At 36.6% G+C, this 72,089-nt stretch overlaps 2 protein-coding genes across 2 annotated transcripts; both read left to right on the top strand.

The window, feature by feature from the left end:
- Positions 1-17,312: 17,312 nt before the first annotated feature.
- LOC110875234 (putative E3 ubiquitin-protein ligase LIN-1) lies at positions 17,313-36,499 on the top strand. Its single transcript, XM_035976816.1, has 16 exons — positions 17,313-18,104; positions 19,995-20,228; positions 21,149-21,243; positions 22,040-22,964; positions 23,974-24,194; positions 24,734-24,878; positions 26,135-26,392; positions 27,676-27,982; positions 29,419-29,543; positions 30,806-30,922; positions 31,477-31,608; positions 32,504-32,626; positions 33,274-33,384; positions 34,414-34,560; positions 35,292-35,537; positions 36,257-36,499. Exons 1-16 carry the CDS (start codon positions 17,313-17,315, stop codon positions 36,272-36,274), a joined length of 3,996 nt encoding a protein of 1,331 aa, XP_035832709.1. The 3' UTR covers positions 36,275-36,499.
- A 14,897-nt stretch (positions 36,500-51,396) lies between these two features.
- On the top strand, positions 51,397-52,221 carry LOC110875235. The gene is made up of 2 exons (XM_022123433.1): positions 51,397-51,625; positions 51,989-52,221. The coding sequence occupies exons 1-2, from the start codon at positions 51,397-51,399 to the stop codon at positions 52,219-52,221; spliced, it is 462 nt and encodes a 153-aa protein (XP_021979125.1).
- Positions 52,222-72,089: the final 19,868 nt, after the last annotated feature.

Raw genomic sequence — 72,089 nt, 5'->3', positions numbered from 1 at the left:
ATTAACCCGAACCTTACCAAAATCGACACCTAAATAAAAAAAAAGATAGTTTTTATGGTTAGTTTTCAGTAATCAAATGTATGTATTAGTAATAGTTAACGGATGAAACCCTAGCTGCTCCGAGAATGGCGGGCGACTCAACGGAGGATTGGCAGGATGTCGTCTCAAGGAAAGGAAGGAAGGGATCTCAGCAGGGTGACGTTAACAGTAAGGTAATCACTAAATTTTTCGTTTCCAATCTTCCACCGAAGTGTTCGTCTTCGGATCTCAAGGAGTTTTTCGGGACTTTCGGTACGTTAGAGGGTTCGTATATTGCTCGTAAGTTGGATAGGTGGGGGAAACAGTTTGCGTTCTTATCATTCAGGGATGTGATCGATGCGAAAAGAATGAAAGGGGAGATGGGGGATGTTTGGATGGGCTCGTATAAATTGTTTGTGGTTTTGGCGAGATTTGTAGATGGGGAGACTAGATTCAAGGACAAGCAGGAGCCAAAAGGTAAAAGTATTATGAAGGAGAATGCTACCCATGCAAACCCTAAGGTAGGGTTGTTGTCATACATTCCTGTAAACTCCAATGTTTCGAGGCCTTCACGGCTCGATAATGGAGGGGGTAGAACTTATCTTGATTCAGTGCTTAACAAGAACACGGTTGAAGTGATCAATGTTGATGATAACGTTCGGGGTTTTCCTGAGTGGAATGGCTGTTCTATAACGGGTAAGGTAGTAGATTTCAAAGCTGTAACTTCATTGAAGGGATGTTTGAATTCGGGAGGGTGGGGCTCCGTAGATATCAAGTATGCCAGTGGTTATGTTGTGTTGTTGGTGTTTAGAAGTATAGCGGATTGTGAGCGGTTTTATGCGGATAAAGGGTGGTGGTCGAGGATCTTTAACAGCCTTGTTATTTGGGATGGTAGCTCCATGGTGGCGAATGAAAGAATTTCCTGGCTTCAAGTTCATGGGATTCCAATTCATCTTGCTATTGATGAAGTATTTGACTTGGTGGGTGCTTGTTATGGTGATGTGGTTGAACCGGCTCGAATGAAGACTTCGGATAACAACTTTTCTTATGCTTATATAGGTGTTCTTTGTAAATCTCGAGGGAGGATTGTGGATCGGACTAGAACAATAGAGCTCTGAATCATAGTAGTAGTGCTTGTTTGTGCTGTTCGACATTAGGTGGAGGGGTTGTGTTTATAATGTGCGGATTGACGAAGACGCCGGAGAATGGGTTCCCAATTGCGTCGAGGATTTTGATATGGGGTCTATAGATGGTATTGAAAATGTGGCAGGAAATTGTGTTATAGAAAAGGAGGTGGTCAGTAATGAAAGTCATAAGTCGGCACCTATTATTGATGGAGATTTTGAGATGGGAGAAATTCGTGGTAATGGTAATGGTGAGGATACATCCGCTGTGGATGGGATGGGAGATGGGATGGGTTGTCAGAATGAGACTGGGGACGGTTCTGGCTGCGTATCGGCAAGTAATGATGAGAATCCGAAGGCCAATACCTCAGTTACCAAAAAGAAGTTTCGAAGGAAATCCTTATTCAAAAATCGGGGAGAGTCAAGTGGATCGTTAGAAAGACCAAGGAAGCGTTTACGGGATGACAATGAATTATTTGGTCTAGATAAGCTAATCGGTATTTTGAACGCCAATCTGAAGCAGGTTAACGAGGAAGAGGAAGTGCCGAGTGATGTGTTCGTAACTCCGGATTTAAACAGAAGTTCAGAGGCATTTGTGGATGTAAGCAATAAGGAAAATCATGAAGTGGGAAGAGTAGTTATTAATGTGGATGAGCCGAATGGAGTAAAGTTTATTTCACACGAAGTGGATGAAAGTGTGAAGCTTGGAAAATCCTTGGGAGCTAATGATATTGAGACTTTTGTTCCTCAAATACGTGAGGCGATCGCTAATGAAGGTTATCAAGCGGTTGAGCGATGAACTTATTGTCAGTTAATATTCGGGGGCTGGGGAGGGTAGACAAAGCAGATTGGGTTCGGGGCCTTCGTGTTAAGCATGAAGTTGGTTTTCTTATGTTTCAAGAGACTCGGTTTTCGGTGGTGGATTCAGTGGATTTGGGGAGATTCTGGGGGAGAGGGGATTTTCGTTATGAATGGGTTCCGTCGTCGGGAAGATCTGGTGGTTTGCTCTCTATGTGGGACCCGATGATTTTTAATATGGAGGATGTTGTAAAGTTTTCTAATTCTATGCTTGTTTCAGGTAAGGTGAAGGGTACTGGTTTCACTTGTCATTTGTTGAATGTGTACACTCCTCAGGCTCTGGCGGCTAAACGTCTCTGATATTCACCAATTTACACATATTTTAATCCCCCATTTTATGCGTTTTCGGCCGTAAAACCGTCATTCGGACACTTAATCATGTATACTTTTGTTTACAGGCCTAAAATAGCATGCCAAACAAGATGATAGTGAAAACGAGGACTTTCCGGACGAAACGACAAAGCTGCGAACATTCTATGAAGATTCTGACCTGGGCGTTTGGCACGGTCGTGCAATGAGTGGAACGACCGTGCGTTTCTGACAACATAACCAAGCTTGGCAGTGAACGACTGTGCGATCCGATGTGCAAGCGTTTCTCGGAGTGGAACACTCGTGCGACTTGCGGCACCCCGTGCAAACTCGATGACCAAGCCAAACCCGGGAAGGCACTGCCCGTTCAAGAGTCTTTGCCACCGTAACCTGGATATGAACGATCGTGCCTCCAACAGAACGGTCGTGCGAGTTCGAAGACCGGTCAACTCTGCTGATGTCACAAAAGTATGGTGCAACGTAATGTAAAAGTGAACGGTCGTGCACTTTATTGCCACGACCGTGCGATCGCAAAATGTTATAAAAAACAGACAGTAGCATTCTGTTCTGAATTCTGGACATTTTGGAAGCGATTCTGGCGATTTTCAGGTTCCGGAGGCGTTAGCTTTCACCCGGATTCAAGCCACATTGTGCCGATTAGCTTCGTTATATTCCAGATTCTTAATCTAGTGCTTGTTTATGGTTTGGTTTTCTAATCTTTCCAGAATTTTGTTAATCTTTCAAGCATTTAGATTAATGTTTATGTATTATTGTAGCCTTTGGGAAAAAACACAACAATCCCTTGCTTGATTATAACCATTAGTATGTTAATCTTTGTTTGTAATGACACTTGGAAGTATTTTCTATGTTAATCTTTGATGATTAGTTTGCAACCTTGTTATTGTTGTTGATTTCTTGATTATAAGTAATTGTGTTGGATGATTGGTATATGGTTAGTTGAGATAGTTGAAAAATGAAGCTTAATTAATCATGTATTAGTAAACTTTAAACTTGGTTAACTAGTTTAGCTTGGTTAAAATGTGTGCAGCATGATACTAGAAATGGTTAGTGGTCTAATAAAATGTAATTATTGTTAATCAAGAAAGCTTTCCGTCACGTAAGAACCTTAACGGGTCAAATGGTGTTGTTATAAATTCTTGCCATGATTTGTTAGCTTAGTTAGTAGTTTAGGCCAAAATTGCTATCTTGGTGAATTTATGTGCAAGATTTGTAAAATGAACTTGGTTGTGATTTAATCTAGTTTATGCTTGTCTCGGTGGTTGCATTGTGTTTATCGGTGTCACTTTCCTTGTTTAAGTGAGGTTAGAAAACTCCTAACGGATGATTAACTTATTTTTAAGAGATTTTCATAGACATTTATCACTTGCACGTTAAAGAACAATTTTAGGTGGTTAAAGTGTGTTTATCTTTTTAGCTTTCCGAATGATTGTCATGTTAGGATTCCCGAAAGGGATACTAATTGTCTTGAAATGAAGAATTGATCGAATGCTTCTAGTGCCAAAACCGACTTAGTTGACATGCTTTGGTTGTGTATTAAGCAAGGCTTCTTATCTATTTTCATATTTGAAATCTATTATGTTTTTATATGTATTTGTTTATGCTTACTTTAGTTTTAGAAAATCACACAACTTATCTTCCTACCGGTAATTTAATGATAAAGGGCTAGTATTATTTCTCCGCCCACTTCCTTGGATCGATACTTGGTTCTTACCGATGCTTTACTACATATATGACGGGGTACACTTGCCCTTTCGTGTGTGTTTTAATGTTGAAGTATAAATCATTTTTATAAATTTAAAACCGAATCGTGTGTAAAATTCATTGCAAAAACATGTATATACGCGCACACATCAGTCTCTTATGGTCAGAGATTAGTGGGTTGGTGGGGGTTGGAGACGGGTTACAGACGGTGGCGGGGGATTTTAATGCAGTTAGATATGATATAAAGGCGTAATTCTTTTTTTAATTCTTCAGAGGCGAACGAGTTTAATAATTTAATTGATGAAGCCAATCTTCAGGAGTACCCGCTAAAACGGAAAAGGTTTACTTTTGCGACAGGTAACAAGTTGAGTCAGATTGATAGAATTTTGGTGAATTGGAATTTTTTCATGCAATGGCCAAATGCGGAGTACTTGGCATTGGAGAGGAAGAAATCAGACCATTCCCCTTTGGTGTTAAAAATAGTTTCTAGGAACTTCGGTCCGAAGCCTTTAAAATTTTTTAACTCTTGGATTAGTCGTGATGATTTTGGGATTGTGGTACGAAAGTCGCTGGATGATGGGGTTTTTGTTGGTGACCCAGATACGTGATTGATGATGAAGTTTAGGTGTCTTCGTCACATTTATCGGATTGGGCAGCCGAATGTTACGCAAAGAAGGTAGAGGAGAAATCTGTGTTGGAAAAGGAGCTTGCGGTTTTGGATGATAAGTTGGAACAAAGTAACCTTTCGGAAGAGGAAGATTGGGTGATGGTAGAGATTAAAAGGCGGATAAGAGAGATAGATTATCTTCATCAAAAAGATCTTAAACAGAAAGCGTGAATTAGATGGGCAACAGACGGAGATGATAATACGAAATTTTTTCACGGGTGTATTAATAAACGTAAAGCTGCAAATATCCTTCCGGGGTTGATGGTTAGAGGGAGATGGGAAACGAAGCCTAATGTTATAAATCGTGAGGTGTTGAACTTTTTTCGGTTGAAGTTCAAGGAAGGTATGGATAGTCGTCCGAATCTTATTTGTTACAGGTTGAAGAAATTGGGACGAGACGATGCTGAAGGATTGATAAAGCAGTTTTCGGTGCAAGAGGTTAAAGAAGCGGTTTTCGGGCGTGGGGCGGATAAGGCCCTGGTCCTGACGGGTTTAATTTCAGATTCATAAGGACGTTTTGGGAGGTGTTCGAGAAAGATTTTCTTGATATTATGCGGCACTTTCATTCAGTTGGCAGGTTTAGCTCGGGGGTGGGTTCTTTTTTTCACTCTTATTCCGAAGGTTGGGGACCCGACAGAGTTGGAAGATTATTGACCGATTAATCTTATAGGGTGCATCAGTAAAGTGGTGTCGAAGGTGTTGATGAACCGGTTAAAGATGGTGATGAGTAAAGTTGTTTTAGAGAATCAATCGGCGTTCTTGACAGGAAGATATGTTTAGATGGTCCGTTAATGGCAAACGAGATTTTGGGGTGGGGGAGGAAACGGGGAAAGATGTTCTTGTTTAAAATTGATTTTGACAAAGCTTATGACAACGTCAATTGGGAGTTTCTGTTATCGGTCTTAGACCAAATGGAGTTTCCGCGGGTGTGGTGTGAGTGGATTTGTGGTATTCTGGCTTCGGCTCGTTCCGCAGTTTTGGTTAATGGGTCGCCGACCTTTGAGTTTGGTTGTCAGAAAGGTATCCGCCAAGGTGATCCCATATCACCTTTTTTATTTATTCTATTAATGGAGGCGTTTTCCTGGTTTAATGAAAAAAGCAAGTGACACGGGAGCGTTTGATGGGGTTCGTATTGCTAGTGAAGGACGAGTTTTAACACATTTATTATACGCGGACGACGCTATGTTAATGGGGGATTGGTCTAACTTCAACTTTAATAATATGAAAAGGATTTTGCGGATTTTTTTCTTATGCTCTAGTTTAAAAATTAATCTTCATAAATCCGTATTATTTGGTGTGGGAGTAGATAGTGAAGAGTTGAAGTTGCAAGCAGACGCCTTAGGATGTAAAGCAGGGAATATTCCGTTTTTGTATTTGGATATTCAGGTGGGTGCGAACATGAACAGAGTGGCGAATTGGGACCCGGTAGTTAACACTTTCAAGAAAAGGTTATCTAAGTGGAAAGCCAATACGTTATCTATTGGTGGTCGTGTGACGCTAATTAAATCGGTATTGGATTGTCTACCGTCTTATTATTTCTCTTTATTTAAGGCGCCGAGGAAGATAATAAACGTGCTTGCTTGAAGTTTTGATTAGGCGTTTTTATGGGGAGGGTCCGATGGTGTTAGGAAAATGTCGTGGGTTTCGTGGGAGGTGGTTACGAAGCACATAGACAAAGGAGGCTGGGTATTGCTAAATTGGAGTTGAATAATTTAGCGTTGAATTGTAAATGGTTGTGGCGATTTTATAATGAGCAGGAAGCGATGTGGAGAAAGGTGATTTCTGCGATACATGGTACATCTCGGTCTTGGGGGTTGGCTCCGTTCAATAATGCTTTAACAGGGGTGTGGAAGACTCATGTGAATTGTTGGAACAAGCTAAAGGTTGATGGTTTTGGGTTAAATGCTGTGCTTCGAGGTGTCGTTGGGAATGGTAGTCAAATCCGGTTTTGGTTAGACTCTTGGCTTTGTTCGGAACCATTAAAGGATAAGTTCCCGTCTTTGTTTTTGCTGGAAAAGAATAAGAAGGTTTGCATTCAGAATCGGCTCAAGGTAGACAGTATTGAGCATATTATTAATTAGGAGTGGAACCGGCTCCCTTCTTCTGCCGAAGAAAACCAAAGCAGGCATTAGTTGGAACAATTGTTACATGGGGTAGTTATGGAGGATAGACAAGATAAGTGGGAATGGTCCGACGGGAAGAATGTTGGGTTTACGATTTCGTCGGCTAAAAAGTGGATGGCGGGTTCGACGGTGGATGATGATTCTCTCGTTTTTAAATGGAGTAAGTGGCTTCCGATTAAATGTAATATTTTCATATGGCGGGCGAGTTTGGATAGATTTCCTACCAGAGTAGCTTTGGCTAGGCGTGGCATTCAAGTGGCTAACAGTTTATGCGCATGGTGTGATTGCATAGAAGAAACGATGGAGCACATTCTTACAGGTTGTGTGATTTCGGCTGGGATGTGGAACGGCTTATCTAATTAGTTTCGAATTCCAGATATATATGCGTTTCAGGTTCAAGACTTGGTTAATATGCACGAGCTTTGTGGAGCGTCTGGGAACAAGAAAGTGATTATTCAGGGGTTAGTTACTCTTGCGTGTTGGCGGCTTTGGAAAGCTAGGAACGGGAAAATTTTCAAATGCAAGGAATCGCATGTGGTGGATCTGATCTCGGACGTCAAGGCTAGCTATAGGTTTTCTATGGTATAAGCATAGATTTAAAGGAGATGTTGTAGGCTGGGATAGATGGAGTAACTTTGATTTAATGTAACCGCTTTGTTCTGGTGGCTTTCGGCTTCTATCTCCGTCTTGGTGATAGTTTGTCTAGTGTTTTGGGTTTAATGAAACGTAATTTTCAAAAAAAAAAGTAATAGTTAACGAAAAATTAAATAAGATTAATAACTTCAGTATTAGTTCTATACTAAAAATGTTAAATATTTGAGAGACATGTTTTATATATCAGTTTTAATCAATATTAAAACAACTTATTTATTTTACATTTGATTTATGTCAACTAAAAATATTTAATTTAAATAATACACACACTACATACATGCATGAATGCATGCATGCGTATCGCCATTGGATTTGTTTTTGTCAGGCTCTATTTTGTTTTTAACTTATCAGCTGGATTCATTTCTATTAATTAAGTATTAATTAAAATTTACTACGACAAGTTTGGTTTTTATCGATTTCAACAATAAATAAACATCAATGTTTAGCATACAATCAAGTTTAAACATCTGCTATAAATCAATATAAATATGTATATATTTTTACTCTAGAGACATTTATTTAAACACATATCTGATATCTCACTCTTTTTGCCCGTTTCTAATAAATTAACAAACTATCGTATATAAATGTATTAAAAGTAGTTTCATAGAACTTATTATCCTATACATTAACATTTTTAACATTAAGTTAACATTAACAATAGAATGAAATGAATAGTAATATAACGGGCGTAATAAGTTTTATTAACGGCGTTTGAGGTTTTAGGCGGCACACGTGTAGGGAGTTGGATAACAAAAAAGTTGGATGGACATCGGCAACAAATTGACATTGCACCCCACCCTGAACGCTGGGCGTCACATCCAACCACTCGTCGGAGGTACGATCACTAATGGGGGGCATTGCACCCCACCCTGAACACTGGGCTTCACATTCAACCACTCGTCGGAGGTACGATCACTAATGGGGGACGACGGCTAAAATTACGGCTTCAGCTATTGACAACCATCAGACGGTGGGAGTGATGGTTTGGGGTTCAGAGAGAGATTATTGTCTAAAAAGAGATGGGTGAACGAGAAGTGGTTGCGCTTATCTCCAATCAACAAGAAGAAGAGGTTGTGCTTCTCTTCAATATGGTTGAGTTGTAAAAGGAGGTACTTATTTCATATTATTCATTTATTCAAGAGCGAGTTGCTGATTAATTTTACATAACTGATTGTACGTATCGATCAGTAAGAAGAATAAGAGGTTGTCATCTTCAAAATATAAGGCGTGTGTGGATCTAACAGGGGTTTCCCCATGTAGGCTAGCTTAGGAGGTAGTGATTTCGCGATGGGTCAAGTTGCTTCGGGCAAAGTGATCAAACACAAGAAAGCGTGTCTTGACAACCAGCATGTGTTTATCCCATTCACTTTTCATACTTTTGGGTTTCCTTGCGCCATTGATACTTTTGGGTTTCCTTGCGCCTGAGGTTGTGGATTTACTTAGTCGAGTTCAAAGGGTCATGCACCGTAATGTTATAACCCTGAGATCTATGAATGTAGTTTTTAAAAGACTTAGTTCTGCTATTCAAAAAGCATAACGACTCAGCTTGCTACCCGTTTACCTTCAGATATAATTTCATTAGTTATCAATTGAAAATTATGAAACTAATTTGTTTTTTTTTAACTGTATCATATAAAATTTTCATTGTCCTTTTTTTAGGTGAGGTTAAATGGTGAGTAAAAGGACATGTGATAGCTTAATAGTAACGATGATGCATTTTCATTTTTAGGGTGATGATAAAATAATAAGTTTATTTTGGCTAGGAAGGTTAGGAGGCAATAGGAGTATAAAGAGTAAGGTTATTTTAATCAATCATATCATTTTTTCTTCATTCTTCTTCTTCCCAGTAACTTCAAACCGTTTTCAAATCCCACCATCTTCGACCATTTCTTCACTTGCTATCTTAATAATCACTACATTATAGTGCGATTTTCATCACCAATCAATGATTCAAATACCCAATTAACGTGTTCTTCAGCTTTTTTTTTTTGAAGAAAACCCAGTTTAATTTCATTCAAAATCTCGTTTTTCCTATGATTTTGAAGATAATCACTCGATCCATTCGATTCGATCGCTGATAAGTGTTTCTATCATTCAAATTTCGTCAAGCGTTGAAGAAATCGGCTTCGATCCATGTAAGAAATTCTTTAATTTCATTTTCACGATCTGGGTTTTTGATTTAGTCATTGCGTTTTACGATCTTGGTGGGGGTCCGGGGGCGGCAGCCCCTGATAGCAGGGTCCAAGGGGAGGCAGCCCCTAGCGGGGTCCAAGGGGCAGAGCCCATGGCTGGGAAAATGCATGAGAAAATTTAATTTTCTGTAAATTTGCCTCTGGAAAATTGCATTAGCAGACAATTTTATGCCATTGCGTTTTAGAACTGCATTCCTAGTTCAGACAATTCACAGACAAAACTATTGTCCTGGTTCAATGCGTTTTAGAGAGAACACTTTCTTTGGTGTGTTTAGGCCGTTGCATTTTAAAAATAAGACATTTTTATGTGTTTTCTGGCCATTGCGTTTTAGAAAAACACATTTTTGAAGGGTTTTTAGTCATTGCGTTTTAGGTGTTTTCAGTCAATTGCATTTTACAGAGAACACTTTCTTTTGTTTTTCTAGGCCATTGCGTTTTATATATGAGACATTTTTAAGTGTTTTCTGGCCATTGCGTTTTATAAATAAGACATTTCTTTGTGTTTTTTGTGGATTGCGTTTTAGGTAAAACATTTTTTATGTGTTTTCAGTCTATTGCGTTTTAGAAAACACACATTTTAAGTGTTTTCTGGCCATTGCGTGTTAGGAATAAGACATTTGTTTGTGTTTTTGGTGCATTGAGTTTTAGGTAAAACACATTTTTATGTGTTTTCAGTCCATTGCGTTTTAGAAACTACACTTTCTTTTGTGTTTTTAGGCTATTGCGTTTTAGAATTAAGACATTTCTTTGTGTTTTCTGGTCATTGCGTTTTACAAACAAGACATTTCTTTGTGTTTTTGGTGTATTGCGTTTTAGAAAAATATCATTTTTTAGGTTTTTTTCATTGCGTTTTACGCAACTGGTTTTCAAAAAAAATTCGAAAATATAGCAATAGTATACTCGTTTTAAAGATAAAAAACGCTTGTTTTTCTGGTGCAATTTTTATAAAAAAAATAATGTCGTATGAAAGAGTTATTAACGTTTAAAAATGGAGGGGAACTGGAGGAGAGAGAAACTATTGCCTTGGATTGACTAGAATGCCCCTAAACAAACTTTCCCTCATTTAATCTTAGCCCTTTATTAACTAAATGGATGGTCAAGATTACTTTCTAGCTTTCTTAGCCAAATAAACTTCCTATTATATCCTAACCCTTCATTTAATTTTTAATGGAAAAACGTTTAGTGAAATTATACGTGTTATTCGCTTTCGCTCAATGAAGATGCCTACGCAGAATTTCTTACATAGTTTTTACATATTCATGTAAAAAACCTTATCTTTTCATTCATTTTATTTATAATGACAAGTAGAGGGGACAATTCTGACCCAAAAGCTATTATATGGGTCATTTTAACCTTTTAAAAACTACAATGCGTTGTTTTAGGTTAAAAAAATTAAATAAGAGGGTTGAAGTGGGTCACTTAAAAATTTAAAACTTTTATTCACGGGTCTTGTTGGGTTGATTAAATTAAAAGCACGGGTTATACGGGTCATTAGGGTTTGAATAGACAAACCACGGGTGAACATCATCTTCAGGCTATCTTCAATGACGACATCTTCATCCTCTCCGGCATCCGCCGTCTCCTCCGCCACAAACCCGCCACCGTCTCCGCGTCTCTGTCGTCTCATCCGTCACAAACTCCCCACCCTCCGCCAGCATCTTTATCAGCGACGACATCTTTTCCGGTGAAGGTATCATCTCACTTTATCAATGTCGTAAATGTTTCTATGTCTTGGATTTTGTGGAGTTGTTTTGGTAACTGATATAAATTATATTTGCAGGTGATTTGCAGTTGGTCGAATTGGGGACTAGGGTTAGGTATGTGCAGGTGACTTGCAGGATGGAGGAGATGATGGTGGGGTTTAGGTTTTTTATAAGAGTGGACAGTAATTGATAGGTAGAATGACATTAATGCCCTCATGTGCTTCCCACGTGACCTGGCTTAACTGGAAAAATAAACTATGTTTAGGGTAAAAGACATAACCTGAATGGTTTTTCAAACATTAAGTATGTTTTCTGTACTTAGTAAAATCAAAGGACACACTTTGTAATAAGTGACATACGTAATAGACGAACTTTGTAATTTACTCAAACATAAACTTTTGATCAAACATAAAACATAAAACTTGTTCGAAATTGATCAAACATGTGATTAAGAAAGAACCCATAAAGATTCAAGTATCAAAAAAAGAAATCGGAAATAAAATTTTGATCCCCTGTTTGTTCGTAAGTCTGCAACATCTTTGAAATCCAATCTTAATCAAAAAATTTTATTAACGTTCAAATTTTTGATTTTTCAACAACTTGTACAACGGTCACAATCAATCAATGTTCAAATTTTTTATTTTTCAACGCGGCTCGTGATCACGCTTATAATTTTCCACGCGTGATATGAGGCACCGGCGGTTGTTGTCACGGCCCCCGACCCCGTTTTACTCGTTTCAGGAGCCGCGAGATAGAAACCCGTGGTATTGCTTATTTTGGCAGCGGAAATTTTAACATGATCTTTTTAAAACTGAAAATGCTCAATTATTTTATTTCACATTTTGGGACTAACCCCGTAATTTACAATAAGGGTAATTTCACTGGGAAATTACTATTTTACAAAAACATGTTAATTTATTTATTTTCTGAGCCACAGTCTTCAAGCTGGTGTGTTACCCGACACCTTTCCTGATTCACAGTAAATCACCTGAAACATGTTTTAAAAAGAAAAAAGATTCTATCAGCGGGGAAATACTAGCGAGTCATTCAAGTTTCACAAAAGACACATTGTTATAAATTTACAGTATTAAGGGTTTTTATATTTGCCCCTATCATATAATTAATTAGCTGGTTCAGCTGTCACTCGATCAAATCTATGACTGTGGACATATCACTAATTAGGCTCGCACACCTAAAGTGATAAATCGTTAGTAGTAATGTGCACAAAACCCCCATATACTGCCAGTAATTAAAGATTAGAAAAGACTTAATCGCTGCAAAATATAACTGGAAAACATTTAGGGTTTTGTAAAGCACTTTGATAAAAAGAGAATGACTCACATTGCAAGTTTAATTGGACAGAACTTTGCCTACTGATTTAGCCTCGTAACCTAGGTAAATAACAATGCACACAAAACTAGGTCAGTAACATAATACAACATTTACGATAAACTCACGAAATCAAAACCCTCACGACGAATGACAAAGTATAGCCCGGATTCGGGCAGCACTTAAACATCCGTCGGGTCGGTTTCAATCGATCGGACATTGTATCATAGCAGTGATCAAGTTAATACCTTGTACTCGTAGCAATGTTTCCCTATGCAAAACTATGAATTTGAGTAGTATGTTTCGTCTTTTGGAAAGTTTTACGAACACAGGTGAACAGGCCATGCTCGGTTCAATTTATAGCTGAATTTTGGGTTTTACGCGGCCCGCGTAAACCCTCACAAGCTCTTACGCGGCCCGCGAGGGCCACCTAATCTACGATTAAGGCTAGCGTGACACGCGTAGGCCCGCCACGTGTCTGACACATGGCCTGAACGCTTATCCGGATACTTTCAAGCTGTCACGACCCGCGTAGACTATCCTTAAGTCTTACGCGGCCCGCGAGCGGCCAGAAAATTCAAATTTCTTGATTTTTGTTTATGGATTAGGGTTTTAGGGGTCCGGGATACTACTTACGGGTCGTTTTGGGACAGTTTTGCAGGTCCTTACAGTTGTGTATCACGGTGTTCGACGCGTTTTGGATCGCTCATAACGGGGCGCTCCGTCCGCCCTAATATTTAATTTCTTTTTTATTTTTACAATTTTGTTCAAAGCGTTAATGTTTTTTTTTATGTTTTAAGATAAATAAATAATCTATACTATATTATAATGCATGAGGGAGGGACATTTTAAGATACCCAAAAAATAAGAACTTTTCCCCCTCTTTATTTATAGAAAGACCCCTAAAATGAGGGTAGTTTGGTCTTTTAAACATTATTTATTTTTTAGCCCCTAAAATTATTACACTTAAATCCCTAAGGTTTTAACAAAATTATAGATAATTAGTTACAATTCACTCATTCATAACAAACTTATCATTTTTTACGTATTCTTGACATATCTTATAAACTATATTGTTTAAAAAAAATCCAAAGATAGCATGACGACCTACACATTTTTGTTGACGTTTCGGTAGTTGTCTTGTTCAATATCGACGCACAAATTAAAAGGTACAAGTCGATTATGCGTTAATGTACAAGTAATTAATACTTGTGATCTAATGTGCCTAATCTACAAAAATGGGCTCCATCTATGCAAACAAAAACAAAAGGAATTAAAAGTACCGTAACATAAAATGAAGTTATTTTCTTTCACATTTTATTTTATTAAATCTGCCTAATATCTATACTTATATATATCTTATAAAAAACTTAAAACTAACCACAACAAACTTCCTAAATAAAGGGGTGGAAAATCTAAAATTAAACCCTAATGCACTTCTATAGTTACTACTATAAATATAGCAGGACACCCCTATATCTATTGCTAAACAAAGTTCAAAAAAATGGATCCAGATCTGAATTCAATTGTTGCGAAAGGTCAGTTTTGTTATATCGCATCAGCGAATATTTTTTTCTTTTTATTTACTTTTATGTGAATGTTAACTTATTTGATTTTTCAGATTCAGTTGCATGATGAACATGCCAAATTAAACAACACATTTGTTGAACAAGCTTCTAAGGTATTGATTTTGCTGGTTTTTAAGTATTATTTTTGCGTGTATCTTTCATATTAACATGTTCGTTATGTTATTATATGTGTGTTTTATTGCAGAATGATGGTGATAAAAGTATTGATATTATTTCTTATGGTGCAATGTTTAGTCCATACAAGTTTAATCTTCAATGTAAATTTAGTGAAGATGTAATTTTAAGGTTTATTTAATCTTTTTTTAACTTTTGTATTTAATTTTTGTCATTCATAGGGACCGAAAGTTTGAGACTCAAAGGAAGAGATCCAAGAGGCTCTCTTAATGGAAATGGAGTGAGATTATTAATTTAGACGATTCTGAGGACAATGACAAAGAAGAGGAATTAGAAGATACTGCCGATTCAAGCACAAACCAGAAAACCCGATTAAAAATACGTCGAGTGTCAATTCAGAAGCGGAACAGATTTCATGCAGTCTAATATGAAATCTATCAAGTGTTTTTATATTATTTTTTTTCATTTTCAGTTGTTATGTTTGACCTAGACGTATGAATAAAGTTTATTTTATATTTGAACTTTATCTTTGGTGTTAATATAATGCAGTTATTAACCATACTAATAAAGTTCAAAATAAAGTTAATATCCTAAATTTACAAGTCAGCTGAACTTATATAAGTTAATATCCTAAAGTTGCAATAAATAGATATTGCAGTTAGATATAGTCAAGCTGAAATTATAAAATATTGCAGTTATTCTTGGATATTAATCTAATAATTTGCATTTCTTAACTAAAAAGTAATAAAGTAATAAACTTTAAAGTTAAACTAAAAAACTGATAAATTCTAAACTGGGTTGCAAATTTTTAGGAATTATAAGTTCAACTATATTGTTATAGATAATATTAGTCAGTTCTAAAATAATTATTTACCAACTTGACTAGATATATATAGTACTAGATTGTGTTGCATATTTTTAGGGATTATTAGTTAAAAGTAGACTCATATAGATAAGATTAGTTAGGAACTAAAAATTTGAATTTATATGATATAAAGTTAATAAAGATATAAACTCTTGTCATCCTAATTTTTTTATAAAAACAGTTATTGAAATTTTATAAAAATATAAATTTTTTATATTTGTAAAAAACCGAAATTTAACAATTTAAGTTAACGCTCTAAAATGTACTTACGAGTCAAATACTATTTTTTATTTTTATAAAAACGAAAATTTTAAACTAAAAGTTTATTGGATGGGTACTATTTGGATATTTAGAAAAAGTTATGAACTTTAAAGAATAAAATTATACTTTATAATTTAACCAATAAAATAAACAAACTTTACAATTATAACAACTCATCTTTTATTTTTTGTCTTTTGATTATTAATTTTTATAAAAAAACATTATTTTTTGTCTTTTGATTATTAATTTTTATAAAAAAAAAAACAAAAACTTTTACATATGTGTAAACTTATGACATATATCCACGACAATAATGTTATCATAAATATTATACAAATAAGAAAACTACCTGAAACAAGTGTCACAATGTAAGGTGTCACCCCCGCCACATCGCGCGGACACCCTGCTAGTAAATTATATAATCCACGTGATTGATATTGTATGATTTATTATTTATAAGTCTACCATAAAAATTGCTTCACGTGACACGTCAGCAGCCGGCCACGACGGTAGACGGCAGACGTTAACCTCCTTGACGGTGGAACACTACAAGATCCATACACGTCAAAAGTTCCAAACTACCCTCATCTATCATGGACAAATGGCACTTCATTTCAGTTGTTCAAAAAGTCAAAAAAAAAAAAAGGAAGGAATTTTAGTAGTATACCTCATTCTTTTAATATTAAAAAATATTTGAAGCTAAAAAAATAAGAGCAAATATGAGTACGAACCTTATAACCAAATTTAAGAGATCTAGAACTATAGATTAACACATATCCAAAGTCAGTTTTCATTGGCTTTCTTTTTTTAACCTATAAAAACACAACACAAACTCCATCTTATTATGAGGTCTTGTATATTTATCAGCATGTTTCACGATAAATATACACGGATTGAGCGAATATGATGTTATTAAACAAAAAACCTCTTAATTCAATTAAAATCATTTTCTCGTTTCCAACTTTCGTTTGTACAGGCAACATGGAGATGAGTTTCATTGATCGAAGTAGGAGATTATTAACTAAGACAACTTAGCTTTAAATGAAATGGTTTTGTGTTTACATGCTTAGCAACACTATAATCTTGTTCATAGTACATTGAAGATAATCACATTATTTAGAGGTAAAGTGATGTAGATATGTGACATTCTTATGTTTTAGAGTTAAATGTCATTTTAGTCTCTGTGTTTTGGGTTATTTTGACAGTTTAGTCTAAATGTTTCATTTTTCATCTGTGGGTCCAAAAAGATTTCACCGTTGCCACTTTAGTCTACTGGGTTAACGTCATCCATTTTTTCTGTTAACGATAAGGACAATTCAGTCATTTTATATGTAATTCTATTAACTAGAAGGACAATTCGACCATATAAAATGACCGAATTGCTCTTCTCGTTAACAGAAAAAATGGATGAAGTTAACCAAGTGGACTAAAATGACAACGATGAAACCTTTTTGGACCTACAGGCGAAAAATGAAACATTTGGACTAAATTGCCAAAATAACGCAAACCGCATGGACTAAAATGACACTTAACTCTAAAGTTTATTAACACAAGAAACTCAATTATGTAAATTTAACTAAAGTTTATTAACAAAAGAAACTTAATTATGTAAATTTAACTAAAAAATAGAATCCACCAAGGCTATTTTAGTAATTCAACCAGCCGTCCTATGTAAACTATCCCGCCAATACAATAATACTCCATTCATTTCCGTCTCATTCTTTGTACTCCTCATTAACCATATTTCAAACCTCAACCACCATCAACCACCATTAACCACCATGTCCACCACCACAATCCTCCACCACACCACCACCTTCCTCCACCAAACCCTCTCTCAACCCGACCACCGCCACCGCATCTTCACCCTCCTCCTCACCACCCTCTCTCCACCTCTCCACCCCATAATCACACACTTAAATCTCGCTCAACAAACACTCGAAAACGCCATCACCACCACCAACTCATCCCTCAAATCCTCCTCCCTTCGCTTATCCGAAACACTCTTACTTTCACACCCGAAAAACCCAGTCACATCCTTCCTCTTGTCCCTCATTTACACTCTTTGTGACAAACATGTGGAAGCCTGCGTTTCTCTTCTTGAACTGTTTGAAACTCACCCGTCGATTGCGCGAACAGAAGTCGCACCCCAGGTGTTCGAGGAAATGTTTTTGGTGCATTTTGTGCCGGTGCTTGAGTGGTACAATGAGAAAAGGTTAAGGATTGTGTCGTCCTTGAGTTCGAATGATAACGATGATGATAATGATGAGAGTGAGGAGAATTCGGTTGTGGTGGATTCGGGTGTGTCGTGTGTGAATTTGTTGTCGAAAATGAATGGTGATCAGGCTTTGGAGTTGAAGGAGTTGGAGAGGGATTATGAGGAGGTGCTTGATGAGAATTGTAGGGTTTTTGTTGAGTATTTTAAGGAGGTGTTGGAGAATAAAGATGGCGATCGAGTGATTGATCCGCCGGATGTTGTGCTTGAAGCGGTTCGTAAGGGCGGTAATGATGAGTATAGCCGAGATGGGAAGAGCTTGTCTGCTGAATTCGGATCCGAAAATGGACGGTATAATGTAATGTTCGTTTTCTAGTTTATACATTATTTGATCTTCATGTTCTACATAGTTTGAAAATGAGTTAAGAGCCTCTATATGGTAATTCGGGCTCAAAAACAAATATAACAAGTCGAGTTTCAGTTAATGCTCATTGGTATATTTTTGCTAGAGGTGGCAAAGTGGTCGGGTCAAATGGTTCAGGCAATGGTTTCTTGTAAAATGGGTAGTCAGTGTTACATACCAAACGAGAGAACTCAACCCAAAAAGCTAGTCTGATGGGTGAGAGAGCTCATTTGGTATATAAACCCTAGATCAGTTGCCCATACAACCGATGTGGGACAAGTACCTTGCAATGGTATTAGTCCATAACAATCGACCCTCCTTAAGGGCCAACGTCCTTGTTGGTCACGGCTGGCTCTTTCCAGGCCACCACTCCGTGGGCCACCACTCCATGGGCCACCACTCCGAGCCTCGTTGGTCACGGCTGGCTCTCTCCAGGCCACCACTTCATGGGCCACCACTCCGAGTTCTGGCTCTGATACCAATGTTACATATCAAACGAGAAAACTCAACCCAAAAAATTAGTCTGGTGGGTGAGAGAACCCATTTGGTATATAAACCCTACATCAGTTGCCCATACAACCGATGTGGGACAAGTCTCATACCTTGCAATGGTATTAGTCCATAACAGTTACATGGGTCATTACGTTGATCCGACACTATTTTTTTCTATCATTTAGCTTTATTAACTATGATTACATAAACTTAGAATTTATTTTTTTAAATCAAAGAGAATACGCTTTGCACAGCTTTTGACCCGTTTGACGCATTTGATCCATTGGCGAATAAACATGACCCGGACTGACCCGTTGCAAAGTAAGTGGGTTGAAATCGACCCGTTTTAATCTAGATGGGTCGAAATTGATCCACTTTATTTTCTTGTGTCCCCCACATTTGAATTAGTCAATTTCTTTGAGTATACACCTTTGATTGGGTCAGATATTAGATATATATTAGAACCAATCTACTTGAAAGTGAAACTTGAAGGCCTAATTTGACAGTATGCATGTGTTTTTGTTGATTTTAGTGAGGAAAAAGTCATCTAGAATCTGTATAACTAATATAGTAATATATAACAGAAATTTGACCATTTGACTTGTTTACTCTTCAGCCAAATTATTTATTTTTTACCCATTTGACCCTTTAACAATTAAATGTAACACAAATTAACCCATTTTCACATAAATTGGCTGAACTTAGGGGTATTCAGAAAGCTTGTAGCTCGAAACTCGCTCGAGAATAGCTCGTTTAGTTTTCGAGCCAAGCGGAGTCAGCTCGTTTTGTAACCGAACAAAGCTCGTCTCTGTGGCTCGACTCGATGGCTCGTATGTATGTGTGTGTATATACATATATACTAATTTAGAAATGTGTGTTAATTTTTTTTTTAAATTTTTTATGTTATCTATATTTGTAAAATAATTAATAAAAATAAAAATTAAATTAACGAGTGAGCCTGATTAGGTTCAAGGTCAAGCTAGGCCGAAGTTTTTACGAGCAAAGCTCGAGCTCGACTTTTCAGCTCGAAAAAATAAACGAGCCAAGCTGGCTCCTTTAAGTTCGAGTCTGCTCGATTACAGCCCGAGTTGAAATTTGCCCCTCTACTTGCTAAAATAAAAGATTCAGATTTTTTGCTTAATGAGTCTGCATCATGCATATATATGCATGTGAATTAAGAAACTATATATCATGGGTCTTCAAATTCTTTAAAATATTAGTTATTTCCATGATTATACCTATTAAATAAACAAATGTAAATATTTCTGTTTTCAACTTCCAATTTGACAAAGTCAAGCTACATTATTAACTATGATCCATGACTAAATCCAGTGTTTCTGTTATCTTATGCAGCCAATATGGACTGATCATAAAGGAGAAAAATCTATTGGTATCCAAATCAAAAAGACCAAAGATCTCTCAAGGTTTCCGTCTTTCTTCCCGGAAAGAGTCTCTCCAAGGGTTTTGACCAACGAAAGATCATCTTCAAGATCAATAAAACCGTCACCGAATAATAAAGATTCTGAATCAGAACCCGAAGATAATTTTCGCTCCATGTCTTCCTTCGAATCAGATGCAGAGTTAGAGGTAATAATTTAGAGGTGGCAAAATGGCCATGTTGGGCACATTGTGTCACATGCCAAAACGGGTCGGTCAAAATGACGAAAACGACTAATTTTGGTTTGGCCATAACGTTTGGTTTTGGTCGGTCGGGTTGGGTTGGGTAACATGTCAAATGGGCTCTGGTTAAAATGTGTGTGTTGGCTAAGATGGGATATTTTTGGCCCGGGAAAAACGTTTGGCAACATGCCAAAAATGGGTTCGGGTCAAAATGCGTCTTGGATCAATATGGGTAACTTTTTTGTCCCGGGTGAACTTAGTACACATGTACTCATTTATGTTTAAGCTATATATTTTTTTTTCTTTACCCGTTAGAGATAAAACATAACCTGAATCAACCCATTTATAAGCAGAGATGCTAATTTAAAGGTGGCAAAATCAGCTGGTTTGGTTAGGTTGGGTTCGGGTTATATTGTTTACGGGTCAAAATCGTACGGAAGGCCAGGTTGACCCAAAACATCTTTTGTACAAAAGTTTTAAAATAGTTACCGTTTATAATATATAATAAAAGTGATATATTATTACATTAAGAAGCTACTTTTTCAATAAAACAATTTCATGAATCAGTGGCGGACCCAAAAATCATGATTATCATGATTTTTATGCATTAAAACTACATTTTGGGTGACTTTTAACCGGTGGACCAATTTGCCTTGTTTCTATCTGAGTTTATTTTTTATTTTATTTTATTTTACACTTTGACCCGTTAGAGAATAACTTAACCATAACCAAAACTAACCCGTTAGTAAGTAAATGGGTCGAATAGCCACATCTATACTAACTGATACAAACAATAAAGAAGAAAGAATATTCTCCTTTGTTTGACTGATTTTTCTAAGCAACATTTTATGTTCAACCATGAAAGCTGTCTTGTCTGTCTTTACAAGGAAAAAATCGTTGAAATAACGTCACTGGACACAAAGAAAACACTATCCCAGAAACAGAAACAGAAGCAGAAGCAGCCAATCATAATAGAATCAAGGTAAGAACTTACACAGGCATGTAAACGAACTGAATGTTCATGAACTGTTCGTGAACTTGTTCAACGGGAAGTTGGTTTATGTTCATTTATTTAGTAAACGAATGAACATGAAAACAATTTTTTGTTCATTACACGTTTTGTTCGTTCATTTATGTTCATGAACGTCCATTTATGTTCGTTTATTTACATATGTTTATGTTCGTTTCAATTGAAGTACATAAGTACTTTTATTTATATGGATATTAAACATAAAAAGAACTTTCGAACTACTTATTAGAGTATATAGATATAGATAAGTTAGTTGAGTCGGTTAGATTGACATCTAGTATGTGGTAGTTTGTTACACTGACTCTGTTAGCTTGTATCATTTCACATATTCGGATGATATGAGATTGAGTTCATACCTTTCGTTACTACTTATATAAATCTAACTAATTGGTAATTGGACTTTCTAGTAATAAAAATGAGTTTTGCAATGGAATTTATCGTAATTAATCAGTAATTTATATAAAAATTACTTTATGTTCGTTTATGTTTAGTCAATTATGTTCATTTGTGTTGTTTATTGTTAGCTTAATTATGTTCGTTTGTTTACGTTCGTGAACTGTTTGTTTAGGTTTTAAACGAATGAACATGAACGAAGATGAACATGCCCATTTTCTTAATAAAAAACATGAACAAAAATATGCGTTCGATTATGTGTTCGTGTTTGTGTTTGTATTCAGTCAAAGTTAAATGAACGATTACATTTACCAAAATCTTGATTAATCCTTTCCTTATTTTCTTTTAAAACCAGTTCTTTTGATCCTTTCATGGGAGACTACGATAACCCGATGAACGAAGGAAAGCATACGCCCCCTAAAGATTTCGTTTGTCCAATAACAACACACATATTTAGTGACCCGGTTACTTTAGAAACGGGCCAAACTTACGAACGTAAAGCCATTCAACAATGGTTAGAAAGAGGAAACTCGACTTGCCCGATTACTCGACAAAAGCTTCACAGCACTCAACTTCCTAAAACAAATTATATCCTTAAACATCTCATTGCCAGCTGGCAAGAATTGAATCCTACCAATTCAAATCAAGAAAACGACCCGTTAGAGTTAGACACCCCTCCGTTGACTTTGACTTTGACTTTGACTTCACCAGATGATGGAACAGTTGGAACAGCTAATGAACTAAGGGTTGCTATTACTAAACTTTGTACTTCTGAGGTGTTAAAAGAAGCGGAAACCGCGGTTTTCACTATAGAAAAATTTTGGCAAGATGTAACAGATTCGGGTCTTGTAGGTGAAGTTCAAAATATGCTTTCGCAACCACCCGTTATAAACGGTTTTATGGAGATTCTTTTTAGTTCGATAAACACCCGAGTTTTGATTTCGACGGTTTTTCTGCTTTGTGAACTCGGGTCGAGAAATGAGGACGTGATCTTGACGTTAACACGAGTCGATTCGGATGTCGAATGTGTGATTGCACTTTTTCAAAAAGGGTTGTTTGAAGCTGTTGTTTTGATTTATTTGTTGAAACCGTCTATTGCAATGCTTGTTCAAGTGGAGTTGGTGGATTCGCTTTTGAGTGTTGTGAACAAGAACGAAAACGAGTTTTTTAAAATGTGTGTGAAACCGAAAACTGCTGCGGTTTTGTTGTTGGGACAGATTGTCTCAAGTGGTGATGATGGTGCTGTTTTTGAAGTTGTTAGAAGGGTGATCTCCGGGAAGGTATGTTTCTTTACTTGTTTTTCGTTTGCTTAAATGTTATGTATTATGGGATGAGTAAAATGTCATTGTTTTTTTCCCGAGGTTTGACCAGTTTTACGACTTTCGTCCAAAAGTTTGATTTTCAGCATCTGGATTCAAAAGGTTTGAAACCTTGCCATTTTCATCCGGCTATCTTTTTCTTCGTTAAGTCAGGGGTATTTCTGTCTTTTTTGTTAACTTAAAGGGCAATTAAGTCTTTTTCACTCTATATGTACAAGAGTTTAGCATAATGCAAAATGTAACCTAGCTAAATTGAAAAAAAAAAACCTGAATTGCCCTTTAACTTAAGAAAACAAATAAAAATACCCCTGACTTAACGAAAGAAATTGGATGAAGTTAACGGGCCAGATGAAAACGGCAAGATTTCAAACCTTTTCTGAATCCAGATGCGAAAAAACAAATCTTTAGACGAAAGTCGCAAAACTGGTTAAATCTCGGGCGAAAATAGCACTTTAGGGATTTTATACGCATAGTCCACCCAAGTGAAAACTTTTGAATACTTGGGTGACCTATCTATACATTATCTTTTTTTTTAGGGTAAATTACTTTTTGAGTCCCTATGTTTTAGTGGTTTTAACCACTTGAATCCAAAATAAAAAAGTTTAACGGCCTGAGCCCCTAACCGCTCCTTTTATAACATTTTGAGTCCAATTTTTAACACTCGTCATTTTGATTTTGGACTCAAGTGGTTAAAACCACTAAAACACAGGGACTCAAAACGTTATAAAATGAGCGGTTAGGGACTCAGAGCGTTAAACTTTTTGATTTTGTACTCAAGTGGTTAAAACCACTAAAACACAGGGACTCAAAACGTTATAAAATGAGCGGTTAGGGACTCAGAGCGTTAAACTTTTTGATTTTGTACTCAAGTGGTTAAAACAACTAAAACACAGGACTCAGAAAGTAATTTACTCTTTTTTTTTTAATATTTCAAACAACATATACTCACACACATGTTTGTTTTGGGAAGGTAATTGAATGTATTATCAGTAGTTTGGAATCTGAGTGGACTGAAGAACGATTCACAGCCGTTCGTTTATTGTCGAAATGTATACAAGAAGATGGAAAATGTAGGAATATAATTGCTGATAAGGCTGAACTTGCACCAGTTTTAGAGATTCTTGTTGGAGCGAATGATGAAGATCGGTTTGAAATCGTCCAGTTTCTTTCTGAGTTGGTTAAATTAAATAGGTATTTAATTTTCCATCCGTGCTCTAATTAGCATGGTTGTAAAAGTCCCGCCTAGGCTCCGAGTACTCCCCGAGTACTCGCTACAAGGTAGGCTGCCGAGGCCCGAGTACCGTTCACCTAGGCCCATTACTCCCCGAGTAATCTCCGCCTAGGCCGAGTACCTCCCGAGTACTCCCGAATCCGACTAGGGAGCGCCTAACGACTTTTCCAACCATGCTAATTAGAGATGACAATTTCAACTTGTTTACGTATTAATGAGCCAAACTGGTAAATTAGAAAAATAGCTATGAAGGTAACCGGTCGAAAGTTGCCCAAACTGTGCTTTTAATACATAAGGAACATTATTTATAGAAAAGAACATTTTTAATCATACTGGGCATACTAATTGTTTATAAAAAAGAACATTAAAAGATTTTGCGTCAACCATACGAAAACTATGTGGTTTGACGCAAATCCATATTGACCCGTTACCTGACACGTTACTTAGAAACATATATCTGTGATTATTTATGGCATGTTGTTTATGTGTGTTACTATAGGAGAACATTCAACAATCAAATTTTGCATATCATAAAGGATGAAGGGACTTTTAGTACAATGCATACACTCCTTGCATATCTACAAACTGCTGAAACTGAACAATTGCCAGTTGTCGCTGGTCTCCTTCTCCAACTAGACCTTCTGGTTCGACTCTCTCTCTCTCTCTCTCTCTCTCTATATATATATATATATATATATATATATATGTATATATATATAGGGGAGGTTTAAATGAGAACGCTAAATATTGTGAGAACCGGGAGAACAAATAAAAAAACCATGAGAACTTGGTCAAAAACAATTCAAATTCAAAATTTTATTCTACACTTATCATTATTATTCGAATACAACGTTAGAAATTCAATTTACACGTTTAAATTTACGTGAATTCGTAAATAAAGAAAATTTACACATGTGTAAGTTTGCCATTTACACATGTGTAAATCTGTTATATTTACACATGTGTAAAAAATCTAAAAAGAGTGATTTTGAAAGGAGAAATGAATTATTTGATGTTATAAATTCTTGTTTTGATGATGTATCTTAATTACAATGAGGCTTGTATTAAAAAAATAGGTTTTGATTGCTTTTTTCATTCGTTCTCACGGTTCTCGCAATATTTAGCGTTCTCAAGATAACCCTCCCATATATATATATATATATATATATATATATATATATATATATATATATATATATTGAAAGTGTAAGATACAATCTTCCTTAACGTACGATATGAAATTATGCACGTTATAAAACTCAAAAGCCTAATCACGCATGCTAAAAAATCATAACCATGCATGATTATGTTTTTTCAACATACCTGATTTATGGTTTTTCAACATGCGTGATTATGGTTTTCAACATGCGTGATTAGGGTTTTGAGTTTTATAATGTGGGTAATTTCATATCATACGTATCATACGTTAAGGAATATTGTATGTTAACCTCCCTGTATATATATTATGTATATATGTGTGCACACACGAACTCACATATGTCTGCGTTATAGAAGTAATTCGATTTAAATTAGAGGTGGCAAAATGGGTGGATTATATCAAAAGGTTAACATTTTTATGGGTTTTATGGTTACGGTTAACAACCAATCTTCATATACATTTTTAAGTGGTTAGTTCTTAAATGCTAATATAGTTATATATTATGTGTGTCATGATAAATAACTAATTCTTAGATGTTCTTAGTGGTTGGTTGTTTATGATAGAAAAAAAAAAAAAAACAACTAATGTGTAAAACATGATTACATAAGTTGTATTTTTTCAATAATTTTTCAAATTGTTTAAATAAAGTAATTTAGAAGGTTTTATGCATAAAATATACACTTTTCGCATATTCCTCCCATTCAACCGCAACTCCACTTTTACACGTAATATTTCTTGCAGGCAGAACCAAGAAAGATGAGTATATATAGAGAAGAAGCTATCGATACTCTTATATCATGTCTTAAAAATTCAGACTCCCCGTCAGCTCAAATTGCAGCTGCTGAGACAATTTTAGCCCTCCAAGGGCGATTTTCGTCTTTTGGGAAGCCGCTTATACGTGCGTATCTTCTTAAAAATGTAGGACTCGATAAAAGTTATCGTTCTACGATGAGAAAAGAACAACTTTCAGCCATTTCTGGAGAAATACAAGAAACTATGGTCAGTATTTCAAAGAAAACTTTCTTATATATCGATCTCGTAATATCATATTCATCGTTTTAAAACATTGATTTGATTCATATCAGATTCATCCATTGCATAGTAAATGTTACTTGTAACAATCTTAAATAAACAAATAGGAGAAAATGTTAGTATGCTGAATCATCTCAGCATATGATGTTCTCTTTATTTATTTAGTGGAGTAAATTATGTTTTTGGCCCCTTTGGTTATATCACTTTTACTATATTAGCCCAAAATAAGAATTTTTAACATATCTGCCCCCATGGTCTCTATAACTAACCATTTTGGCCCCTAAGTCTAGAGATCATGGGGGGCAAAATGGTTAGTTATAGAGACCATGGGGGCCAAAATGGTTAGTTATTGATGTAGTGCGTTAAGCGATAACAAAGAACAAACACGTTGATTAAAGAATCACGGTGTAGGTCTTTTCCCAACCCCAAAATTCAACCCAAAGGGCACGGAATTTGAAGTGAAAATTCAGTAGTTTCAAAATTCAATTCTGATTGTTCAAGTTACTAGAGGGACATATAAATAAGAACAGAAATACGAAATGGGCCTAAAAAAGATAACGGGCCAAACACAAGCCCAAAAACAAAATGCCCAAAATACTTAAAAAAACATAAAAATGCAAATAACTAATGGAAATAAGCGTTTTTTGGCCCGGACGATGACCCAAACCGCCATAGGCTGTTTGCAGCAAGATGGAGCTTGTTCTCACGTTCGTTTCGCCTGGTCGCACGCCCAAAATGGACCCCCGTAGCCCAAGTTAGAGCCATTTTAGTGAAGCCCCTTTTGTTACGCGATCTTGGGCCTCCAAATACAAAATGGCCCGCTCATCCACACTTGGGCCTGCATCAGTTATAGAGACCATGGGGCAGATATGTTAAAAATTCTTATTTTGGGCTAATATAGTAAAAGTGATATAACCACAGGGGCCAAAAACGTAATTTACTCTATTTAGTGAGACAAACTGTTATAAGTAACTAATTTTGTTATTGACCAAGAAATTAGTAAATAAGATATTTGTAGAATATGATAAAAATATGTTATTATGATATCCAGAAGAATAATTGTGTCCTTGTTTCAATGTTCATAGTCTTTTCCTCAAGTAAACATTATTGAGATTCATTTATATTGTGAAAATGGTTTGCGTCGTCCCAATCCGACCCGAACAAAATAAGGTCCATTTTGACTTGTTACCCAACCCGTTGGACCGACCCATCTATTGAATTCAGTCTTATATCGGATTCCATATTAACAGGAAGAAGAAAAGGCTGCTGAGGAATGGGAAAGAAAGACAGCATTTGTTTTAGTGAGCCACGAATTCGGTCTTATTTTCGAGGGATTATCAGACGGGCTAAAAAGTAATTACGCAGAAATATGTTGTGCATGTTTTGTGTGTGCAACATGGCTTGTACATATGCTCACACTTCTTCCTGATACTGGAATTAAAGGGGCTGCACGGATTTGTTTGCTTAATCGGTTTGTATCCATTTTTAAATCCGCAAAAGATACAGAAGATAAAGCTCTTTCTATGCTTGCTCTTAGAAGTTTCATCCATGATCCTGGTTAGTATATATCTATTGTTGGCTGGTAACCGGTCAAAATGGTTAATAATAATAATAAACAGAGTTAATTACTGTTTTCGTCCCTATGGTTTGTCAAAAATCACTATTTCAGTCCATTACTTTAAAAATTGCGATTTCAGTCCCTGTGGTTTCACTTTCATAACCATTTCAGTCCACCTTGTAACCTCTCTGTACTAACAGAATAAATGGATTGAAATGGTTACGAAAGTGAAACAACGGGGACTAAAATGGTCACGAAAGTGAAACTATAGGGACTGAAATCGCAATTTTTAAACTAATGGACTGAAATAGTGATTTTTGACAAACCACAGGGACGAAAACAGTAATTAACTCTAATAAAATTAGCTTACAAGGAAACCTATAATGCATAAAACCTACTAACTCAATAGATATTTGAAATGGTTACGAAAGTGAAACAACAGGGACTAAAATGGTTACGAAAGTGAAACCATAGGGACTGAAATCGCAATTTTTAAACTAATGGACTGAAATAGTGATTTTTGACAAACCACAGGGACGAAAACAGTAATTAACTCTAATAAAAAATAGCTTACAAGGAAACCTATAATGCATAAAACCTACTAACTCAATAGATATTTGAGGTGACTAGTCATATATAGGATGGATGGTCTTGTGGTTAATCAAAATTTTGAATTTGGTCCCTAGTTTTTCAAAAGTAATTGATTTTTATTTATTTACTATTAAACGGATATGTATGATTCTTTTACTCTTTTTAAAAGCTATTAACGGTGTCTTGAATTCTAAAGGACAAATATAAACTTTGAGTAAAATGCCATTTTCGCCCCTAAGGTTTGACCATTTTTGCAACGTTCGTCCCTGAGGTGCCATTTGCATCTAAAAAATTTGAAATCTTGTCATTTTCATCGCTAGGGCCAAATTTCGAGAGACGAAAGTCGCAATAATTTGCCAAACTCAAGGAAGAAAATGGCAATAAAACACAAACCTAAAGGACTCAAAGCACAAAAAATTCATTTTTGATGGAACAAGCAAAAATGACTAAACCTCAGGGGCAATTTTGGCATTTTGCTCTAAACTTTTGAACTTTTAAAAGGTTATATATGAAAGTGGTATGTCGTTATAAACTTTTGAACTTTTAAAAGGATATATATGAAAGTGGCATGTCATTATCTACAGGGGTGAAGTATAGAAGGGGCAGGGAGGGGCGTCCGACCCCCCGAACTTTTCGCTCAGTAGTGTTATATATGTTGTTTTCGTATAGAAATTTTTGGGTATATATGTTTTCGATCCCCGGTTCTATAGAAATTTTTGGGTATATACGTTTTTGACCCCCCCCCCCCCCCCGGTCATTCGGGTCAAGCTTCGCCACTGATTATCTATAAAACAATCACATTTTATAGATCTTACATTTACATCAAAATTTTGGTGGATTTCAGATGGGCTGAGGGATATAAGCCCTCACATGAAGGATATCTTAAAGGGTTTAAGAGAGTTCAAAAGGTCATCTACGGTGGCATTCGAAATGCTGAAAGTATTTTCAGAAGGAACTGAATCTAGTGCTGTGAGTTTATTATTTTATCGCAAAATCTAAACGCTAGAACTAAGTATATTGTCCGTTCTGGTTGTTATAACTCAACCCGAACATGGCCCGTTTACTTAATCATGTTAAGTTGAACCGTAAACCAGACACGATTAAGTATTAACCCGATTATTTAAACAGGTTAAACGGGTTAGTTAACCGGTTGGTTAGTACAATTTATAATGTTTCATATCAAATTTAGTATGGCTGACCCATTTATTAAAAGACGGGCTGCAAACGAACCGAAAGAACACGAACAAGGCCTTGTTCGTTTTCGTTTGTTAAGGAAATTTATGTGTTCATGTGTTGTTCATGAACATTTACCGAACAAGATTTTCTGTTAGTGTTCGTTCATTAAGGAAATGAACGCGTTCGTGTTCGTTCATAACGAACGCAAATTAACGTTCATGAAAACAAACGGACACAACACAAAGAAACATATATTAAATTTTAATAAAAAAAGAGTAAATTACAAAAATCGTCCTTTATGTATGTTACTTATTGCAAACTTGTCCTTTGTCTTCAATAATTACAGAAAACGTACTCGATGTTTGCAAACCCTTGCAAGTTATGTCCTTTAGCCCTAACTCAGCTAATTTTTTGTGGTTAAATATGACCAAATGGACCCCACATGAGGGTATTTTGGTCATTTACTCTTATGTGGGGTCCATTTAGTCAGATTTAACCGCAAAAATACCCTCATGTGGGGTCTATTTGGTCAGATTTAACCATAAAAATTAACTGAGTTAGGGCTAAAGGACATAACTTGCAAGAGTTTGCAAATATCAAGTACGTTTTTTGTATTTATTGAAGACAAAGGATACAGTTTGCAATAAGTGACATACATGAAGGACGATTTTTGTAATTTACTCTAAAAAAATATAAAAATTAAAACCCCAATGAAATATCGAACCCAAATAAACATAAACGAACACGTTACTGAACGTCACGAACATAAACGAATGAACACAACCTCTGTTCATGTTCGTTCATTTTACTAAACGGGCGAAATTTCTTGTTCATGTTAGTTCATTTATTAAACGAACAAACACAAACGAACTTCTCGCCAAACAGTTCAAGAACTATTCGTTGAATGTTTAGTTCATTTGCAAATCTAAGTCTAAAACGGTTAGCAGTGTCGACCATTGTATCCCCAACCGAACCCGTTTATTTCATGTCGCGTTTTCATGGCATTTTGAGAATTGCAGCCCCTGCTGCTAATGACTGTTTTTTGTTGGTATCAGGATCTATGGAGTCATAAAGAACTAGCACAACAAGATTGCAGCATAAATGGAGAAGTTTCATCGATTGTATGTTTTAAAGACAAGATTTTTACAGGTCATTCAGATGGTATGATAAAGGTACTTCCTTTACCCTTTCTAGATCCTACCTATAATACATAGAATGATAATATGATATAGTCACCTATATCATCTAAGGTAGAGGATCCTGTACATTAATTCAGAAGTGTATTATAACACTATATATAACACTATATAACACCATATAAACACCGTATAACACTATGTAACACCATATAACACCATATAACACTATCTAACACTATATAACACTATATAACAATATATAACAATATATAACACTATACATCTATCATAGACATGCTATCAGACAAACTATAGTGTTATATTTGTTATATAGTGTTATATAGTGTTACATAGTGTTATATGGTGTTATGTGGTGTTACATATTGTTATACGGTGTTTATAGGGTGTTATATAGTGTTATATATAGTGTTATAATACACTTCTCACACTTCTGGATTAATGTACAGGATCCTCTACCTAGTCACCTATATCATCTAATTCAATAACTTCGACTATTATTTTAACACACCCGACCGGCTTACGATTATGGGTCTGAAATGTATATTTTCTTAACTGAAATTATGTAGGTTTGGACCGGTAAAGGCAGTGTTCTTCATCTACTTCAAGAAATCAGAGAACACTCAAAGACAGTTACCAGTTTGACTGTTTTGCAATCCGGGGATACACTTTATAGCGGTTCGCATGATAAAACTGTTCGGGTAAAAGACAATTTATTCGTTAGCATAATATTCTTATTGGCCTGCAACAATCTCAACTAACGAAATGTTTTGTGACACTCCCAACTTTTAATCTATTTTCTCTCAACGAGTTTTTCCTAACTGAGGTCTAACCCCGTTAGTTTTTGCTGACATGGACTGCTTATGTGGCAAAGTTTTGACGACATGGATTGCTTATGTAGCAAAAAGTCAAAACTTTTGATGAATGTCAGCAAAAACTAACTGGTTAACTTTTGGGGAATTGGCCTGTAATAATCCCACCTACACCTTATTGGCCATTAATAATCTCACCTCAGAATATTCCCCTCACCAGTCCCACCCTCACCAGTCCCCTGTTAAAAAAACAAAACGGAGTTAAGTTTTTTCCAAATTACAAACAGATTTTTTAAGGCTTTTGATCAGAACGATGATACGAGTCCATTGATGTAAAACTTACTTCGAAATGGTGCTCCAAGTGACTTGATTTTGGTTAATTGGAAATTTAAACACCCGAATTGAAGCGTTGTTTTCATTGTTTGGAGCACCGTTTCGAGGCAAGTTTTACATCAATGGACTCGATCGTCGTTCTAATCAAAAGCCCTAAAAAATCTGTTTGTAATTTGAAAAAAAAAGCTTAACTCCGTCAAGTTTTTTTTAACGGGGGACCATTGTAGGAAAAATAGGTGAAAGGTGGGACTGGTGAGAGGGAATATTCTGAGCTAGTATGGGATCATTGAAGGAAAATATGTTAAAAGGTGGGACTGTCATGGAACATTTCGTTAGATAGGACTGTTGCCGGCCAATAAGTTATAGTTGAGATTATTTAAATCCAACTTTCCAATTTTTTTAATAATTTAAAGCTTAATCCTGATTTTTTTTTTATTCCACAATCAACTAGGGTTGGTCTGTTAACAAGGAAATGATCCAATGTGAACAAGTGTATGATGTCAAAGATCATGTTAACAATCTGCTAGTTGCAAACAGCATCTCATGTTTTATCCCTCAAGGTGCTGGAATCAAGGTATGTTTTTAACTTTGGCAAATTGGAAATAAATAATCCCACCTAACTCAATTTGGCTGATAATAATCCCAAGCCAGTTATTGGCCGATAATAATCCGAACTGGGCAATTTTTTTATAAAATAGTCCGCCATCAAAATAGCTTAACGGAGTTAAGTTTTTTTTTTTTTTTTCCGAATTACAAATCAATGTGTTAGGGCTTTTGATCAGAACGAGGATACGAGTCGAGTGATGTAAAACTTACCTCGAAATACTGTCCCAACCGACGAAAACGATGCTTCAATTCGGGTGTTTAAACTTCCAATTAACAAAAATCAAGCCATTTCGAGCACAATTTCGAGGTAAGTTTTACATCAATCGATTCGTATCCTCGTTCTGATCAAAAGCCCTAAAACATCGGTTTGTAATTCGGAAAAAAACTGAACTCCGTTAAACTATTTTAACGGCGGACTATTTTACAAAAAAATTGACCAGTTCGGATTATTATCGGCCAATAACTGACTTGAGATTATTATCGGCCAAATTAAGTTAGATGGGATTATTTATTTCCAATTCGCCTCTAACTTTTTATCTCGAAAATATGGTTTTTTTTTTCTATGAAGTAATTTCTAATTTAGTTACTTAAAGTATAAAGTAATATTGCTATTAGATTCATTCATGGAGTGGAACATCAAAGCTGCTTAATCCTAGTAAATATGTCAAGTGTTTGGCTCTTGTTCATGGAAGATTGTATTCGGGATGTCATGATAATAGCATTCAGGTGCATTTTATTGCGCTTTTCGTTGATTTGTTCCTTTTCCTTTAACTCATTTACAAACTTTAATAAGGTTATAATTTTTGAGTATTTAACGGATTTTTTATGGGTTTCGTTTTTATATCAACGCTCCACGCGAGTTATTTTTACCCTATGTAGCACGGGGACTCCATTTATGTGGCCGTACCCGTCTCGGGTACTTGTCGGGGACGGAAACACCATGGGTACTCGTCGGGGACGTTTCCTAAACGTTTCCAATGTCAGAGACGTATCTGGTAGAAGTATCCGGCCCGTTTCCATTTATTTTTAGGGTTTTTACCCTTTCAAATTCCACAACCGGCCATTAAATAAATAGACCTATCATATCCGGCTTCTCTAATCTCTAAACTCTCAAGTCTCATCATCTCTAATTCTCTATCCATTGCCGATCTCTCACTAGATGAACCGGAATTTGAACATGATTTGATTATTCATAATTAATTACCTTTGGAAGATGTATTTTTGGAATTTGTTTAATGTATTTTTATTTTTTTATATTTTTTATTGCCATACCCGTATCTTGGAATTTTGAGTTTTGCCGTTCCTCGTTCCCGTATCGTCCCCGTACCCCGATCCCGTACCCGTCCCAGTGCTACTTAGTTTTTACCTAAGTTTCATGTGAGTTTCCGTAATGTTGTTTTTAACCCGACTGGTTGCTTTAAATGTCTTTTTTAAAGTGTTTGGTTTTTTAAACCGGCCAGCGCTCATCTCTAGAAACACCACCGCGACATGTTTTTTATCTGCGTTTAAACCAACCCGCTGTGATGCGCGACTATCGTGTTTATCTTTATATACGTTTTGGTGTAAACTTTGTTCGAATAACTTGGCTTTCGTATACACTGACCTAACTTTTCCTTGACTTTTAAATATACCGTCGTGTCGTGGTTTTTTTATCAGCATGTTAGCGTTTTGATTTTTATTATCTACGTTTCGAACCCACCACGGAGCGCGGGTGGTAACCCACTAGTTTGAAATAAAACTCGACTCAAATTACAGGAGATCGATTTAGCAACAGGCACATTGAGTTCCATTCACAACGGGTCAAGAAAACTACTAGGAAAGTCAACCCCGGTTCATGCGTTGAAAGTTCATGATGGGCTTATATACTCAGCTAGCTCTTCTGTAGAAGGAACTGCATTAAAGGTATTAATTACCATGATTATGATTTTTTTTTTTTTTTGTTAAACTGATTATGTGCTTATTATGTTTTGATATAACAAAAGATAATTTGTGAGCCCATTTCAAGATTTGTCCTTTATCTTTATATCCATTTTCAGGCGTTGTCCTTTATGTTCAAAATTGACGAGTTTTGTCTTTTATGTTTTCATATCATACGCGTTTTGTCCTTTAGGCCTAACCCAGTTAGTTTTTTCAGTTAAATTTGGTCATGTGCTTTGCACATGAGGGCATTTTTGTCAATCCAAAGGTTGCAGAAGCTTTGAGCTGTAAATCTGCCGTTGAACTTACCTTTGAATTGACAAAAATGCCCTCATGTGCAAAACATATGACCAAATTTAACTGAAAAAACTAACTCGGTTAGGCCTAAAGGACAAAACGTGTATGATATGAAAACATAAAGGTTGCAGAAGCTTTGAGCTGTAAATCTGCCTTTGAATTGACAAAAATGCCCTCATGTGCAAAACATATGACCAAATTTAACTGAAAAACTAACTTGGTTAGGCCTAAAGGACAAAACGTGTATGATATGAAAACATAAAGGACAAAACTCGTCAATTTTGAACATAAAGGACAACGCCTGAAAATGGATATAAAGATAAAGGACAATCCTTGAAATTCACTCCTTGTTATTATTATCATTCTTTTGATCAATATCAATAGCTTCGCTCATCAAATCAATCTGATTTTTTTTGAAGATATGGAACGCTTCAAATCACACGTTAACCCACTCGGTATCGTTGGCAAGTGAAGTACGCGCAATGGTAATTAGCTCAGATATGATTTATATGGGTTGCAAAGGAGGGATTGTTGAAGTATGGTGTAAAAAGAAACTAAGTAGAAAAGAAGTACTACAAATTGGTACAAATAGTAAAGTTACTTGCATGGCTCTAGACACCAATGAAGATTATTTGGTGGTTGGAACCTCTGATGGCAGAGTTCAGGTAACAAACATACCAAACTAGCGAAAAAAGAAATGGGTCAAATGTGTCGGATGGGTCCTAAGTTGTCCAAAATGTATTTAATCGCATACAGGGGCGTAGCTTTCAAGGGGCCGCCAGGGGTCTGAACTTTTCGCTCAGTAGTGTTATGTATGTACGTTTCGTATATAAATTTATAGGTATATACATTTTCGACCCCCTGTTTTATAAAAAAAAAATTACTTATATAGAATTTTTAAATCCGGTGATCGCCACTGATCGCATACACCCTCATAGAAAAAAAAAAACTTTTCTTCAAAATTACTTATGATTTATTTAATAATGTGGTGTTGGTAATCATATACAACACATAATTATTTACACATAAATTTAAATAGTGTTTGTGGGTCCACGAGACCCAACCCGTTTCAGCCCGTGCTAAAGGCTAACCTTTTTCAGTTCAAACCCGCCCCTAACCCAAATTGTTTCATTGTTGAAACGAAAATCCCACTTGACCCGTGTTCTAATCTGTTTACTTAAAATTTGGATTAAATTATTAATAATGAAGTTTTTGTATATTACTTAAAAGCATAATTATTTATAAGCAATTTTAAAGGGCTCATTTTGCCATTTTGGACATTGCCTAACCGCCCATTTTGCCACCTCTACGTTTTATGTTAACCAATTTTTGGTTCATTTTATGGAACAAATCTTCATTTACTCTATTTTTGTTTGTTTTGTAGGCATGGGGAGTGAGTTAAAGATCATATTTGAGATTTTGGATGATAGGATGATAAATACAAAGACGTGTTTGATTGGTATTTTTATCGAAGGTTCAGAAATGAGCGTTTTTCTTTATTCAAAAAAAGTTAACTAATACATGTATAGTTCTAATTCTTTTTACCTTGTGCCGCAATCGGTCCAAGTGATGTAAAATATTCAGGATGACCTACAAGTTTTGCGTCTAAATATATTGTTTTGTATAGTGTTAGTATTGTATCGATAAACGGGTGGCAAAAGTGTCGCCTTTAGGTCTCTAGAAAAACATCACTGTGTTGCAATATATATTGTTGTGCTTGTGTTCATGATTCTTAGTAATTTTGTGTAGAAACTAACCCATAAAATGTGTTGCGGTGCACTTTAAGGATGCTAAAAGGTAGGTCATTTGTTATTATGATCAGCTCATCGATGTCGAGGACGACAAGAAAAAAAAGGGACAAAGGGGTTGTGGGATTGTGGATGAGGTGGGCCGTCGAAGGTTAATCGTCGGTAGAGTGTCGCCGGGAAGAGGATCCAGCCAACCATCTAACTCCGTTGTAATTTCGTTAGTTAAAGGATAACGCCTGAGATTTGGCTGAAACTTAAAGGACATGAAATGCAATTCAATTTTTAGTTAAAATGAAAAGACTTATATTACTCTCACATGCAAAGCACATATCTGGAGTTAACAAAAAATATTAATTGGATTAAGGCAGAAGAATACCGCCTGATAAGAAACAATAACATAAATATCATCCGCTGTAATTTCGTTAGTTAAAGAACATTACTCTAATTAAAATAAAGAAACGATAACTACCGTAACATGTGATCATGGAATGATGTTCAGAATATTGGCATAATGTACTAACTACAACTAAATGCATGCATGAGGAGATAGTTGGTGACTCGGTAAACATGAATGAACATTTTTAACCGAGTATTGCTACCGAACTGAACCGAATTGATACCGACCGAACAAAATCCGTATTTATTTTAGAGCTTTTTGGTTTTGGTGTTAGTCAGTTTGGTATCTTTTCAATATTTTTGCACAATCTGTATCAAACCGATATTGTACCGTCATAATCAGTACGATATCAGGTTTATGTATTACTCGTTTTCAGTATGGGTATTTTTCAGCACAGTACCGATTTCATCCCTACCTGGTAAAACTTTAGAGCTCAATCCAAGAATCTGTTAAGTTAGTGGATAATCCGCTTGGGTTGGGTTTTAACTGTTGGGCCAGCCTTCTAGGTCAAAGCGGGTATAACAAAAATCAAAATAACCCATTAGTCTTTCTTTTGGATTCTATAAAACATTTTAAAACTGCTAATATGTTTACAAAATTCCAAAATCAATAAAAAGTAAATTATTTAATCATCTTATTATTATTCTAATTATTAACCATACATTTGCAGTTATTTAACGTAGGATCGTGTTTCGACCCAAACGAGTCATTCAGAGGAGTTTTGATCAGATACAGGTGCGGAAAACAAGTATCTGATTTAGAAATAGCTAGTAAATCACTTTAAACACCTCTTTGTATTCATATATGACAGTTTACATCCAAATCTCAAACCGACAGCACTTCGGTATGAGTTACAAGGGACTGGTACCTGGTTTCGCTCCAATGACCCTTTATATAGGGTTGATGGTTTCGCTCCAAGGGCGTGTCCTTATGAGCGAAACCTCCAAGGTACACATAAGCGAAACTATCAAATGACAAATAAGCGAAACCCCTATGACCCTAAGAGCGAAACCTTCATCTAAAACACATACATTTTCCAGTTTTCTCGTAAAACGTGCCCTGATCTAACAATCTAAGACTAAGACTCGATACAAGACGAAGTCGACAGATGTAGTGCACCAACAAACTCCCCCTCAGATGTTGACGAGTCGATTATCGAGTCACGACAAAAACTGTGTCTTCATTTCTTCAGTCTTGATCAGTCTCTAGGCTTCTCTCTCTCTATATATATCTCTTTTTCTTTTAACATCTACAAACTTCTTCTCTTAGATGTTGACATCTTTTTAATTCCATCATCATCAACATGCACTCCCCCTCAAATGTTGACTCATCATGCATAAAACTCTACCACAAACATAAGTTTTATGATAAACATTTAAGTATATAAACATCATTTAAAACAATCACAAACAAGTATATCAAATTGTTTCTGATGAACCACTTACAACAATATTGTTTTTCTTATCAAAACAACATACTCTCCCAAACCATTTGTTCATCATGTTTAGCGCTTGAAACTTTGAAAATCAGCTTTTCAATATCAGTCGTCGAAAATCTTTTTGAATTTTTCAAAATTTAAGCTAAAACACACCCAAAATCTTTTTGGATTTTCTATAAAAAAATAAATGCAGAAATAAACTATATACAGATAATATTTTTGTGAGTTTGTGTAAGAGGATCATATCAGTTTTATGAGACATGTCACCAACACCGTTAAGCTGCATTACATTTTAAGTTCTAAACAATTTACCTAGATTGTCAGTATACTGATCCACTTAAATTTTCACACAAAGTTCAACTGATCCGAGATACGATATTAATGTTTTAGACACTTAAACTTATCCGTGTGTCCCACTACTTGAATATACTCCCGTATCCAGATCCCAATATTCAGTCTTACAGGTGAGTATACCACAGATGATATCTGTTTAGGGGTTATGTGCGAGGGCCGTGAGAGCTCAGGTCGATACTTCCGTATACGCAAAGAGATGACGGCTTCGACTTTTGGTGTGTCCCCTTTAGAGGATCTTTTATTACAACAGCAGCGGCTATCAATTTTATTATTTCATCAGCTTACTGAGGGCGATGCTATGTTTCAAGCATATGCAGAAAGCATTATCCGAGGACTAGGTCAGTACTTCCATACAGCAGAAGTCCCGGGATAATACCCCAGATATCACTGAGCATAAAGACCTAGTATCTCAGAATAAGGGACCTTTCAAACAAGATTTCAAGGGTTACCTATATATCCAAGCAATTTTGTTAACCCACAGAATAAGCAAATTTAATATTTTAAGTTTATATCTCGTCACAATCTACTAAATGTGTAAAAACCTACTGACACATCCACAGTAAGATTGTTTATCACATTTTATCTTTTCATATCTTTAGCATGTTGTGACAGTCCACTGATGTACTATCATTTTCTCTTTTCACAACGAAACTCATTTTTGATTTTATCATGTTTTTGGCTTTTTCAAATTTTCTAATGTTTTTTGGATTTTCTGAAATTTTCTACTCCCCCTAAAATGCAAACACATTAAAGAAAATTGAAAACAAACTAGACTCTAGACCCATTTGAAAACATGAAATGTAAAACAAACTGTACAACACTTGACAACCGATATCAAAACGCATCAAATCGCCATTCTTTCGGCATAAACAATCAGAACTCCTCCCTATCACCAAACTATTTTCTCATGTAGATCTCAAAACACTTAAGTTTGTTTTGATCAAAATGGTTTTTCCGAAAAATAAGTTTGATTGATTTTATCACTTGTAGGTTTATCAGTAACAAGTTCGGGGATGTGGTTCATCATATTGTCTTCCAGCCAGTTGTAGGAAAATGCAAGTACAAATTAATGTCCTTGATTTACCATATGCAAGTATGCACAATCAAATCTTCAAACTTCTTGTAAACCAACACAAACAAACCTCTGTATTGTTTGTATGATTGACATTACCGTAGCCAATTTTTCAAGAAAGATGCCGATACCTGCTCCTCTCTTACCAACCTGGGAGCTCCGGCAAGTCAGGTTTTTAGTCGAAGAAAATATCCACCCAATCCTGACCAGCCTTGGGTGTCACCGAGTCACCATCACTCGGTTTCTTACCTTTCCTCTTCTTTTCATAAAATTCTTTAACCCCTTTGACTTTTCGGTCAATCATCTTTCCAAAGATATGTTTAACTTTGGGGTTAAAGACCTTCTCAGCATCAAAATCCTGTTTGTCATTATAAAATTGGTCAGAAATTTCAACTTTACCAATTTTCTTCTTATAATTTTCAGCCCGAAGTAATGGAAAATCTTCATCATTCACAGTCGGAACTGATTTTTCATCTTTTGAAATAGCTTCACTTTTTGAAACAATCTGTGGCTCATCTGACTTTGTGGAATCAGATTCATCACCAGAAGATAGCTCATCTGATTTTGACCTATCAGAATCATCGCTAGAGCTTTCAGCAGCTTTCTTAACAATCCATTTCTGGTTGTCATATTTAGCTCTCTTCTTGTAAAACTTGTTTGAACATTCACCAAATTCAAAAGTAGAATTTTTAAACAATTTTGCCCTATCAATTGGTGGTTCAAACTCAACCACTTTTTCTTTGAGTTTACGAGATACTCCCTGTTTTGATTGTACTGCCTTAGAACAATCTCTAGCAATATGTCCAACAGTGTTACATCGGAAACAGGTTCTCGTATTTTCTTCTCCCCCGCCATCTTCTTCAATTCATCTTGCTTCTTTGCAAGGAACTCATTGTTTGACTGCCTCCAGAAGTCTTTCTTTTCTTCTTCATCTGCTGACGTTCCTGAAACAAATGTCATTTTGGATTTAAAATCACGAACGTATTTTTCATTTTTCTGTTTTTCTGTTGAAGTAAAACCACGACCTTTTTTTTAAACTACCGTTATGGTTTGATTTCTTTTGGAAACCAGAACCAGAACCGTAACTCTTTTTCTTGTTTAATCTTTGTTGTACTCTTGAGGTGTATTTTTTAGGTTTTGCATTAAGACATAAGTCTTTTATTTCAGAAATATTAATTTCTGTGAGTTTGAAAACCTTGTTTATCAGTTCAGTTTTGACACCTCTTATTGGAAATTCCTTATCAGAATATAATTTGTCAGAATCATTCAAAGTATAAGCAACTTTAAACGGTTCATCATCCAAATTAGATTTTGATAACAGGAATTTTCTGTCATACTCTATTTTGTCCTGTTTTCCTGTTTGACCCGGAGTACTTGACTCAGACTTTGACTCTGACACGGACTCCGACTTTGACTCTTCTGTTTCATCGTTTTCTAACACATGATCCACCACTATCTTCATCAATTGAGATTGTTGATCAGTGTCAGATGATGTATAAACGACATCAATACTTTCTGGTAGATTGACTGACGACTCCGACTCCCACTGTAAGTTTGTTGCATTTTTGACTCTTTCATCATTTGGATTTCTAGCCAAATATCCATTTTCCAGAGGGGGTGGACACTTGTTGTAACTGACACCTTGTTTCTTACCAAATGGCGTCTTTTTAGTGTCTTTCTTCTTTTTAGTCTTTGTTATTGGAGTCTTTTCTTCTATCTTTTCTTCTGAAATCTTCTTTTCTTCAGTTACTTCATTGTCCTCAAATGCCTTCAAACTTTCAGCCATCGGATAAATCCTGTCAATGACATAAGACGAACATGAGTAACTTTTTAATAAACGATTAACTCTTTCAGTTTCAATTCTCTGAAGTTCAAGTTTCTGTTCGAGATCAGCACACTTCTCAATATAGTTGTTTACAACTTTTTGCTTGACCATGAAAGCTCCTTGAAGTGTTTTCATTGTTGTAGCCTGCTCTTCACTTGTATCGTTGTACATATTCATTGCCCTGTTCAACACATCATATGATTCTTTCAATCTGTTCATGTTGTGGATCAATGAACTGTTTTGTTTTTTTACAGCTTCACAATTTTCACAAGTTATTGGACTTTTCTTTGCAATGGCTTCTTCACTAATCTCAAACTTTGGAGTTTCTTTCACTTTTCTTCTCACTACCGGTACTGTTTCATCATTGCTGCTAACCGGTGTTTTTACCTTTTTCTTTTTCTTCTTTGCCTTCTCATCCTCACTATCGCTTTCTGCCATCATCTTCAGATGTTTCTCCATTTGTCTGGCATAATACTCAGTATCATCATCACTTTCTTCTTCAACTTTGGCAACAAAAGCAGTGTAAGCTGTAGCTTGATCAGGAATATAATCATCCCATGTGAAATTTTCCCAGCTAAAACCTTCAGGTAATTTCTCATCATCTTGATCAATCAAACAAGCTTTTCCATCAGCTGAAACATATTTATCCCAGTTGAATGACTTCTTTTCTTCTTGATTAACCACACATGCTCTCTTTCCAGAATCTTCAATTATGGGTCTTCCATGTGCAGTTTGTGCCTGATGTTGATGTTGTTGAGATGGTTGTTGAGCAACTTGATGATAGATGGCTTTTCGGTAGTAGTCGTTGTTGTTGTTGAAAGGATTCTGAACTCCACTTGCTTCGCGATTGGTGCACTCCCTCTTGAAGTGACCTTTCTCCCTGCAACGAAAACAAGTAACTTTAGATTTGTCAAAACCTAAAGTAGAAACATTAGCCTCACGAAGATCATCTCTCCCCGTGATCTGCTTGAATTTCTCAGCTTTCCTTAACACACTAGCCAAACACCACTTTATGTCCATCAGTTCCATCTCTTCAGCATCTATCTGATCGTAATCTTCCTTTGTTAGCATTGGATTCCCGATACGACCTGCAACAAAACAATTGTATGATTCTAAAACCATTCCTAACAAAGACATTTGACTTTTAGCAACTTCCTCAGAATAATCTTGATCACTCTCAAGATTTAATACAATGTTGCATTGAAGTTTTCTTCCATTTTTAGTTGCTGAAATGTTCGGATCAAAAGACGGAAATGATGTGAAACTTGTTTTGCGGTTTGATCCTGATGATGAACCTCCAGGAGAATTCTTGGCGTTGTAAGCAGTTTCTATTTTAGGAGATAGATTTGTAGCCTTTTCATTCACCCCTGCTTTGTAATACAATCCAATATCCTGTTCACCATCGAAATCTTTCATTCGACCAATCTTTCTCTGTTCCATTTCCTGAGCTTCCAACTTCTCAATGAATTTGCTCAAAGTTAATGTACTAAAACCCTTTTTGTTTCTGAGCATCATCAAATATGTTCCCCAAGTTTCATGTGGTAAAGCATCTGCAAGTTTTTCAATCAACTCTTCATTGTCTTTGTTGATACTTAACCTCTTCATGTTCACCAATAAGTTGCAATATATTTCAATGATTTATTTTGTACTCTCATTCTTCAATCCTCTAAACAAATCAAACTCCTTTTTCAAAAGCGATTTTTTGTTTTTCACCATCTCCTGACTACCAACAAACTTTGAACGTAATGCTTTCCAGATAGAATATGAACTCCCGTTGTGTTGTAACTGATGGAGGTTGTGAAACCCGAGTGTTAACGTGTGTATTTTGTGTGAATTATTGTCGTTTAAGTGATTATGTGCTTGGAATATGTTCACTACGTGTGTTTGTGGTGTTACAGGTTAGTTGGCTTAATTCGGTAAAGTTGGAGTGTTTGGCGATGAAGCGGAACTACCAAGGATAAAAGTCGAGACACACTATATTATTCGGGAGCCGTTTGGGTCAAAGAGATAGCCAAAAACTGATCAGCATGTACTGGGCGTAACTTACTGTTCAAAGCGTAATCTACGGTTGGTATATTCTGTTGTTGTCAGCATGTTCAAACCGTAAGCTACGGTATTAATCCGTAGCCTACAGCGGAATAATGTAGCAACGCGTGGAATTGTGTCAGCATTTAAAAGGATTGTAAAATCCTAATGCATAAGCATCAATTAAAGGAGGGAACATTGACTTTGGGGACTTCTGTTTTGGCGGCTACATCACGTGGGCAAGGAATCATCTTTGTCCTATTCTTCAATTGATGATATTATTATTTTTAATATTAATGAGAGAGAAGAGAGATGGGCCAATATATACATAGATTGGCGGCAGGAATAGTGGGCCGATTTGGGAGTGGACATACACTTCTTTGGGCCGCCAACACAAAACACATCAGTATCAGTGGACAATTAAAAGAACACATGTGAAAGTGGGCTTGACTTATCATCAAGGAATTTGTGACATGAATTTTGGGGAGCAGCCATCACGCACACACATGGACTAAGATATTGGTGCACATGACACGTGAAGGTCCAATATTATCATTAGTGGATTCCTCCATATTACATCAAAGCCACAATTTCCTTTTGTTTGATTTGGGGCCGAGATTGAAAGAAAAAAAAATAGAAAGAGATATAATATTGATCATCTTCGATAGCAACAGGGGGGTTGGAGGATATTAAAAAAAAAACAACACATCTCGACGGCAGAGGGTTTTCAACCGTAGTTCAAGTCTTTGAAGATCAACCGAGATGAGCGGCTAAATTTCTTGTGTACACTTCGGGTGAACGATTCTTGTGAGACACTTTTAATTCTAGTTTATGTTTTGTATTGAGATTTGGATTTGTAGTCGGGTGACAGCCGACTATTTACATGATTATATTATTTGTGTGACAGACAAATCCTGAGTAACAGTCAGAGTTATAATTATGTTTTGAATCCAATTATGCTTTTGTTGATTGAATGATTCCTATGTATGTTTGTTTTAATATTTATTTCATCAATTAATATTAAGATTTTGAACTGCATAGGTAATTGGTAGATGTGACAGATTTACTACTCAATCAATAGCATCTAATAAAATCAGAACTAGGTTATCAATAATTACAGAATCTGTATCCCGGAGTGATCACCTTTTTCTATCATTGTTTTTACAATCTCAAAGTTATTGTTTATAGTTTTCTAGCAAGTTCTCAAAGTAATTCAATTTTTTACAAACAAATAATAATTAGCATTAACCACAGACTCCTCTGGATTCGATACCCTGCTTACCCTAGCTACCTAGGTTAATTAGGTTTTTGCATGTCACTAACGACAGACATCAGTAACAAGACCATAATATCTTCCTTCACAGCTTGTTGTAGCAGACTTAACATCATTTTCTCATTTTTATACTTCTTCTTGTCATCGGCACTCATGTCTTTTATCGCAACTTCCTCTTCATCATCATTTAATGGTCTCACATACTTTGTTTCCACACACTCCCATGCATCTAGGTAATTCGCTTGTACCCAGTTCTCGAAACGACCCTCCCATCCTTTATATTCTTCAATGTTCAATAGTTTGGGTGGTTTTTGCATTGTTCCCGTTTCGTTTTCGAGCATTGTGGTTTGTGCAATAGAGATCGGGGTAATCGGAGTAGCGAATGCGTTATAAAATTCCTCGTCCATTTTTAGATTTTAAGAATTTATCCAATTGTCCTTAAAAGCGAAACTAAGCCTGTTCACAATAGCGAAACTACTGAAATTGTTCACTGGAGCGAAACCACTTAGTACAAATGAGCGAAACTCTCTGTTATGATGACACAAGAGCGAAAGTACTTAATCTTTGAAGCGAAACCTCTGATTTGGTGACACAAGAGCGAAAGTAACACGGTCACAAGAGCGAAACCTCTTAATGTCCGAAAAAGCGAAACCTATTCGGGACCAATTTTAGTCCATTGTTAACTCGAATTTCAATGTCAAATTCTCAGGGATTTGTCTATGTTCAGTTACACACAATCTGTGAAATTTTCAGCTGATGTTGACCGGTAAAACTATCTGAACTGAAGAAAGAAAGTGTAGAAGTAAGAAACTTCGATGAATTCCAGCTATTCTCTGCAGAACTCCTCCTCCTGAAGCTCTGATACCACTTGTAGGATCGTGTTTCGACCCAAACGAGTCGTTCAGAGGAGTTTTGATCAGATACAGGTGCGGAAAACAAGTATCTGATTTAGAAATAGCTAGCAAATCACTTTAAACACCTCTTTTTATTGATATATGACAGTTTACATCCAAATCTCAAACCGGCAGCACTTCGGTATGAGTTACAAGGGACTGATACCTGGTTTCGCTCCAATGACCCTTTATATAGGGTTGATGGTTTCGCTCCAAGGACATGTCCTTATGAGCGAAACCTCCAAGGTACACATAAGCGAAACTATCAAATGACAAATAAGCGAAACCCCTATGACCCTAAGAGCGAAACCTTCATCTAAAACACATACATTTTCCAGTTTTCTCGTAAAACGTGCCCTGATCTAACAATCTAAGACTAAGACTCGATACAAGACGAAGTCGACAGATGTAGTGCACCAACATTTAAATCCCCAACACTTTTATACAATGTGTAACCGATTAATGCCCCGTATCACATGAAACTTTTAAATTGGTTGTTACATTAATTTCAGACAAATATCATACATATCTGACCAACACCCATGGTCACACTCACGAGTGAGCCTTTCATGCCCCTTGGGGAGGTGTTTCACGCCCTTTTGGGTTGATGTGGATATGAGCGTTAAAACCATAATACTTAGCATTATAAATGGCAAACATTATACGGGTGAACCATGTTGTTAGGGTTATTTTTTAATTATTTAAAAATAAGTTTATTATTATCATTGCAAAACCGGATCAATGATTCCTGTTCTAAACACAGTAAGCTAACTTTAATGTTGGATTCCTGTTCTAAACACAGTAAGCTAACTTTAATGGTGGTATATCACTTTATTCCGCTTAAAAATGGTATACCAAATTATGGGGTTGGTTCCGGTACAAACCATATTTATCCTACAAACCGTAAAAACAGATCCTAGCACTTAAAAAAAGTTAAATTAGCACATACTAAAACGATACATACATAAAAGTATCACTTTTAAATTATATTAGCACATGAAATTAATCAAGATAATTGATTTTAGCACATATGTGAAATGATATCAGCACTTTTCTTTATCAGCACATTAAAAACAAAAGGAAGATTCAAATAAAGAATTAATTGCTTGTTAGCATAATTATAAAGAATTCAAGATAATTGATATTATTTAGGTTATCATTTTACCATTTCTCTATAATTGGTTGGATGTTACATGTCACTTTTTAAATGGTTCTTATAGTTTGTATACGAAATGTGGTTTGTATTTGATCCTACTCCACCAAATTATTATTCAAATTTGTATGCTCTATCTCCGATCACCTATGGCCATTTTCAGTTCAATGCTTACTAAGAACTTTTCTTCTGCTACCGTCCGATCGTTACATGTTTGCATCATCGGCAGCAGTCCTGCTGGTGACGCCCCTTAATCACACCCCATTACTTTATTCGAAATTTTGATAAACCACATGGACCAACCGTCTACGGTGTACTCCACTGAAAAAAAATAATAATATCGTATAATGAAGGATGGGGACTACAACACACCCTCCGTAGTAAAAAAAAAATGTAACAATTTTTTTGGACGGCTAGATCACCCGGTTAGGCCTTTGGCCTTTGATCACCCAGATCATGAGTAGGAATCACGCAGTTGGCATATTATTGCCAGTTTAAAGTGGTACCACAGTTTGCCCCCCCACAGGATTCGACACTGAGACCTCCGGACAAAAATCCCACATAGATGGGTAAAACTTCCCACCTCCCCCAAACCAATTGATCTCAGGATCAATGGCAAACAAATGCAACATTTGACTTGGTACTTGGTTAAAATAAAAAAAGCAGTACTATTGGTAAAAGTTAAAACGCCCCTAAAAATTGTGTACCAAAGTCAAACTTACCCTTAGTCAATGACTGACTATTATGGGCAAAGAATAAAGTACATTAGAAACCTTACCTAATAAGGTAACTTGCAATTTTCGGGCACAACCTAAAATGCAAAATGTTACATTTCTTGTAGACATATAGAATATTTATGAAGTACCATGCTTTGTAATTTTCGATTGTATCAATAAGCAACACTTTCTTCTCCTTGTAACCTCTGCACACGAGGTCAAATCATTTCCTCACCTGTCGTTTATTTTCACTAGCGGTGACAAAGTGGGTCAGTCGTACGGGTCAAAACACAATTTATGAACGGGTTGGGTTGGGTTGGGTTGTTAAAGTAGCTCTTTTTGTGTAAAATTTTTAAATATTATAGAGTTAAATGCCATTTTAGTCCCTGTGGTTTGGGCCATTTTGCTAGTTTAGTCCAAATGTTTCATTTTTAACCTGTGGGTCCAAAAATATTTCACAGTTGCCATTTTAGTCCACTGGGTTAACTTCATCCATTTTTTCTGTTAACGAGAAGGCCAATTCGGTCATTTTATATGGCTGAATTGCCCTTTTAGTTAACAGAATTACATACAAAATGACCAAATTGGCCTTCTCGTTAACAGAAAAAATGGATGAAGTTAACCAAGTGGACTAAAATAGCAACTGTGAAACTTTTTTGGACCCACGGATTAAAAATGAAACCTTTGGACTAAATTGGCAAAATGACCCAAACAACAGGGACTAAAATGGCATTTAACTCAAGATTATATAAATACCTAGTGTGTCAAATATGATTAGACTTTTTAGTAATAATAAAATAATGTAATTTTTAATATACCGATCAAGGAGATTTTATCATTTATGCATTAAAAATACACTTTGGGTGACTTTCAACCCATCTTTCTTTTCTAGAACGACCATTCTCCTTTTGTTGTTAAATTATTGATTATATCGGTTTGACAGGTAAGAGAGATTGTGATTCCAATGGGCCCACTCATAAGTAGAGCGGTTGAAATTACTACCTTCGATTTTTTTACTTCTATATTTTCTTTTATACTTATTGCTGATGTTGTTTCATGTTGTATTTTCTTTGGACTATTGGACCCGTTAGTTGACCCACCGATTTTCCACCACTTATGACTTTTTTTCTTAGGTGTGGTCCCTAATATAAGAAGGTGGGTGTTATCTTCTTACGATGTTATGTAGACGAAACTGTAAGCAGATGATTAATATTGTGTTAAAAACGTTTTCTTTGAGTTTTCTTAGGTGTGGTCCCAACCACACGTCGCCACCTCATCACCTCCGTTTGCCCCACTCAGGGTGAAGATACCCACGCCACCTTCAAGCCCTTGGCGGGGCGGTGTTTCAGGCGTGGAGGCGGCTTCCACGCTTCCACTTCGTGCAATCTTAGGAGCCAACCCATCTTTCCAAAATGATCAAATTACGATAGATAGGTTCTCGCGAAATATACTCAACTTAACCCTAATCAAACATATTACTTGTTTTAATCACGAGGACACTCATTTGTTTCGATAACGGAAATACTAATGTTTCCTCTTTTACCAATCAACCACGAATAATGGGAGTCTGATGGTGGTTTTAGCATCCATTTACCACCTCTAAAGACACCCATGTATCTTTTTTGTTATCACTCTTTGAAAATGTTTGGTTAATCAATGTCATTTGATTGTCGGATACATATAGAACATGTGAAAAATTAGTAAGGATACATAAAAACATATAAAAAATAAGCATCGAATGCTATATAAGATATATTTTTTTACAGAAATATTCATACCAATCCTTTTGCCTACAAGTTGTGGTTAATTAGATATGCAAAGTCAACCACATTCTTTATTTCAACTCATAAATCATTATTTGATTTTTTTTACCTTTTTATTTAATATGTTATCACATTTGGGATATAGAGTGAAACGTGCTTCGATTAGATATGCCCATATATTAGAGCCACAAAGCACCAAGGAGGGGTGGCATCATTTACATCCACTCACTTGGTTGAAATTTTAAGGTTTGTATTTTGTAACGTGTTAAAAACGGATTGAGTTGACTTGATTATTTATAAATCTTTTATAAATAATTGTTACTCAAAATGATTTCATAAATATAATATAATAATACCAAAGGAGGCAGTGCAGCCAGTGGCGCAGCTATGAAGGGGCCGAGAGGGCGTCCGACCCCCGAACTTTTCGCTCAGTAGTGTTATGTATGTATGTTTCGTATAGAATTTTTTAGGTATATACGTTTTCGACCCCACGGTTTTATAAAAAAATATTTTTTTAGGTATATACTTTTAGGTCTGGTGACTTCCGACCCCCCGGTGGAATTTTCAAGCTTCGCCACTGAGTGCAGCGGTACCCTGTGACTTTCTATATGGAAGGTCATTAAGTTAGAGTCTCGTTTGTGACAAAATGTAATACATGAGCCAACGGTTTTACCGTGTGGATTTCCTCTGGAATTAGTGACAACTTGGGTCACCAGCGCTATCTGTGATCGCGGGTGTGGATAACCTTTTGCCAATGAGTCTACTCGGGTGAACAGGTTTTATTGAACATTAAAAAAAAGCAATAATCATCTAATAATGGGCAATCATCAATAAATTCCATATAGGATCGCATTTTAATCCTTTAGCTTTGATGTTACATGATTAAATCCTTAGACTTCTATAGCTTAATTAAATTTCTGTTGAAGTTTAAGGACTTAAAACATTTTATGATAAGTCTAGATCTAATTATGCAAAAATATATTATATTATTGTTAAGAATAAAAGTTAGAGAAGTTTCATCATGCAAAATCAATTCAAAGTTAATTGTGTGCGAATTCAACAAAAGTCTAAAGAATTTTTTTTACTGTTTTGAAAAAGAACCAAACCGGCCGGTCTAATATGACACCGCCTCGGTTACGAGCTGATTAGTCGGGCATTGAAAATGAACCAAACTGGCCGGTCTGATATGACACCGCCTCGGTTACGAGCTGATCAGTCGGACAGAAATAGACCAAGAAATTTTGAGTGTACAACCAGATGGTAGAAAACTACTTCTCAACCAATGTTTCAAACAATACCACCGAACTTGCTAATTTAATAGTTATTACGAGTTTTAAAACATTTGGTTTTCAACGATCGTCATCTATTTTTCTCATACACTAATTTAGGAGGTTGTATGTATGAACATTGATTATTTAATCTATTCGGCATATTTCCCTTTTACCTAGAGATTTTTAGAACATTTGGTTTTTCGACAATCGTCATCTATTTTTCTCGTGTATTAGTTTAGGAGGTTGTGTGTATTAACATTGATTTTTTAATCTATTCGATATATTTCTCTTTAACCTAATTTTTTTATTTGACTTCCCAATGAATCAAAATAAGGCTGGTGGGTATGGAATGACGCCACCCCGTCATCTCACCACCTATAGCGCCCCGAGGGCGCCACCATCCATACAGACCTAATTAAATGGGGCGCCGTGGGACTCTCGCCAGCATGTTAACGGCGATTTATTGAGTTGATTGAGGTAAGTTGGTCAAATTTGAACGTTCGGATTTAAAAAAAATTAATTCAAATATATATACAAACCTTTCCCAAACTAAAACACACACCAATCACAAAAATTCTACCCAAACATTTTTAAGAATGTCATCCGATTCGTCGAGCTCTTCATCCGACGGTGTTCTTGACGATATGATTAACGCAATTACGCAGGAGACGATTAATTATTTGCGAGAAGAAACCCAATCCTCTACATCGTGTACCAGACAACCGGCTCTTGAACGAGATCGGTTAGGTGCTCATGAACATTTAATGCAAGATTATTTTTGTGAAAATCCGTTGTACGATGATGTCCAGTTTAGGCGTAGGTTTTGTATGAGCCGTCGTCTTTTCCTAAAAATTTCTAATGATCTTGCGGGCGACTTCCCTTTTTCACACAAAGAGAAAGTGCTAGTCACAAAGTCGGTTTCTCTGGAATACAAAAGTGTACTGTAGCAATTAGGCAACTAACGTACGGCACAACGAGTGATGCGTGGGATGAATATTTAAGGATGTCGTCCAGAATGTGTCGTGATTCTCTTGAAAATTTCTGTGAATGTATTTTTTTATTGTTATTATTATTTTTTTTTAATTTACAGTTTATTATTTTTATTGTTATTGTTATTATTTTTTAAATTTACAATTTATTATTTTTAATTTACATTGTTATTATTTTTTGGTAACACTATTGTATTAGGTGTTATCTTTCTGTACGGGAAGCGATATTTGAGGATGCCAACCGCTGCCGACGTTCCACTTTTATACGAAACCCATCAGCGGATACACGAGTTTCCTGGGATGTTGGGTAGTCTTGATTGCACGCACTGGAATTGGGCGGCATGTCTAACCGCTTGGAAAGGGCAACACCATCGTGGTGACCACGATGGTCCTACCCTAATATTACATGCGGTCGCTTCTCAAGATTTATAGATTTGGCATGCGTACTTTGGCATGGCCGGTGCGAACAATGACATCGCAGTTTTACAATCTTCGAATCTTTTCGATGATGTTGTAACACCCTGGTGTTTCGAAAGTCAAAGTGAAGATTGAAGTCAAAGGAAGAAAAGATTGCTAATTGCGATCTGTCTCTCCATGTTCAATCCCTGTTTTGACTTCTTTGACTATAGTTAGCCTATTTTATGTTTTACGTTAGTTGTATTATGTGGAGTAATTAATTATAATCGCAGTAATCGTCGAACATCTATCGTTACGAATCGCTTTACGACTGTGAATAATAGAAAGTAACAATGCGATAAAGTCAACTAAACGCTAATCAATCTAATCTAATCAACATCGCGCTCACAACTCGAATTACGCATTTTGGTGATTAGTATACGTGTGTGTGTGCCTTATGTGTTACTTGTGCATGTTTATTTATGTTATGTGTGGTAATCAATCGAAACGCAATCAAACTCATTGCAATCGAATCGCAATCACAAACCGAATACGAACTAAGGATGATTGTATGTAGATATAGTATGATAATTGGTGGCGAAAAGACAATGCAAGATATAAGTAGTTGGGATTAAAAGTAATTTGACTAGGAAACTCTATCGCATCGCAACGCTCGTAATCGAAATCGAAACAGCAAAACTCGTCACACCGAACACTCGAACCACGCGACCGATCGATCAGGCAACCAGCCAATCGACCAGCCGACCGTTCGGACTGCCGTCCGATCGGACAGGCTGTCCGACCGAGCTGCCTGGCCGATCGGCAAGTCCTTTCCTCTTTTGGAACTCTATAAATACCCCTGTCACTTCCACACTTTCTATTTTTGGAAACTCTCTGACCGACCAGCTCGTGCTCCTCACCTTTTCTCGGATTTCTCTCGATTCCGGTAAGATCTCTTCCTAAATCTTGTACTTTCTTGATCTACACGCACTCCTACACCTTCCTATCTTTTGAATCTAAACTTTTAACCGTGAAATCACCAAGATTCAAGGTGTTCTAGGATGATGTCATCATGTGTTCTTGAAGAACTTCATGTTTTAGCCTCAATCCACCAAGAACAACTTAGATCTAATCGATTTCCACATAAATTAACAAAGGTCTTTTACAGATCTAGACTTATTCACCATGAAAAGAATTTAAAGATGGTTTTCTAACCTTCTTTCAACTCTTTTACAATCAATGCACTCAAAACCGATAGAAGCGGAGCTTGTGCCGACATACTACTCATTCTCGTGGTTGCGTGGCTCAAGATCTGGATTCTATCCACGAGGTTCACCGATTTCGGGTTAAACGTGAACCACCGTCTCAAACAGTTCACTAATTGGATTTGGGTGATTCCTGTCCGATCAGGTGAACCAAGTATTGACAAAGTTCCTATTATTTGACTCGTGATCAAAATGCCTTGATAAAACGACAAACAATCAAAACAACCAAGTGTGAGACGAATAGGACGACCAGGACGAGGTGCCGTCCGATCGGACTGCTGTCCGAACGGACAGTCACCCGAACGACTGGTCAGCCGAACGGCTCACACCATTGTGACCCACACTTAACCACTTTGCAAATCTATGGAGTTTGGGTGTTGAACGAATCGTTGTCCGATCGGACTACCATCCGATCGAACTGCTGTCCGTACCATGAAACACTTAAGCTTCCACACTTAAACAATTTTCAACATGTTCAATGCACTAGGAATGCCAGCCGATCGAACTGATGTCAAATCGAGTGACAACCTGCTGTGAACCTGTTCTCGCTGAGGTGCCCAGCCGAACGGGTTGCCGGCCGATCAAACGACCGTCCGATCGACCGACCTGAAAGGGTAGAGACACTTCAATCTTTTCAAATGCTACAACAAAAACTTCAAAAGTCAAACCATCATACACAAACACATCCTCCCCGAAGGAAGAAACAATCCACTCGAACGACCATCCGAACAGACTGTCCCTCGCACAGTCAGCTGTCCCCTCGGACTACCAACCGATCGACCATCTGTTCGACCCACCAACACTTGTTTTCGTTTTACGCGTCACTTATCTTTATGCTATCGAACTATTCAGGCTAACCCTACTCTCAAGCGCTCCCTTCAATCCATCAATCGCTGTGAGTATACTCGATCCCTTTTTTCTTTATGCACTTTTGGGTGTTACATACGTTACTTATACGAAATCACATCAAACACACTACGCAATACTTTTAACGTTAACCGTTACCGCATGTATTACGTGACTTAATGAATGCTTGTTTGTTATGTTTAAACATGGAATGCTGTCTACCTGCCTTAGCAACGATAGTACTATTAGTTTGGACTCAGCACCCGTTCACTCGGGGGTTGTTAAGGACAATTATTTGCATGGATTACGGTGGTGATCATGTATTACGAACTGCCTTAGGCAGTCAACCCGCAGTCATTGGTATCGATAGGTTCATGTCGATAACTAACATGCTTCGTTTTCCTCTGTGTACGTGTTGGTTATGCGTAAACTATTTCGAACTCTATATGCTATTATCAAACTTGTATGCTCGCCTTTACACTATGTGTATTGACTTTATTTTAACGTATGTGACAGGTGTTTAGGATGCTTATCTGCTAGAAAAGCAAGGCTAGAATAAGGCTCTAGAGGCCAACTAATAGTTGTCTGTACAAATGAAATCAAGAGTCTCTAGAAGCAGATAAACAATTGGGCTATTTGAAAAATCTGAGTTGTTGGAATATAACTATTTGCCTAGATTTTGTCTGTAATAATTTGTATACCTTTTGAGACATGGTATGGGACATGTTACATTAAATTGATTGGTAATGATAATTGTTATGGAAACTTCTGGACAATCTGTTTCGCTCAGTGCCATGCCTTGATGTTTCCGTCATCGGTTGGGGTGTGACAGATGTCATAGATGGTGTTACACCAGATACTTCATTCTATGCAAACGACGTGGAGTATAAGTATGGGTACTATCTCACAGACGGTATTTATCCAGAGTGGGTGACGTTGGTAAAATCTCTTTCGTGTCCAGATGACGAAAAAAGAATGTATTTCAAGAAGAAACAAGAGTCAGCAAGAAAAGATATCGAGCGGGCTTTCGGTGTGTTAAAAAAAAAGATGGTCTATCATCACCCAGCCGTCGAGGATACTTGAAAAAGGTAAAATGAGAAACGTCATGTATACAGTATCATTTTGCATAACATGATATTGGAGGACTCGGGTAGAGCGTTTTGTGGAGAAAGTTATGATGAAAGTAACCAACCGACGAACCCATTACTAACATACGCTGAAAAATAAGCTATCCGATCAAAGATACGTGACAGGAACACACACCATAACCTTCGAGCTGATCCGACCGTGCACCTATGGTTTTATCGTGAACAAGGAGGAGACGATGAAGACGACGAGTGACTTTGTATTTTTTTTATTTTAATTATGACATTGTATTTTTATATTTTAATTATGACATTGTATTTTTTTATTTTAATTATGACATTGTATTTTTTATTTAAATTATGGTATTTTATTTTTATTATTTAAATTATGAGTTATAAATTAATATATCAAAATTAAATAATGTTTAAATTTAAATAAAATAATAATTAGGTATTGATGACGGGGGCTTTATCCCACACCCTGCAAGTAAAGAAAAGTGACCTTAAAGCCCCCTGTCTGACATGGACGTGACGTGACGCTTAGGTGACGTGAGAGGCTTTATCCCACACCTCGATCCTAATTATACATATATTGTAAGGGCCAATTCAAAAATAACCCCAATGAACCCAAATTCCAACTCTCACTTTTCTAAATTTAAATTAAATCATATATATAACAATAAAAACACAATTTCATCAATTTAAATAGATAACTAAAAACGTTAAACAAATTTTTTAACAACTTTTTATTCAAAAAAAGGTAGGGACCAACAAGAAGCTAAAAATCCTAACAAGACAAAAAGAGAAACTTACACAATTACATCATTGATACTAAAATCATAAAACAATTAGAAAAAACATAACTATCATTAAATATGCAAACAACGAAAAAATAATTAAAATATCAAATTTAACTGCTTTTTGTATGAATCCGAGAAGTTTAGAGTTGTAACGTGTTCTACAAGATCATATCGAAGTCTAAAATGTGTTTTATGAATCCTAAAACTCCGGTGATATTACATTCCCCCATCTTTTAAGATCATATTGTGTAGTATAATGCATGCATGATGGCAAGAAGTCGAGCCCACTAGAATCATATAGCTCGTACTCATCGGATGATGATAGTGGAAGAGTAATATTATGTTTCATGAGTTTGTAGAGTAGAATAAATTCGAATAGAATAATTTATAGTTTGGTGTAAAAAATGGATGAATATAGTGTTACATAATAATTTATTTATTTATTTTGTAAAATTAACGATCACATTATCATTGTGGAATCCAATCTTCGATATCCCACTTGGGTTCGTTGTCCAAAATTTTCATCCTGAATCCAGGGCCAACCCTATGGGCTTCAGACCCTAGGCCCAGGCCTAGGGCCACTCAAATTAAAAGGCCTCCAAATTTATGATGTGTTTTGTTTATACTAGGCCCAGTTATAGTAATACATCAAAAAGCCCATTGAAAAGGCCTGCAAATAAAACAACCTATTAGTCCATTATCCAAATTAAATCCTAAAACCTATTAACCTCTTACCTCGTAACCATAAACAACGCACAGACACACCACACGTATACTCTGGCTTCTGCGAAGTTCGAAGGAAAAACAAAAAACTGAAGAGCGGCGGCTATAGACTGAAAAGGCGATCAAGATTGTGTAATCCGAAGAATCAAAGCGTAAACAAGAAGCTTTAATCGAATCACAAAAGAGAGCACTTCTAAATATGTTGAAAGGATAATTTTGTAAAAGATTCTCCACTTCATAGTTCGCTTAGGACCTTCGAAAACCTAGGAACGGCCCTGTCTGAATCCCTTGATGAACCGATTGCGACGGTGTTCAAGGTGAACCAGATGAACCAAGGCTTCATCCTGAGAATGCCCCCTTCACCATTAAAGAAAAATAATAAATCAGTTATGATCATTCATAAGTAAATAAGTTTAAATCGACACCTTTACCTAAGCGTCCCCTACGCTATAGAATTTTACATAAATATCCGTGATTTAATTTACTAATTTAGAATATGTTGTATATCAAAAAGATTTTGTTCTGATAAAATACTTGCAATGAATGTATCCTGAATGGCCATTTATCACATATAAATGCAGATGCAAATAAAATAGAGCATTTTATTGTTAATTTTGGCCCTTTTCACATATTAGTTTTAGGTGGTTGGGTGATTTAAAGTGTTGATGAGACATTTGTCTGGTTGATGCATCTACCATTCACTATGGCATTGTACTACGTTTGTCTACTCAAATTTAAATCTGCCCACAAAGAAAGGTAATGCACCATTTTATTTCTTGATAAGTGTTACTGTGTTAGCTCTTCAACTTTTATATAAAAAATAAAAAAAATAAAATAAATAAAATAAATATAGTTCTTTTTAGGAATATATTATAGTATCCTACCATGAATAACACAAATATACTTCTAGAGCTATGAATAACACAAATATACTTCTAGAGCTATCATCATCATCATACTCAGTAAATCCCATCAAATAGTAAAACAAAGGAAGGGTCTGAGGAGGATAAGATATAGAGTTGTAGACAACCTTACATCTACCCGTAGAAATAAAGAGACTGCTTCAAGAGAGGCTGCTTCTAGAGCTATTAGAACTGTAAAAAAAAACACGATTTACTTTTTGTTATGATTTATCAGAATTTGTTTTAATACACGAGTATAAATATTTATATGATCTCAATCGCTATCTCAAAAATGCAGTACACGATCTCAATTGTCTCAAAAATGCATTAAAGAAAGAAATTGTATAACGTTTTCACAATTTACATGTGCGAATATATATATTTCTAATCTTTGTCAAAATAAATTTAATAGGTTCCTAAAAATAGCTAGGTTTATGACTTTTATCCTTTTATTAAGAGCGGACAAAATGGGCGCAAGCAAAGCCCTTGGGGGGAGATAAAATTGTAGGACCCACGTGGAGCGATTTGGTGCGAGGTGGCTTTCTTCCCTAATGGTGCTTTCGGGGTGGATTCCGTACATCCTAACATTTACTTTAAAACTTGTCACACCCCAAAAATACCACAAGCGGTGACCCCGCTAGGCGTGTGACGTACCAGGATCCAGCCACCAATCACATTGAACTAACATCAAGTTGTAAAATAAAGTTTCCATTTAATAATAAATCATTCATAAACATTATCCAATTCAAATACGTTCAACGAAAGCAAATAGTAAAGCACTGTTCAATGTTTCAAAACCAATGTAAATGGAAATCAGTAAACAAGTTTTGTATATCCAAGTAGCACGACTCATGACCACTCCAGCCATCCAGATAGCAAGTTCCTTATCCGAAGCACCTAACGACCTGCGAGCATGCAACAAGTGTATCAGACAACGCTGGTGAGTTCATAGTTTTACGAAAACGTTAGTTACCAAGTGTTTAGTTCAATTCATTGATTTCACTGTTGATAATACCCCGAATACAAGACGGCTCCAGAATTATTTTGCATGTTCCCCAATGCTCCTATCAAAGCATTGGGCATGACTGAGTCATTAGTTCACACCCGTCCTCTCAAGTACGGGGTGAGGGTGCAAAACCTAGATAGCGCTACCAACTAATACTCTGTTACCTCTCAGGTAACAAACAAGATGGGACTTAAAGGTGATAGGATGAGTATATTATCCAACATTCCCGATTTTACCCACAAGATGTATTTCTCTCAGGAATACCCAAACGATTTACCCAAAAACATATCCCTCTCAGGGATACCCAATGACTGTCCCACCCACCGGGACACATGCTCAAGAAGAATGAACTCACCTTTGATTTGCTCGGTATGTTAAATTACCCGTCCAAGTTGGTCAACCCAAACCCTACCGTGGTTACCAGTCAACATTAGTTACATAACCAAACAAGTCACATATTTGTACACAGTAAATCACGTATTTCAGAGATCGCATTCATCACAAGTACTAACGTACATCACATAACATATACTCAGTCCACACATGTGTTCACATCCCATGTATAATATACATTAGCACACCACAGTTAACTGGGCTATCTACCCAAGCCCAAGCCCAATCTGTTTTCCCTTCGGCGAAGAGCCCCTCCGACGAAAGTTCCCTCCGACGAAAAACCCTATCTTTCGTCATAACCCACTTCGACGAAATACCCATCTTTCGTCATAAACAACTCTGGCGAAATACCCATCTTTCGTCATAAACAACTCCGACGAAATACCCATCTTTCGTCGATACAAGATTTTGACGGAGTATTTCTATGTTTCGACAAGATCAGTTACACAGCCTTGATTTCATAACATCAGTTACACATTTTCAGCATAAACCATGGATCAAACGAACGTTACATCATAATGTTCATAACAATCTTAATCACTGTTCGTCATCAGAACTAATATACCTCATTGGTATACATTAACATAGATTCAAACATGATAACAGACGTTGATCAAGACCTATTACCGATTCATAATCACAGGTTTCTATTGCTAACCCAAAGCCATCACGTGTATCATATACAATCACGATTTCAATACAATCACTAACCTTCTCATGTAAATCAGATTATCACTTCTAATATAGTCGACAATTTCATCAAGAATATCAACATGTTTAGATCATCAACCCTTATCATGCAAATTCTAGGTTTACAATCCTATTTACAGAACCATAATCTTACAAAGATCACAACATAATACCACATATCAGAATTAGTCCATTAAACAAGACCAGGACACTAACCGTAATACCGGATTGATTAGATAGATTGAGATGAAAAAGCTTCGAGACTTTCTACTGCCGTCGCACAGAGAACAACAAGAGAGGACTTAGGGTTATATGTGTTTTTCGTAACTGATTACAAGAGGTCATAATATAAAAGGGCTTGGGCCGCAACCCTCTCTGGGCCGAGGCCACTTTTCGGCGAAAGACATGCTCGACGAAGGACCATTCTTCGTCGAGGCTAGGGATGACGAAAAACCTATTATTCGTCGGGACCAAGGGTGATGAAAAACCCATTTTTCATCGAGGACAACTTATGGCGAAGAACCTTGTTATAAATTATTAGATGAACTATATATAATACTACACACATAACAATCAAGTATTACACATCACATAAAACATTAACCATCCAGATAAACCACACACGACACTACGTAAATCAAATTGTAAAACAGGGATGTGACGTCAGTGATGTGTAAAGGAAACACCTTGAAATCTCAGGTTGTCACATCATCCCCAACTTGAAAGAAATTTCGTCCCGAAATTTGATAAGTAATCTAAAGTGGCATGATGTTAAATCGGGATGACTGTGGGTTTTCCGCAGGTGCCACATCATCCCCAACTTGAAAGGGAATTTCGCCCCGAAATTCACCAGTTACATCAGATTTAGATTTGTCAGTTGGGAATAAGTGAGGGGACTTGAGCTTCATTTGATACTCGCGCTCCCACGTGAACTCCGGTCCACGTCTTGAGTTCTAACGAACTCTCACGATTGGAATTCGACTATGCTTATGAACCTTGACTTCCCGGTCCATAATTTCAATAGGTTCCTCGACAAACTGCAACTTGTCGTCGATTTTCAGCTCTTGAAACGGTACCACAAGTGTCTCATCAGAAAAACACTACGTGGTCGAAAACCAGTGATCGTTTGTGCTTAAGTTGATGTTTTACATAGCTTTTAATCTTGAATAGCCTACTTTTAATGGGATTTGTGTTTTACAGGTCTAAAAGAGTTTAAGGAGCTAATCGGGAGCTAAACAGAGCACCGGGACGCGAATCGGATCAACCGGGGATGTGAAATGAACAAAACCGGGTTAATCACGAAGATTGGATGTGTTTTGTGGAATATTAATGGATTTAAAATGAATATATTGGAAGATGGCATGATAGAGGGCTGAATTACGAGAACGTGGGCGAAAACGGTGAGTAAAACGGAGCTATAACGAAGAGGTTATGAAGAAAACAGTTTCGGACAAAACCGACAAAACCAGAGGCCGTCGGGGACGCCCCTATGGCCGTCGGCGACGGGCCTCCGTTTGCTGAGTCGCGAAATCTTGTTTCTTGTTGATCTTTGACGAGTTATAACGTTTTGTTTGACCATTTTTCGGGGGTTACGAACCTTAGGAGGTAAAAACACCTCCTTGGAACCATTCTTGATCATCCAATTCATCCCTAATCAATCCTAACACAACCACTAACACCATCTTCATCCTAACCCTAATCAAATCACCATCTCCATCATTCCATCATCACCATCATCCTTGTAACACCTCGAAAATTTATGTCCAATAATGTATTGACACGTGTCATGAGCTTGAACGTGTGAAAGATTTCGTATGAAGGACTAAAGTTGACAAACAAGAAAATGTAAGGGTTCAAAATTTCAACAATGAATAAACATGTCTTTCAATAACCCTACATGATGTTTATATCCTTAAACGAATAAATCATGGATCATACGAAGCTAATTGTGAAAGAAAGTGAGGAATTACAAACTACAGGGGCTAAATGTGTCAACATGTTTAAAGTATACCTCTGAGTGATCTTTTAGCGGACCTGAAGCTTTGTAATGAGAAATTATACCCACAAGAATATGTGATAAAAATTTCACAAGGTTTCGATTAAGTATGAGAAAATTATGACAATATTCGTATACGAGGGGTTAAAAGCGTCAACATGTTAATTCTTACCTCTGAGTGACCTTTTAACAAACCGGGAGCTTCAGGATATTTAATTATACTCTCGGGAATGCCAAGTAATGGCCAACTAAGGTTTTTATGCCTATAAGTAGAGTTACGCGCAACTTTGCAAGTTAAAGGGACTAAAAGTGTCAATATGTTCAATTATACCTCTGAATGACCTTTTAGAGAACCCGAAGCATTGTAATATTTTATAATACTTTCAAGGATGACTAATATGGATTAGATGAGGCTTCAAAACTAATAAATGATGAAATGCGCAAGTTTGCGCAACAGATGGGCCTAAAGCGTCAACTTTTGAATCTACGCTATTCGGGGACCATTTAAGCGAACGAGAGCGTAGTAATATGTAAGTATATGCTTGGGAATGATTAATGATATGATGGGAAACCTGCATCGATTAAGGATCGACAGGTTAAGAAGCTCCAAAAAGGGTACCTATACCTATTATAGAGGTCAACTTGGGAGCATGGAAAGGCTCCAGATATGCTGTAGAAGTTAAAGTCCATTATGCGACAAAAAGTACCTCCAGCATTTTAGCAAAATCTCGAGGTCGAGATTTATTTTAAGGGGGTGAGGATGTAACACCTCGAAAATTTATGTCCAATAATGTATTGACACGTGTCATGAGCTTGAACGTGTGAAAGATTTTGTATGAAGGACTAAAGTTGACAAACAAGAAAATGTAAGGGTTCAAAATGTCAACAATGAATAAACATGTCTTTCAATAACCCTACATGATGTTTATATCCTTAAACGAATAAATCATGGATCATACGAAGCTAATTGTGAAAGAAAGTGAGGAATTACAAACTACAGGGGCTAAATGTGTCAACATGTTTAAAGTATACCTCTGAGTGATCTTTTAGCGGACCCGAAGCTTTGTAATGATAAATTATACCCACAAGAATATGTGATAAAAATTTCACAAGGTTTCGATTAAGTATGAGAAAATTATGACAATATTCGTATACGAGGGGTTAAAAGCGTCAACATGTTAATTCTTACCTCTAAGTGATCTTTTAACAAACCGGGAGCTTGATGATATTTAATTATACTCTCGTGAATGCCAAGTAATGGCCAACTAAGGTTTTTATGCCTATAAGTAGAGTTACGCGCAACTTTGCAAGTTAGAGGGACTAAAAGTGTCAATATGTTTAATTATACCTCTGGATGACCTTTTAGAGAACCCGAAGCATTGTAATATTTTATAATACTTTCAAGGATGACTAATATGGATTAGATGAGGCTTCAAAACTAATAAATGATGAAATGCGCAAGTTTGCGCAATAGAGGGGCCTAAAGCGTCAACTTTTGAATCTACGCTATTCGGGGACCATTTAAGCGAACGAGAGCGTAGTAATATGTAAGTATATGCTTGGGAATGATTAATATGGGCCATGGAAGGCTTAGATATCATTAAACGGCATTTCGCGCTACTTTGCGCAATTAAGGGACTAATTGCGTCAAACTGCCAAAGGAGGTCGAATCGTATGGTAACGGACCTTCCGGAGTATGTCCATAAGTTAAATATACCCTATTTATCCTTTATATAGCTGATACATAGGCTTAGAGGTGATTGGTGCGCTAAAATACACTTTTAGGTCATACAGGGATTAAAAGTGTCAAAAAGTGCACAAGTTTGCATTTTCGCGCATATCTTACATTCTGAATATCCCCGGACACCCAAAAATTTATGTAAGCACTAAAATATTTTATTTTAGTGTTTGGCTTGATAAAATCCCATTCGTCGCATAATTTGGATCATTTTTAGCGTCCGTCCGTGTTTCGTCGTAATTAGCCGAATAACGGGATCGTACGACCAAACGAACCGACATCCGGCATATTTTTGAGCATGTTTCATGTTCCCTATGCTTAGGCATCTTTGTAGAGCCTTAAAAATGGTTTATCAGGCCTTAGAAGTGTCAGAAATTGCATTTGAAGGTGCAGGGGCCAATATTGCCAACTTTTGAAAGTTGCTGTGTGCAGGCCTGGTCCTTACGGACTGTATGACTTGACCTTTACGGTCCGTAAGCTGTTTCCAGTAACAGAAAACTGAAAACCAGCTGTGGTTTTGCTTCCCTCTCACAATTCTTGATTCTATGGGCTGAATTAGGGACACCCATGGTTTTCTAAATCAGTGGGTATACTTGTAGGGCTGAGGTCGAATCCCGTTTACCGAGGAACAATCCTAACGGCTCTCAAAATCCTATAAATACCCCCCTTTGATTTGGGTTTCATTGCACCATTCTTCCTTTCTGATTTCTCTGCAATTCTTGAGGGTCTTGAGCTTCTTGAGAACCTCTCTCAGTCCTTTGGACTATTGTAAGTGATTCTTTCATGCTTCGTTTATTTGTTTAGCATTTTAAACCGAAAAGTCAAGCGTTATCGATAAACGCTTTGACTTGTAAACGGTTAAGCCATGGTTCGAAGCAAACATGGCTACGTGACCGTAATTAGGTAGGTGTTAAACCCTCTAAAGGGCATCTCCTAATTACCACGTTTACTTAGTTTAATTGTCGGGTCAAATTAAAGTCAAACGAGTTTGTTTTAAATAAAATTAATAACTAATAATGAAGAAGTTATAAAATCAGTCTTGCCACTTTAAAACTTGGTAAATATTAGTTGAACATGTCTAAGCATGTTCAATCCGATAATTCTAAGTATAGGCCGGTTCGGAGCCGAAAGTCGCGAAAGTTGACTTTTGCTTTGACTTTTAGTTCTGACCCGAAGTAGACTTATTTAAATATGCCTTAGGATTCCTTTAGGATCATGTTATAGGTTAGTATAACCCTCTAAGGTTATACAACCTTAATCCTTAGTTATCCTATTCATTGGCAAGTTTCCATTATATGCCGAATTGTTGACCGTTATGCCCTTTTGACCTTAAAACGACATTTTTGAAAATGTGAAAGGATAGAAACCTTCACTACTGAATTATAAACTTGTCCCTAAAATTTGACATCAGTTTGAGGTCTAGATTAGGAGTTATGCTCAATAGCGTAATTAGAAGCTTCTTTAGTAATTAAATAGCGTAAATTGCATATAGCCTATCTAAACCCAAATTTTTATACAAAACTTTGTACCTACTGTATTAAAATAATATTTTGGGATTTTTAGAAATTTTTATTTAATTTTAGGCTGAGCATAACTTAGTGTTCTAAGCTTAAGTCGGCTAATGCCGGTTTTGCCCTTTTGGGCTATAAAATGAGTTTTATAAATCCGATTGACCTCAAACCTTTTTCTACTGATCTAATATGTTAAATAAATTATTTTGAGCCTTCTGGAATATTAAAAATATCAGCTTTCTATATAAAACCCGGAAATGGCTCCAAATCGCCTTTTTAAGCGTTTTTAACGCATAAGTATGTGCTAGAACCTAATTAAGCATATGAGGTTGAAACCTACTGATGTATTCAGTAAAATTTTATATTTTAAACAGTAGGAGAATATCTTAAGATCAGAATTCCAGTTTTGACCTTTTAAGCATATGTGAAATTACCAAAACGCCCCTACGGAGTCTAGAATGGTTAAGATTGATAAATTTCACATAGGACTTATACCCTACTGTTATAACTTAATAAAATGAGTAGGTTTACTGATTTATTCAGACCTGTAACTCAGAATATCATTTAAACACTTTTACACCCTTTAAAATGACCAAAATGCCCTTATGAGGCATAGTTTGGGTTTAAAACCATTTGGGGCATAATGGAAGGTATCATTCTGATATCACAACATATTTTTGGCATATTAACCTCGGAAACTTGTATTTGACTCTTATGGTTACTCGTTACGCACTTTAGGCGTTCGGATCGGCGTAGGTAACTAGTTTACTCATTATAGCCGAAACGGGTCAAACCATATCATTTCAGTCTCAAAATTCAGAATGTGATTAAGTTACCCATATTAAACAAGTATGCAAGCTTGTTGGGTCAAAAACACATTCTAAAACGGTCTTCGCCTTATCGTGCGTTTAAACCGTAATCTTCATTTAAGAACTAACCGGTCTAGGCTTAGGCCAAATTAAAGACCCGTTAGAAATCTAATAGGTTATTAAAAACCTTCGTTCCAGATTTAGGAGCCCAGTAAAAGCTATCTGTACTTGCTTGGTGGTATGCGGCTGAGATTAAATTTATATTTAGCTCAGGTAAATACGTTTAACTTATTTTCCCTATACGGGCTTGGGGTACGGTATATAAAATATCGCTTGGTCGGGGAATTGACCTTAACCGGTCTTGGTTATGTGCAGTCAAATTAACCCGTTTGAAAATGCTGTTTTGTTTGTTTAACGCCTTTGGGGGCTTAATGACCATGTCCCGGATATCCTTGGCATCATTCAAAGAATGGCCACGACCTTAGCACTCGGATGTAGGCGTACACCCGTAGTGCTGTACAAAATATATAATCGTCGGTACGAGAGAAGTCTCGCGGCGGAATTATATTAAGTGGTGTGTCTATTAATCTTTAACCCGGCACGAACCCGGGCTACTGAACGCAGAACGAACATGTAATTCTTTTACAAGATTATTAAGCAAATAATTATCCCAAGTTATAAAAAGTTTTGTGCCGCAGGCATTCAAATCAATTTTAAAACATTTTTCAAAATGAGTCAGTTAAATTGTATTTACCAGTGAAATCTGACGTATTTTCTCAAAAAGACTAAGTGCAGGTACTACGCGTAATAGGCTGGTTTCTCCTAGCATCAATTAGAAGTCTCGCAAGCTTAGATGTTAAAGTCTGTTGAACAAATTTCCTCTTTATTTTTATCCGCCTGTGGATCTGTTTCGACTGTTTGTGATGCTTAAACATTACAGTTTATTCAGTTGAAATAAATCTATATCTTTTGCTTCCGCTGTGCATTTTATATGTTGTGTTGTTTGACTATGATGATATCAATGACGTCACGATACTCCCCACCGGGCCCACCGGTGACATGTGGAAAACAGGGGTGTGACAATCCTCTTCCACCTTCATCTTCAAACCCTAACTTCCACCTCTCCTCAAGACTTGAAGATTATGGTTCGGGTTCGTGTTCATCCTCCGGTGATCGTGCTTCTTCGACTATGAACGGCTAGTCTCCTCGGTTTCACCCTGGTATAGGTAGTTGTTTAATTTAGGGTTTCGAATTGTTTCTTGCTTCAACTTTGTGACAAATTGTGTTTGATTTTTGAAACCATTGACAATAGTTTACATTTGTTTCGTATTCGTAAATTGTCGAACGATGTTAAAAGTTATGACTTTACAAAATGGTTATGTGTAGTTATGCATTGTCGTGGTTAGGTTTTACTTGTGTTGATTACAAAGTGCATTCTTGTCCGATTTTTGAAACGTTGATAGTTATTGGCACTTAAGTCACGGTACACTAAATCCGCTAATCGTATGCAATTGAGTTGAATTTAAAACATGTAGAAACCCTAGGTTGGCAATTACCAAAACCGGGTGTGGAACTTGTTTCTAGTTTCTTGTTTCAATCATTTAGTAATTTGGTTTGCAATCTTAGTTAATCAACAGTAGTTTTAAATAATATCAATTTGTCGGCTTAGTCCGACTCCTTTTCAAAACCTAACATAGAAATAAAAATAAGCAAGCTTCATAATCAATTTGTACATTTTTGTAAATAGTCTAACTAGTCGAACAGGTCATGCGATACTGACCACATGCTCTTCGTGGATTCGATACCCGACTTACCCTAGCTACCTAGGTTTAATTGGGTTTTTGACTGATCGGGACGACACAGTCACGTCAAAATGGCGCCGTTGCCGGGGAGCTAGTGCGCTTAGTATTTCATTGCTTGTTCGATTTTAGTTTAGTTTTTCTTTCTTGTATATTCGTGATTTTACTTTGGGTGGTCGAGCTTGTTTGTGCAGGTACATGTTTTGCAGGTATTATCTTTCGATATGAATTGGGTAGATGATGATCCGTGTGAGTGTTGCGGAAGCGGAGAGCATTATTTAGAGGATTGCTCTGTCTTCTACGAAAAAGTTCAAGCCAACAAGGATCGGGAAGACTACCTCAGTGGATTGTGATGTGTGCGAAGTGTAATATAATTTTAGATGTATATTTTAGCCCTTTTTACACTTTTAGCCAAGTTTTAAATTTATAAAACACGATATTTACTAACACTAAACACACATATGGGCAAGTGCACCCATCGTGGACGTAGTATAGTGTTGGTAAGATACCGAGGTCGTCCAAAGACACAAGAGCTTTTAGTACCGGTTTATCCTCAACGTCTAATCAAATCAAAAAAAAGTTAGAAAAGGTTTTTAAACTTAAGAAAATAAAAACTAACTAAATGCTGAAAAATAAAATAAAAATAAAAACAGATAGACAAGATGAATCACTTGGATCCGACTCGTGTATTAGTATAACCTTTGATTATTTTCGCACTTTTGCACTTGTTTAAGAGATTATCTTAGTTATTGTAGTAGGCCCCTCTTTTGAAGGCGACGTTACCCTCAACCCAGTAGTTTGAGTCAGCAAGGATACAATCCTAAAGGGTCGGATTATTGAAAGATAATGAATTAAGTTATTAATGCAAATTATGGTAGGCCCCGCTTTTGGCGGTGACGTTACCCTCGGCTAAGTAGTCTGAGTCAGCAGGGATACAGTCCTAAATAGCCGGGTTATAGTATTAATAGTCGTTAACTTATGAGGGGGTCAAAGAGTTTGGATCCCCGCCATCCAATACCTATGGGCATTGAAGGAGATCCTACTAAATTTGACCCAGGTCCCTTGCAGGACCTCTAAACGCTGAACAAGGGCAAGACCCTTACCAAACCGTTCCCTTAACCCCCGACCAGGTAGCCAACATACCTCCATATACACCGTGGAGATATGAATGGTGAAAATCTTTTATTTTATATAGACAGTAAAATAATGCCAAGACACCACGGACAAACGATAAGGAAAGATCACCTTCAACATAAGTAACTAGTTATTAAAGTCATTAATACAAAACCAAATAAAAAGTGAAAAAGATTAAAAATAAAAAGTATTATACTAAACACTTGTCTTCACCAAGTGATGTAAGAGACTTAGGCAAACATGGCCTTGATTGTCAAGAACTCTTACAATCAATCTTGGATCCCGAGACGACTCACACACTCTATGATGGACAATGGATGATGGTGTTATGGTGGTGGTGGGTGGTGGATGAAGTGTGAGAGAGGTGGTGTGCCAAGGGATGAGTTGTAATGAAGCCAAGCACTCCTATTTATAGGCTGAACAGAAGGCTGGGCACGGCCCCGTGTCCGCTGGACACGCCCCCGTGCCCGTCTGACACTCTCTCTCTTCATTAATTGTAATTCGCAATTACAATTAATGCGCCTGCTGTACTTTCGCCACGCCCCCGTGCTCACTGGACACGGCCCCGTGGTGGGCAATAGAAGCTTCTATAGGTTTGTCTTTTCTGCTGCTTCTTGGGCACGGCCCCGTGCTGGCTGAGCACGGGGCGTGTTCAGTCTTCTGACTTCTCTTTTTTGCCTGGGAGGATGCCGTTGAGGGGTCGGGCAATCCACTTTTGTTCCTTTTCTTGTATTTATGTTAGATTTAGCTGTCTTTTTGCTTCTTTTGTGAATTTGAGCTCATTTCATCCTGAAAATACAAAAGGAAGACAAAAACACTCTTTTTCCAACATTAGTACTTAAAAAGGGTTAGTTTTATGCCTCATTTGATGTAATTTATATGTTGCATTTTACACACATCAAATACCCCCACACTTGAACTTTTGCTTGTCCTCAAGCAAAACTCTTTAATATGTGGCTTACACTCCCAAATGGAATGGGTAGGAGAGAAGGTTTTTGGCTTGTCATAGAGTGTCGGGAATCCAAGATCTTTTTGGGTTTTATTTTTATTTATTTACAATCCTATTCGTTATGATTTATTTAGAACGTTTCATAAGGGAAATTACTTATTTGGGCATAGCATGCTTTTTTTTTTAAATTTCATTTATATACAAGTTCACATACCTCACGGGGGATCACTTAACACTCGGCCGAAGGTGTATTTTTAGTGAATCACTCGAGAGCGGCATGAAACTTATTCCTACCATAAGCTTGCCAAGCAATCAATCCTCCTCCTTTTTAACTTTATACCTTTGTAAATATCAAGAGTGCTTTTTGGGTGAAGGGTTAGGCTTGGGCTAAAGGTGGGTGGTTACGTTAGTGGTTAGTAAAAGGGCGAAAAGTGTAAAAAACGTTGGTTTTCGTGAAACACTTTGTTTTATTGACTTTTTATTTCGAAGTATTTCTCCAAACAAGCTTTTTGTTTTAATAGCTTTGTTTGTTTATTTCTAACTTCATCATCAAAATTTATATATATATATATATATATATATATATTGTCACACGAAAAACCGAGCTTGTTACTAAAATAAAGGGTGAAAATAAAAAGGGTTTTTGGTGGGTGAAAAGGTTTTAGGGTAAAGAAATGAAAGGTTTAGGCTCAAAGGGGTTAACTAGGGGGATTTTGGGTAGGTGGTAAAAAAAATTGAAAAATAATGGTGTAGAAAAAAAATGGTTAGTCCTAATGCCTCAATCATTTACTTACTTGGGTTTAAGTTGGTAAGGACTGGGAATGAATCGTCGTGGCAAGTTCTAGAGTCGTAAGAACCAAGCGGCTTATTCACACAAGAAACGAAAAATGAGCATTTAGTCGAAAGATGTAAATTTGTATGCTCAATAAAGGCTCAAAACTCACTTTTGTGGGAATGGGTTTTTATGTGATCAAGTATATATAATCAAATTTTAACTAAGCTTGTCATGCCGTTTCATGATTTTCTTATGTTGGTTCTTGTTATCACGACGCTCTCGGTTGTAAATTTGTAAAAATATAACCCTTATTAATCTTAGGATTCCAACTTAAACTTTAGACAAATAAAAAAAATGAAATTTTTTGAAAAAATTTGGGGTGTTTAGCGGTTCCAATAGAGTTTTGTAAGGCTTGTTATTAGGACTTGCAAAATTTCAAGGTTTTAGCTTCCCCCCCCCCCCCACACTTAAATTACACATTGTCCTCAATGTGTCCCAAAAATAAATTTTTAGGTTGATTGGATGTGTAATGTGGTGTTAAAAAGCAAAGATTTATGTTACTGGTAGTCTGGACACGGCCCCGTGTCCGCTGGACACGACCCCGTGGTGAACTGCCAGTAACGAAAACTTACAGAAGGCGAACACGGGGGCGTGTTGGTTAGACACGGCCCCATGTCTGGCGAAAATTTTTAGGACAGTAACCAATCAGCAGGTTTGGGAGGTGAGCACGGGGGCGTGTGGGCTGGACACGTCCCCGTGTGGACAGTCTGTAAGCCTGAAAAACAGGTTTCTTCCCCCGTTTTCTCCATTTTGGGCCTATAAGTGCTAAGGTTTAGCACTCCAAGCCTTGGTTTGTACCTGTTTCATCACTTAATACCACACCAAACAACATAAACATCCTACATTACCATAGTTAATTGTCTCAAACATAAAGTAAAAGAAAAATAAGACGGAAAATAAAAGTAGTCAAGGAAAGTAAATTGTTCAACATTTGGCACGCAGGCCATAAACTGTTTGATAGAAAAAGGGACTTAAACCTGTGGGCTTGCCATCAACCCGCTTCTGTTCCTTCAAACCTCCTACTCCATGTCTTCATCGCTATCATCACCTCCATCCCTATGCCCCGCCATATACTCCCGGATGCTACCGATATCGTCTTGTATATCGTTGATGTTGCGTTCAATAGCTCCAACCCGGTGGTATGTGTTGTTGGCGAGGTTGTAGGTGTTCCTGGTACACATGAGGTTTTCCTGCAAAAGATCATGTAAGCTTTGGAAGTTAGGAAAACCGCCTCCTTGTGAGGAGGATTGACCCGGATCACCGTGGGGTTGGTATTGGTAGTGGGGAGGTGGTGCGTGAAGAACTAGGGCCTCCTGTGGGTTCCATGCATAGCCTTGTGCCCTTTGGAAGCTTACCGTTCCGTCTTCTGCCTCATAAAGTAAGTTCATGGCTCGGCAAATGTGGTAGTCAACTCGTCCCGACC

The sequence above is a fragment of the Helianthus annuus genome, chromosome 9 (assembly GCF_002127325.2).
Source record: "Helianthus annuus cultivar XRQ/B chromosome 9, HanXRQr2.0-SUNRISE, whole genome shotgun sequence".
In the NCBI taxonomy this organism is placed as follows: domain Eukaryota; kingdom Viridiplantae; phylum Streptophyta; class Magnoliopsida; order Asterales; family Asteraceae; genus Helianthus; species Helianthus annuus.
This window is presented reverse-complemented; position numbering and strand designations above follow the sequence as displayed.

Excerpts from the sequence above, each read along its gene's own strand:
- LOC110875234 (XM_035976816.1), top strand. The coding sequence starts at position 17,313 with ATGTCCACCACCACAATCCTCCACCACACCACCACCTTCCTCCACCAA. Across the intron at positions 24,195-24,733 it reads GAGTTGGTTAAATTAAATAG|GAGAACATTCAACAATCAAA; the intron begins GTATTTAATTTT and ends GTGTTACTATAG. Across the intron at positions 27,983-29,418 it reads AAGTTTCATCCATGATCCTG|ATGGGCTGAGGGATATAAGC; the intron begins GTTAGTATATAT and ends GGTGGATTTCAG.
- LOC110875235 (XM_022123433.1), top strand. The coding sequence starts at position 51,397 with ATGTCATCCGATTCGTCGAGCTCTTCATCCGACGGTGTTCTTGACGAT. Across the intron at positions 51,626-51,988 it reads CCAGTTTAGGCGTAGGTTTT|GTGTTATCTTTCTGTACGGG; the intron begins GTATGAGCCGTC and ends CTATTGTATTAG.